Below are 72089 nucleotides of genomic sequence, written 5' to 3'. Positions count from 1 at the left end.
TGCTGTAGCTGAGAGCAATATTTGGCCCACTTGTGATCAACATAGGAGGAATTCACAGATTTGAGAAACACTCATACAGCAAAGTCAAAATGGAAATGAGCTTGGGTGGAGACCGTGGGCTTGGAAAAATGTGTATGTATCTCAGCACTGATATTCATTGCTAAGAATTCTAGACATTAGTTATTAAAGAGATTATTTCATAATCATGCTTACCTTCTCCTGAGTAGTGTTAAGAGGATTCTTCAAGTCTTTGATGTTGGTGGTTTTAGAGTGTAAAGATCCAGCAATGGATATTACATGAGGGAAATCTGACTGTGGGAGTCAGGAGATTAATGTTTCTAATGGTTCTGGAGATCTCGAGATAAAAACCTCTGTGTAAATGCCAAGTGCGATCATTTAAATGTTAATTCTGCAAATTGGAGGGGTGGCAAAGAATGTACACAAAAGGAAAGTGTCCGATATTGATCAGTCTAGTGATGTGAGAGCATTTAACTAAAAAAATGGTTTCTCACAGTTTCATTTGAAAATATGACAAAGACAGTTTATCAGATCCAACAAACTAATCTATCATTTTCTAATTGGGAAGCCTTTTCTGCCAGTATGCCTGGTGCCTCACTAATCCATATACAGTTTAGTAGGAGAGATAATAAATTATGCAAGAGATCTAATTATACCAATTTGTCAAAAGATGAGATAGTTAAACTGAAGACTTAAATAACAAGAAATGTTATTTGATCCTAATTAGTTTGACCTAAACTTTAAGAACAAGTGGGAAAATAATCTCATGATGAATCTGTGAGAAGACCTACTACTGTAAAAAAATGCCCAAGGTTTGAAAGGACCACTGTTAAATGGCACAAAGAAATATCATTTCTGTCACATCACTGGAGATTATTGTTCCTGATTCTCCTGTCTCGCCATATATACTTGGTGTATCTCCAGAAGGGGCAAAGTTAACTTTAAGCAATCCTTCCTCCCCTCTGATTCTGGTGCCATCAAGGCACTAGGCTGATCTCCAAATAAACTAAAGCATCCTGAAGGTACTCTAATCTACAGAAATTGCACAAAGTAGGTGGCTGAACACATCAAGGGGCTTGCACACATTTTTCAAGATGTACTTATTGCTCTTGGGATTGAAAATGTGACTTATGCTTTGGGATCATTTGGAATGAAAGGCACTATATAAATTTAAGATATTATCATATTTGACTGAGAAGTCCACTTCATGGGCCAGATCCCGGGTGGACTTCAGTGGAGTTAGGTCAATTTACACCAGGTGTGGATCTTACCCTATATCCAATATTGAAGTCCATTAAAATTAAATAAGTACTTTTATCGTGTATTTAGCCAAGTTTAATTTGAATAGAGAATGCTTAATTTAAAAAAGAAAAATATTTCTTACTTGTGTTGAGTAAAGAAAAAAACACACATAGGAAATGAATTATCTCTATTTTCTTTAAATATATGCCAAAAGGCCTGATAGAAAATGGAAAGTAATAAAATATTTAGCACGGATAGCAGAACTGTTCCCACTCACAGGCATCAGGATTTTTAGGTCTACTACCTGAGAGCCTTCCATATGATGGGTAGTAATCCAAAAATCAAGTGCCAATTGGGGTTATTTTGCTTGTAAAGTCAGATTTCTAAATTGCAGAGTCTGGACTGCTATAGAATTCTTCTCTGTTCTTGCTGTACCTTTCTGTCCCCTCAGCCCTGAGTTAAATGTGTTATTCCTGATTCATAGCAACTTCATGAAAAGCAGTTCAACAGGAAAGGAACAGAATGATAGAATCCATAGGAAGCTTTCTTTGCTAAACACAACTTGCTAAGGAAACTCAAACTTGAATGAATTGTGAGAATATTCAAAAGTTCTGCACAATTTGTTTATCACCAGTTGACCAATTTGAGAAGTCGAAGTCACTTTTGAGACCTGCAGACCACAAGCTTTCAGGATATATCATGTCCAGTTCCATGGGAAACGTGTTTTGACAAACAGACAAATACTGATGCTATAGCTATTCCACAGATAACTCTACAGCCAAAAACTCAAACTAGGATGTGCCAACATTAAGTTTGTATGCACTACCTTAACAGTGCCCCATTGTGCATATACTTCACAACGCAGTCTTTAATTATGCGACCAACAACTATTTCTTGGATCATACATTATAGTATACAATTTGTCTACAACTTTACATGTCATATCTTGTAATAGTGTGTAACACTATTTGTATGCTAGACAAAACAGAGCTTTTGAAAATAATTTCAATGAAAAGTACATAGTAATATGTCCTTACAAAACATACCACAAATTAAAGGCCTGATCCAAAGCCTACTGAAGTCAATGGGAGTTTTTCCACTGACTACAACAAGCCTGGAATCATAGCCTAAACATCTATTTACGCAATCATTAATCACACTGAGTAGTACTTTTTCATGTGAGTAGTCCACTGACTTTAATGAACTACTTGCATATAAGCATGTACTAGTCAATCTGAACATGTGCTGCAGAATTGGGCTTTAAATATACAACACAGTGAGACTGTAAATTTGATACTGTACTTAAGCCACCTGTAATTGCATCTAATGTAGATTTGCAGTTAACGCACTCATCCCCAGAACTGCACCCAAGAAAATTCATTCTTTTCAATTAGCAGTATTTGCATGGTACACTATGTGCGTGCTGATTAAAACACATACCTTAGTGAGAGAGGGCTTATTTATAAAAAGCCTAATGTCCTAATCCAAAATTCACTGAAATCAGTGGGAGTTTTTCCACGTACTTCAAATGAGCTTTAGACAAAGTCCCGAGACAAGGAAGCTCTACTGGGCCAGCTTCACTCTCCAAGACATTGACACACAGTTTGTGACCCATATGGCAATTTCCTGTAATATTCTTGAAAAACCTTATTGAATTAAATTTAAGTATCTTTGGGGTCCATTGTATTAAATACAAAGTTTATGTATTATTGTGGGCTCAGATTGTATGTAACCTTTCTTAGGGAAAGATGAGATGTGAGTCCTGGGAGTTCAAAGGACTATATTAAATATGTGCCAGACAAGAATGGATTTTTGAGACAATATACGTGAAGTGGATTTCCTGGGAATACCTGGGGAGTGATTAATGCAAATTCCCCACCTCTGGTTATGGAGAGCCCCAACCTTTGGAAGCTACACCCTGAGATGTGGGTCACTGGCTGTTCATTACCTGTTCCTCGAGACAAGAACAAAGGCCCAAACTGTACTTGTAACCATGGGGAAAACCCATTTATGGATTATGAAGGACTGACGCCTACCAGAGGCCAAGGCTGGAGTTGGGGGTGACCTCTGGCAGGGTTTTTAGCATGTGTGCAGGTTCTTTTATTGTTTTTAATGTTTTCTTTGTAAAGCTATCACCTTAAGAATAAATGTGCTTAGAAAGAGCTGTGTGGTAACTTGTTACTATGGGAAATTATGCTGTTCATAGCCTCTGGAGAGAAAACAAAATGTAGACACTCACCTGCCTAGGCAGTCTAACTTGTTGGAAATATCACAATGTAGGCCAGGAAAAACCCCGGTCAGAAGGGAGTCAGATGTGGGTCTCTGCCCAAGAGAGTTAATAGCTGAAGAGCAGGGAACCTAGAGTGAGTACCCTCGAAGGACCACAATGGGGAAAATACAGGTGCAATTAGACTGAACTGTGACACTTATCTTGAAAAAATATCCCCGATCTCCTTTCACATTATGGCACTAATTCAACAAAAAAACCTTAAGTACATGCTTAAAGGTAAGCCCCTGCTTAAGTGTTTTGCTGAATTGGAACGGATTTGAGCATATGCTTAAAGAATATACATAGTTGTTTTCTGAATCAAGGCACATAATTCTTGCAGATCTCCTAAGGTGCACAACAGGGAGCATATCTTAGCAGCTCTGCAGCTGTCTCAAGTGTGCAGAATCTGTCTCTCAACCCCTTCACCCATTACAAAGTCCACAGGAGCCTTTCCCTAACCCTAAGAACCTCTACTGCAATGGTTCCAAAACTTGTTCTGCAACTTGTGCAGGGAAAGCCCCTGCCGGGCCGGGCCAGTTTGTTTACCTGCTGCGTCCGCAGCTTCGGCCGATCGCGGTTCCCAGTGGCCATGGTTTGCTGCTCCACATCAATGGGAGCTGCTGGAAGTGGCGCGGGCCAAGGGATGTACTGGCTGCCGCTTCCAGCAGCTCCCATTGGCCTGGAGCAGCGAACCGCAGCCACTGGGAGCCACAATCGGCCGCAACTGTGGATGCGGCAGGTAAACAAACTGGCACGGCACGGCCGGGGCTTTCCCTGCACCAGCGGCGGAATAAGTTTGGGAACCACTGCTCTATTGCTTCACAGGAATATATTTTACATTTTTTTTTCCTTTGGTGTGAACTTTATGAGTTTAGGAAAAAAAATAATGTGTTTGCTCAGTACCTAATTTTTAGACTCATAACGTGGTCAAATCAAAACCAGTCACCACTGGAACAAAGAAGAGTGCTTAACAAAGATGTTCAAAAACAAGAGCCATTATCTCTCCAATTCTCCTAAGAAAATTCACCTTCAAACAGAGACCAAGCATGGAAAAACTCAGCCAAAAGATGAAAGTTTCAGGAAGTTATGCTAATTTGACTCTAGTAGTTACTACAGGTCCTGCAATCATAAGGATATATATAAAATAAGTGGATTTTACTGTTGACACCTTCATTTTATTTCCTTCTTTTGTTGGAAGCCAAAGGAAGTTGATTTTCTTGCAACTATTGTGAATGGAGAAGAGAGATATAGGAATGCTGTTATAAAATTTGAATTCTTCAAAAAAAGGTTTGGCAAATTGAACGTTCTTTTGAAATTTTTCAGGCTTGACAGTTCAGCTTGATAAGGCTCTGGCCCGATTAAGATAGATCTACAATACAACTTGTTGAAATAAGCCTTACGTTGGCAAATCCTGAACAGAAGCTTCTGGGAACAGCATGTAAAATCCTTTTGTTATCAGGCTGCTTTTAATAGATTCAAACCAAAAAAGTCTGGAGCAAGGATTTTTTTTTTAGCGACTGCAATGTCTACAAGATTTTTCCCCCTTTTTATATGTATTATTACAGAGCAGTTTGTTCTGTGGCATGTGGCTAGACAAATAACTATGCTTACTGGGAAAAGTAGTAATAGGAAAATATTTAATGTGGTTTTAGTAGTCATTAATGTGCATTAGAAGACGGAAACAAGAAGAACTGGTGTCACGGACCTGATCCAAAGACCAATTAAGTCAGTGGGAGTCTTTTCTTTGACTTCAGTGGATTTTGGATAGATCCGACACTGTGGGTATGTCTACACTGCAACTAAAAACCCACAGCTGACCAATGCCAGAGACTCAGGCTAAAGGGCTGTATAATTATGGTGTAGATGTTCAGGCTCAGGCTAGAGCCCAGGCTCTAGGACCCTGAGAGGTGGGAGGGTCCCAGAGCTTGCACTGCAGCCCGAGTTCGAACATCTATAAGCACCGCACCCTGAGTCCTGCAAGCCCAAGTCAGCTGCAACCAGCCAGTCGTGGGTTTTTAACTGCAGTGTGGTGATAGGATGCACAAAGGAGACCTTGACACATAGATGTCAATCTCCAGAGGTGTTTTAAGGCCCAAGTGATATAGGCAGCCACCTGGAATGTCAGAATAGTGTCTCCTCTGGATAAAATTTTTCATTTTGGTATCCAGTAGTACAAATCCCTGCCTCCAGCTATATATCCCAGTGTCTTTTAGTCCTTTGTGTCAACTGCCTGATGGCATTCTCTGCAGGAATATGAGATAGCAGGCACCAAATCCAACCTACACCTAGGACACAGTTGTACCCAGGAACAGTACAAGCAGTGACTGCTCATAAGCCCTGGAGTGGAATATTATGAGACTGTATGTTGCAGGTCAGAACTTAGGTGCGACTTTATTCAGCTTAATGCTAGACATAACCAATTTGATGGGCCTCTCATTAGGCAACTAGATATGCTGGACCCAATCCTGGAGTCTTCACACTACCAAAACTCCCTTTGGAATGGGACTTTTTTCTGAGCAAGGACTGCAGGATTCATCCTATCACATGAGCATCCCGTATATTGTAACAATCAACAGGGACACAGAAGGAGCTCTACCTGATGAGCTAGGACCCAGTCAGCAGGAATTTTGCTAAGTTTGTTTCTTCTAGAAATAAAAAATTACACAGATCTATAGGACCTACCTGTATTGTCCATTAGAACTTCATCCAAAGCCCCCTTAATGTTAACGGAAAGACCATAATTGTGTTTATGGGGTGTCAAGCTTCCTTCCCCACTCTGAACTCTAGGGTACAGATGTGGGGACCTGCATGAAAACCTCCTAAGCTTATTTTTACCAGCTTAGGTTAAAACTTTCCCAAGGTACAAACTATTTTCCTCTTTCCCTTGGACTTGATTGCTGCCACCACCAAGCATCTAACAGATATATAACAGGGAAAGAGCCCGCTTGGAAACGTCTTTCCCCCCAAAATCCTCCCCAAACCCTACACCCCCTTTCCTGGGGAAGGCTTGATAAAAATCCTCACCAATTTGCATAGGTGAACACAGACCCAAACCCTTGGATCTTAAGAACAATGAAAAAAAGCAATCAGGTTCTTAAAAGAAGAATTTTAATAGAAGAAAAAGTAAAAGAATCACCTCTGTAAAATCAGGATGGTAAATACCTTACAGGGTAATTAGATTCAAAACATAGAGAATCCCTCTAGGCAAAACCTTAAGTTACAAAAAGACACAAAAGTAGGAACATCCATTCCATTCAGCACAGCTTATTTTCTCAGACATTTAAACAAACAGAATCTAACGCATATCTAGCTAGATTACTTACTAAGTTCTAAGACTCCATTCCTTTCTGTTCCCGGCAACTGTATCACACACACAGACAGAGAGAGACTTTGTTTCTCCCTCCCTCCAGCTTTTGAAAGTATCTTGTCTCCTCATCGGTCATTTTGGTCAGGTGCCAGCGAGGTTATCCTAGCTTCTTAACCCTTTACAGGTGAAAGGGTTTTTCCTCTGTCCAGGAGGGATTTTAAAGGTGTTTACCCTTCCCTTTATATTTATGACATGGGGCTTCAGATCAGGCCCTTAATCCTTTGCTATGGGGAGAAGAACATTCACTGGGTGGAATCCAATCTTTATTCATAATTTTATCAGCCTGTAAGAATTTTGCCTGAATAAAAATTTACGATTTATCTCACTTTGTGTCAGAAGCGTTAGTATTAGGAAGTGAAACACAGCAATGGTCATATGCAAGGCTCGTTCTATTCCATGTCTGTATCATATAAGGTAAGGTCGGTATATGAATACATAGGGCCTCCATGTAGAACTAAAAATCTTCTGCACAGTCACTGATGTTGCCATTATCCCACAGATAGAGAGGACGGTTTTGTTAAACAGCTTTAAAAAATGTTTTTCGGGCGTAAATCCTAAAAGGAAATTCAAAGTGGCCATGACTTGGAATTTAAAAAAAAAAAAAAAAACAACCTCCTGCTCAGCAGCCATTAATGTCAGGAGCAGCAGTAATTCCTACTACTAGAAAACAATTTATGATTTTTTTTTGTAGTTGAGAAGATAACGGTGCATCCGAGTCTCAGATTTTAAAAAATGCATTTCCAGATTCCCAATCCCGACCCCCACCTCCTTTTTTTTTAAACTGCATCCTTATTTCAGCTTTATGGTTCTTCATCCAAAGCGGATGATAAGATTAAGCCCTCTGCTTTATGTGTTGGAAGTGACTACAAAGCAGGGAAGGAATGAGAATCTTGGGGGCGAGGGGGTCTAGTGGACAGGGCAGTAGAGAGGAAATCAGGATACCTGGATTCTATTGCCAGCTCTGCCATTGACCTGCTCTGTGATGCCGAGCTAGTCACTTCAGCTCACTGTGCCTCTGTTTTCCCTCCCACCGCTTATCTGGTCTATTTAGATTGTAAACTAATTGGGACAGGGACTGTCTGTCTCTTACTATGCTTTTCCACAAAACCTAAAACACTGGGGCTCTGATCTTCGTAGAAAATAAATTAAAACAATATGTACTTCTGTGAATGATGAGCCCAAAGTTGGAACAGCAATTTATATCTTCAGATATAATTGGTTCAAAAATTACCAAGTTAGAGATGTACTAACTCCATAGCTGAACTGAAGCTACTTCATCAGGAAATTGTGGTGATACAGATAATCCTCAGAGAGAGGGCACATTTTGGGAAGATTTGCCCACTGCATCAGTATAAAACTATCCTGGTAATAGGGAAGTCATGATCAGAGATTCCTTTGCGAACACAAAGGTGTCCCTATGAATAAGCTTCTACTGTACTTGTCTGCTGCTTTAATTTGTTGAGAGAAAAAAATTATTCTTAACCAATGCAGATCTTCCCTGATCAGTTTTTGTACCATGCACTGCTTCCTGAATGGTCTCTCTCTATTCCTTTATTTCCCAAATCAGCAGTACACAGAAATGGCTTCTGGACAAGGACTACAAATCATGTCCCCTATTTCCATGTGGAAACAAGCAGAAGGGGAAGCTGGTGCAAAAAAGATCCATGAAAACAGTTTCTTTTCTGCCATGTCATCCCCTCTGGAAGGTGGAGCCAGCATCTATGTGAATCAGGGATGGCTACAGGCTGCTAATTGCATGGAGTTTCAGAATCCACTGCAATAACAGGGAACCCTGCAGTCTCTCTGCTCAGGAAGCCTGGCTCCACACACCTCAAAACACAAGCAGCACGCCTGGCACAAGTGCAAATTCGGCTGCCTCTAGAGGCTGTGACCCTATGAAAAGGAGTACTTGTGGCACCTTAGAGACTAACCGATGCATCCGATGAAGTGAGCTGTAGCTCACGAAAGCTTATGCTCAAATAAATTGGTTAGTCTCTAAGGTGCCACAAGTACTCCTTTTCTTTTTGCGAATACAGACTAACACGGCTGTTACTCTGAAATCTGTGACCCTATGGTGTCTCAGAGAGTCGAGCGTACATACTGCTTGGAACAGCAGTGACCTTCCAGTCTCTTGGGCCCACACTCTCATTTTCAGGAAGGTCCAAATCGCAGAGAGGTATATTCCACAGCTCCTCGTCCTTCTCTTGGCATCCCTCTTTTCTGCACTGCTCCCTTCAGTGTAGAAGGGAGAACAGAAAGCACCAGTGTCTAAGACAGTGAGGCAGATGCTACTGCATCAATACCTTCCTGTATACATGGCCTCTTCATCCTCTTAATTTACATGGGCTTGCCAGACACTAGAATGGACAATGCAGCAGGGGAGACTTCTAGCAACAGAATCTTCAGAAGACTTCTCAGAAATGATGGATACAGGCTTTGGTTTCAAATAAGCGTAGAAACTTGGGGCTGGAACGGACTTTGAAAGGTCATCTACTCCAGAATATATGATTGAGCTTCTAGGTCAAATACTTCTTTTTCACTCTGTTTTGTTGGTCTCAGTTTAGTTTTGTTCTGGCACTCTCTTTGTGAAAGTAGGTTTAGTATATGATCTACTTGGAGAAATGTTTCTGTTAGATCTCCATGACTCACTTTCCAACTTGAAGAGGCTGTTTATAGTGGCCAAAAAAAAATAGACCATGCACTCTGCCTCAGTAGATAAATTTTAGCATGTTACGTACACTCCTACTTCATCCTCTTAGACAAGCTATACAAACAAACGTGGGACCTCTGTGAGAAAGAAATCAGATGCTTCATTTAAGCATAAGTTACAAATAAAACAAACAGGGAAATAGCTACCTTGTTTAGATAATATTAGGTATCCCTCCAAAGCATGAGGGCCTGTCTTGTCAGAGAAATGAAGCTGATCTACCTCCCCAGACCTTCAAAAGCTCAAGCCAACAAAGATGATAGAGCTCTCAGATATTCTAATGAAGCTAGTGTTATGATCGCCAAAGATTTTATTAAGCTCTTCATTCCTTTCTCCCAAAATCCTACTATATTCCCCACAACCATATGCAATTTTCATTTGTATGTAGACTTCAGAGATGCTGCTCTGTGTATTCCTACCCAGGAAATACTTGGGCCCTAACTTGTAATCCTGCAAGGTGCACTGTGCCTCCTGGAAAGGCTGAACACACTCAACTTACAATGATTTCAACAATGGGACCTGAGTATGCTCAACAGTTCCCAGAAGGCTCTCAATACCTGGCAGGTTTGGGCCAGATTTCCTTTCTTGTAATGAATCCATTACAAGAGATGATGCTCCCTACCTGGAAAAACAGATGCAATTTCCCCTCAAACTTGTATCCAAATTCACCACTTTGATCCTCACTAACTACTTCAGCATGATCATTTAATGGAGCCTAAGGATTATACATAGCTGTCATCATATAGAATTACCTCTTACTGAACCACTGTCACTAAAATCTGGAAATAAAAAGGTTTCATTGATTGAGTTATATAATATTTGGCTTCTGTGTTCTTGCTTCCTGTTTCATTAGTTTGCAGTCCTGCACATGCTCCAGCAGACGACTCAGCCATTAAACTGTCATTACTGATTGATTACTAATTATTACTAAAGGTCCTTTTTTGCTGAAGATGCTGTGGTTTGAATATCAACTTGAAGCCTAAGTCAGCTGTAAGGTGCCTAGTTTAAACAATTACATCTAGTTGATTCTAATGGATACAATAATTCTAAAGTATCTACATTAAGGACATCATTACATCAAAGAGTAAACCCCAAACTACGAAAGATAAACACATCTATTCAAATTAATTACATTAAAAGTGCCTTAACCAGGAAAAATGGGTTAGTGCTGAGGACTTGAGACAGTCAGTCAGTTATCATCCTAGCCAGCAGAAGCCTGTACAATCAATATAACCTTAAAGAGTTACTTTAGAAGTGCCATCAGGAATAACATTTATTTTCTGATATAAGAAAATGTATAACAGAGACTTCTTATAGAGTAATTTCTTTAAAACCATTTGAAAAATTAATGTATTTAGCACCTTCCATCCAACCAGCTCAAAGTTATCCCCACTTCACAGACCACAACACTGAGGCACAAAGCTGTTAGGTGACTTATGCAAGACCAGGCAGGGATTTAGTGGCAGAATCACAAATAAAGCAACACACATTTCCATTGATACCCATTTCCATTGCTAAAGCATTTGCAGTCTTTTTAATTAAAGACAACATTTTCAAAGTGGCATGCAAGGATCTAGCCACACATCTAAATCCAAAGGCTACACAACTGACAAGGTGAATGGGCACATGTATATATTTCTCACCGCAATGTTTGATATGGACGAGACAGAATGAGCACAATCTAGTAGAGAGGGTTGGGTAAGTCTGGACCCTAGTTTGTACGTCCTGACCCTGCCACTGACTTACTCTGTTATCTTTGGCACATTTCTTAACCTCCTAATACTAATATAATAATTTGCAAGTATATTTAGCACTTTTCATTTGAAGATATCAAAATATTTTAAGGGGCAAATATGTTACCTAAGAGATGGTTCTGTCACCTACAATCCTCTCACAAGTGCACTGAAGTAGCTGAACTTTGGAACTCATTTCTCATTTGATACGCACTCCCCTCTTGTTTTTTTTTTTGTTTGTTTTAAAGAAAGCATCAGGCAGAATTGAACAACAGGTAAAAACTCAGTGCATTAAGCCATCTTATTAAGGGTTTACTTTTTAGAATCTCTTTGTGTTTCTCAATTAAAATGCTGGCATTTAAATGCTGCCTATAAGCCTAATTATAATGCCAGTTAAAGCCCTGATCTACACTAGGACTTTAGGTCGAATTTAGCAGCATTAAATCGATGTAAACCTGCACCCCTCCACACGAAGCCCTTTATTTCGACTTAAAGGGCTCTTAAAATCGATTTCCGTACTCCACCCCTGACAAGTGGATTAGCGCTTAAATCGGCCTTGCCGGGTCGAATTTGGGGTACTGTGGACACAATTCGACGGTACTGGCCTCCGGGAGCTATCCCAGAGTGCTCCATTGTGACCGCTCTGGACAGCACTCTCAACTCAGATGCACTGGCCAGGTAGACAGGAAAAGAACTGCGAACTTTTGAATCTCATTTCCTGTTTGGGCAGCGTGGCAAGCTGCAGGTGACCACGCAGAGCTCATCAGCAGAAGTGACCATGATGGAGTCCCAGAATCGCAAAAGAGCTCCAGCATGGACTGAACGGGAGGTACGGGATCTGATCGCTGTATGGGGAGAGGAATCCGTGCAATCAGAACTCCGTTCCGGTTTTCGAAATGCCAAAACCTTTGTCAAAATCTCCCAGGGCATGAAGGACAGAGGCCATAACAGGGATCCGAAGCAGTGCCGCATGAAACTTAAGGAGCTGAGGCAAGCCTACCAGAAAACCAGAGGGGCGAACAGCCGCTCCGGGTCAGAGCCCCAAACATGCCGCTTCTATGATGAGCTGTATGCCATTTTAGGGGGTTCAGCCACCACTACCCCAGCCGTGTTGTTTGACTCCTTCAATGGAGATGGAGGCAACACGGAAGCAGGTTTTGGGGATGGAGAAGATTATGAGGAGGAGGAGGAGGAGGTTGTAGATAGCTCACAGCAAGCAAGGGGAGAAACCGGTTTTCCCAACAGCCAGGAACTGTTTCTCACCCTGGACCTAGAGCCAGTACCCCCCGAACCCACCCAAGGCTGCCTCCTGGACCCGGCAGGCGGAGAAGGGACCTCTGGTGAGAGTACCTTTTAAAATACTATACATGGTTTAAAAACAAGCATGTGAAAGGATTAATTTGCCCTGGCATTCGCGGCTCTCCTGGATGAACTCCCAAAGCCTTTGCAAAAGGTTTCTGGGAAGGGCAGCCTTATTGCGTCCTTCATGGTAGGACACTTTACCACTCCAGGCCAGTAACACATACTCGGGAATCATTGTACAACAAAGCATTGCAGTGTATGTTTGCTGGCGTTCAAACAACATCCGTTCTTTATCTCTCTGTGTTATCCTCAGGAGAGTGAGATATCATTCATGGTCTCCTGGTTGAAATAGGGTGCTTTTCTTCAGGGGACATTCAAAGGAGCCCGTTCCTGCTGAGCTGTTTACCTGCAGCTGAACAGAAATGTTCCCCGCTGTTAGCCACGGGGAGGAGGGAGGGTTGAGGGGGTAGCCACGCGGTGGGGGGAGGCAAAATGCGACCTTGTAACGAAAGCACATGTGCTATGTATGTAATGTTAACAGCAAGGTTTACCCTGAAAGACTGTAGCCACTGTTTTATAAAATGTGTCTTTTTAAATACCGCTGTCCCTTTTGTTTTCTCCACCAGCTGCATGTGTTTCAATGATCACAGGATCTTCTCCTTCCCAGAGGCTAGTGAAGATTAGAAAGAAAAAAAAACGCACTCGTGATGAAATGTTCTCTGAGCTCATGCAGTCCTCCCACACTGACAGCGCACAGACGAATGCGTGGAGGCAAATAATGTCAGAGTGCAGGAAAGCACAAAATGACCGGGAGGAGAGGTGGTGGGCTGAAGAGAGTAAGTGGCGGGCTGAAGAGAGGGCTGAAGCTCAAATGTGGTGGCAGCGTGATGAGAGGAGGCAGGATTCAATGCTGAGGCTGCTGGAGGACCAAACCAGTATGCTCCAGTGTATGGCTGAGCTGCAGCAAAGGCAGCTGGAGCACAGACTGCCACTACAGCCCCTGTGTAACCAACCGCCCTCCTCCCCAAGTTCCATAGCCTCCACACCCAGACGCCCAAGAACGCGGTGGGGGGGCCACCGGCCAACCAGCCACTACGCCACAGAGGATTGCCCAAAAAAAAGAAGGCTGGCATTCAATAAATTTTAAAGTTGTAAACTTTTAAAGTGCTGTGTGGCATTTTCCTTCCCTCCTCCACCACCCCTCCTGGGCTACCTTGGTAGTCGTCCCCCTATTTGTGTGATGAATGAATAAAGAATGCATGAATGTGAAGCAACAATGACTTTATTGCCTCTGCAAGCAACGATTAAAGGGAGGTGGGGAGGGTGGTTAGCTTGCAGGGAAGTAGAGTGAACCAAAGGGCGGGGGGTTTCATCAAGGAGAAACAAAGAGAACTTTCACACCGTAGCCTGGCCAGTCATGAAACTGGTTTTCAAAGCTTCTCTGATGCGTACCGTGCCCTCCTGTGCTCTTCTAACCGCCCTGGTGTCCGGCTGCACGTAACCAGCAGCCAGGTGATTTGCCTCAACCTCCCACCCCACCATAAACGTCTCCCCCTTACTCTCACAGATATTGTGGAGCACAAAGGAAGCAGTTATAACAGTGGGAATATTGGTTTCGCTGAGGTCTAAGCGAGTCAGTAAACTGCGCCAGCGCGCCTTTAAACGTCCAAATGCACATTCTACCACCATTCTGCACTTGCTCAGCCTGTAGTTGAACAGCTCCTGACTACTGTCCAGGCTGCCCGTGTACGGCTTCATGAGCCATGGCATTAAGGGGTAGGCTGGGTCCCCAAGGATAACTATAGGCATTTCAACGTCCCCCCACAGTTATTTTCTGGTCTGGGAATAAAGTCCCTTCCTGCAGCTTTTGAAACAGACCAGAGTTCCTGAAGATGCGAGCGTCATGTACCTTTCCCGACCATCCCACGTTGATGTTGGCTTCAGGGAGCTAAAATCAACAAAGGGGATGGTTTTACATCAAGGAGTGTTTCAGGCAGGACTTCACGGAGGGTTCCAATAAGAAATGGTGCACCTAAGTTATTGTTCTTATTGGAACAAAGAGGTTAGTCTGGCCTCTGATTGATACATGTCTAGATTTACCTCGCTGCACCTTCTCTGTGAGTGACTGCAGTGTGACCTAGAGGAATGAGTCCCCTAGACGGGGGATGGGGGGGAAGCAAATAAGTACAAAACAAATCTGGTCTATTTCTTGTTTTGATCCACTCCATCTATCTTTTACATCTTTGGCTGGCAGCAGACGGTGCAGAAGGACTGCATGCCATCCACATCTCATGGCTGCCTGGCAGAAGATGGTACAGTACGACTGCTAGCAATCCGTATCGCCTGCCTGCTCACCATAAGACGGTTCAATAGGAGTGATTGCAGGACTAAAGAGAATGACCTGGTCAAGTCACTCCAAATTTAGTCCCTGCGCCCATGTCTGCCCAGGCGCTCCTGGCCGACGTGGCCAGGAGCACCTCGGACATGACGAGGACGGCTACCAGTCGTACTGTACCGTCTGCTGCCAGAAGGCAAGGGGTTGATGCTGCTGTGTAGCAATGCAGTACCACGTCTGCCAGCACCCAGGAGACATAGGGTGACGGTTACCTGAGCAGGCTCCATGCTTGCCGTGGTATGGCGTCTGCACAGGTAACTCAGGAAAAAAGGCGCGAAACGATTGTCTGCCCTTGCTTTCATGGAGGGAGGGAGGGAATGGGGGCCTGACGATATGTACCCAGAACCCCCCGCGACAATGTTTTAGCCCCATCAGGCATTGGGATCTCAACCCAGAATTCCAATGGGCAGCAGAGACTGCAGGAACTGTGGGATAGCTACCCATTGACATATTTAGCAACATAAAGGTTTTATGCTTCTTTAAACTTAGCATTAACAGTGTTCTTGTGAATGAAGAGGAATTTTAAGAAATCACACTTTGTAAACAGATCAAACTTGCTGAATTGTCTTAGTGGATACTAATCCAAATAAAATATAGACTGGGGAGGGGTCTGGCCAGTGGTCTAAAAGTAGTGCTCTGGATTGCCATGTAGTAGACTTGGGTTTGATGCTCGTTTCCAATCCCCTGCTCATCTTATCAAAAAAAAAAGGGGGGGGAGACAGTGATTTCGTTCTCAGTTTATAAAAGGAATGGAAATGGGATCCACTTTGTTAGAAAAGGGAATTAGGAGTTGACTTCAATGAGTCATTCAATGACTTCAATGAGTTCAAGTATTCCACCCTAGAACTCCTGGATTCTATTCCCAACTCTTTAACTGACTCATTGGCTACCTGTGCTGGATCTGAAGGAAAAGGAGGAATATAAGGGAAGGGAAACCTGCTTGCAAAGTTGGGAATAAATTTACTGGAATAACACTCAAACATCACGATAGTAACTTCTCCTTGTGCATCTCTAACATACCTGGGCAGGGCTCTCCATCCTCTGCAGACTCTGACCTTCCCTTTGGATGGAGCTTCTCTGACTGTCCAACATTACACCTAACAACAGGAAAAAGTCCCTCATTCCTGCTGAATGGCCCAGTCTGCAACTGCACCTCCAATTTAACTCTCTCTTTGGACAAAACACACAGTTCAGGGCTGGTGAAGGGGAGGGAAATGGTGAACAATTGTACCAGGTCCCTGAGCTCAGGGCCCCCCCCAAAACATCTAGGCAAATAAAGTGAAATGGGAGAGGCCAACATGATGTACTAGGGCCCCAAATGTCTCTTGATGGGCCTGCATCAAAGTAATGTCACCATGCTTCTCGGTGATGAATACGACTATATTGTACAATTCCACACCAATACTGAAAACACAGCCTCATTCTTCCACAGTCCTACATACATCTTTAGGCAACTCACCTAAACACTTCGTGCCTCGCTACCTCACAGGCTGTTGTGAAGCTTAACTATTTAACATTTGGAAAGAGCTTTGCAAGTGATGTATTAAATGAGCTAGGTGAGTGCAAAAGACTGTTATTATATGGTATCATTAGCAGGGTGATGGCTACAAATCACTGACACGTTTAAAGAAACCATTTTCACATCAAAAAACACGCATGAACCCAATAAGCAGTTATAAATGTGTGGTTAGCTTCCTGTTACTTATCAGTCTGAACACTAACAAAGTTATAGGCACTGCTGCTCGAAGCAGCGCACTTGGTATAAATGGAACATCTGCTGATTAGTTGCCATTTGTCAAATCAATTTTCTTCCTCTAGGACACACACAGTTAAATCCAGAGAAATTATTCAGTCTATAATTCTGTAATATTATTCCTTTCTGACCTTTGTGGTGCAATACTTTAAGTCAATGTGGCAGCACCATGTTTCAACATCCAAATTCACGTTTCCCATTAATCAATAAGTCAACGGATAACTAATATATTTCTGATGCTGGGCAAATGTTAGTGGAACCCAAACAATGACTATTTGTTCAAGGGCCTTGCCATTACACTGAAGCTGACGTGATATGGGGCCTCATTAGAAAGAAAGACAATTATAAAGGTAGAAAGACTGCAGGAGAATACATGCACACATCCTGGACTTATTCATTCCCTCATGCTTATGCTCCAGAAGCACTAATTTTGTTATAAACTAACATAGTGCTGTAGACTGCACTCAGAATATACTGTCCACTGTTACCTAAAGGAGGTGCTAGAGCATGTGAGATTTGAATATGAAAGCTGTCTCAGCAGAATTACCTGCACTGAAGGACTGCCTGGCTCAGGTGGTCAATAATATTATAACAAACCTTTCCCTGCAAGATTGCTTGTTCAAATCCAGCTCAGGTTCAGAATAACCACAAGCTACCACCATCCAGTGCCTGTTCAGCATCCTACATGAAAGGTGTTTGCTAATTGCAGCCCACTGGGCACTAATTATAAAACTTGTTGGCAGGCACAGCAAAGAGGCCATGGAGATTAAGCGATCCTTTCCTAGAGTTGGTCCCTTCAGGCTGAGTTGAGACAAGTTGTTGGGACAGTGTGGGGAAGTCTGCTTTGTACCTGTGTGTTATACCTAATTGGTGAATAAACCACTTCAGCCTCCAGGGCTCTCCAGTCCCCACTAGTAAGCAAGCAAAGAGTGGTCCATTTGGTATTTATGGTTTTATTTTTTTGTTGGTGTGTTGTTTTGAATTGTTTGACCTGCCAAAAACCTAAAAAGGTATTTTGTGAAAGATGAGAAGACACAGCTCACTTCATCGGATGCAAGCAGTAGAAAATACAGTGGGGAGATTTTATATACACAGAGAACATGAAACAATGGGTATTACCATACACGCTGTAACGAGAGCGATCAGGTAAGGTGAGCTATTACAAGCAGGAGAGAGGGGTGGGGGGGAGAAAAAAAAACCAAAACCTTTTGTAGTGATAATCAAGGTGGGCCATTTCCAGCAGTTGACAAGAATGTGTGAGGAACAGTGGGGGGGGAGGAGAATAAATTTTACTTTGTGTAATGACACATCCACTCCCAGTCTTTATTCAAGCCTAAGTTAATTGTATCCAGTTTGCAAATTAATTCCGATTCAGCAATCTCTCGTTGGAGTCTGTTTTTGAAGTTTTGTTGTTGAAGAATTGCCACTTTCAGGTCTGTAATCGAGTGGCCAAAGAGACTGAAGTGTTCTCCGACTGGTTTTTGAATGTTATAATTCTTGATGTCTGATTTGTGTCCATTTATTCTTTTACATAGAGACTGTCCAGTTTGGCCAATGTACATGGCAGAGGGGCACTGCTGGCACATGATGGCATATATCACATTGGTAGATGTGCAGGTGAACGAGCCTCTGATAGTGTGGCTGATGTGATTAGGCCCTATGATGGTGTCCCCTGAATAGATATGTGGACACAGTTGGCAACGGGCTTTGTTGGAAGGATAGGTTCCTGGGTTAGTGTTTCTGTTGTGTGGTGTGTGGTTGCTGGTGACTATTTGCTTCAGGTTGGGGGGCTGTCTGTAAGCAAGGACTGGCCTGTCTCCCAAGATCTGTGAGAGTGATGGGTCGTTGTTCAGGATAGGTTGTAGATCCTTGATGATGTGTTGGAGAGGTTTTAGTTGGGGGCTGAAGGTGATGGCTAGTGGTGTTCTGTTATTTTCTTTGTTGGGCCTGTCCCATAGTAGGTAACTTCTGCAAATACTTCTTCTATGTGAGGAAGAGGATGGCTGTCAATCACAATAGCTTTATTTGGCTCCCTTAACTCCACACAAAGGCGAATGCCTCCACCCTTCTTCTGCACCACTACTATAGGTGAAACCCATTCCAAGGAGTCGATCTCTTCAATAATGTCCTTTTGAACAAGTTTTCTAAGTTCCTCTGAAACAGCTTCCCTGACTGAAAATGGTAAGCGCCGTACCTTCTGTCATACAGGCATCACATTATTCCGTATTTTAACTTTATGCGGCAACCCATAAGCACAGCCGAGTTTCTCCTCAACCTGGTGTTGGGTCCCAGCTGAAACTGGTGTGTGTACCGCAAGAGTGCTTTGCTGAGGAAGATCAATTCGTCCATTAACTACCTTGAGACTTAAAGCAGCCAATAAATCTCTGCCACGGATAGGAGTGCCTTTGTGGACAATGTAGAACTCTGCAGTTACACAGCAATCACCAAAAGTAACTATTACTGGCAGGCAGCCATGTACTGGAATATTGTTTTTCAAAGAGCACACCAAGTGAAGTTTGGGATCAGTAAGAGGCACATCTTTAAAGTAATGCAAATAGATGGAATCAGGTAGTATAGATACTGCTGAGCCAGTGTCCCACATTAGCTGAATAGACTGTGGTTTGCCTGAGGGTATGGGGGAAATGTTTACAGTGCACTTTATCTGTTCTGGAATATGTGCAGTAGTGATTTTGTCCACGCTCAGCACAGTAACATCTGGTATTGTAACTGCATACACCTGTTGATTGAACTGGCTACTGCGACATACTTTAGCAAAATGTCCAATCTTTTTTGCAATGCACTGAGCTACTTTTGTTGGACATCCTGTGTAGCTTGCAAGCTGTTGTGGGGATCCACAGTGAAAACATGCTTTTACTGTATTTTGAATTTGCTGATCTGGCGATTTTTCATTCATTTTCCTCTTGCAATTGTGTGTCCGCAGTTGTAGTAAACTTTTCTGAAAAGGAGTCACAGCCGGGACTGTGCCTCCTGTATCCATGCTCATTATTTTCGCTTCAGCTGTAGCTGACTCAATCTGAGTAGCAATGGTTATTGCTTTTCCTAGTGTAAGTTGTGGTTCTAGAAGTAATCGTTTTCTTACATGAAGCATGGTTGTTTTCTCAATGAGCTGGTCTCTAATCATCTCATCTGCCATATTCCCAAAGTCACAAATTACAATCAGACTCCTCAGGGAAGCAAGATACTGCATTATAGTTTCCCCGGTTTCTGTTCATAACGGCAAAATCTGTAGCGATTAGCTACTACATTCACTTTTGGCACAAAAAAATTCTTTAATGCAGTGAGTGCTGTCTCATATTTATCATCTGCAAGGGTGAAAGTGTAAAATATATGCACGCTTTCTTACTTCAGAAATCTCTGTAGCACTGATTGCAAGCGGATAAGTCTCAAACATATGGATCCAGGTAGTAAAAGCAATTGGAGGCTCACCTGGGCTTTGCAGAAAGCGTGCAGGTGGGTTCAGAGGCAGAAGATCCATCCTCATCACCAAAATGTTGTATCAACCAGGCAAGATACTAACAAGCTTCAACAGGACTTTATTTTCAAAGTGGAAACCTCTTTATGAAGCAGCGGCTGCACCCTCTGTAGCACTCTCCCAGCCTCTCAACTCCTCCCCCCACCTTCCTGTTTCCTGTCCTTTCAGACTCCCAACAGGTAGTGCTCCCAATTCTAATAATTACAAGCAACATCTAAACACCACAATGTGCCCCTTAAAGGTTTGGTATTTTTCTGCGGGGTGTTTTTATGGTTATGAACTTTGCTTCAAAAGGTAAGGTTTACTATCTTATGCAACACATCTGCACAGACTTTCAAACTAAACAACAGACTTAATCTGAGTCCCTTTAGAATTTCTCCGTGTGTTTTTTTTTTTTAAACAAAAACACAGAATTTACTTTTTAAAAAAAAGAGAGAGAGAGAGAGAAACTCTTGCTGAAGTTTGTAAATTGTAATTGTTGATGTTGCACTGGAAAACTCAGAAGGAGCTCTCTGGGCAGCATCACTTCAGAAATAGTCTGCACAATATAAAACACTATCGACACACTAAGGTGAAATGACGGTTTTATTACAGAGGTTCAGCCATATGTTCATTCTGCTTGAAAGCGCATATCAATAAGTGTCTCATTTGCTTAGAGATAGGTTCATGGCTGAAGGGATGTTTCTCTTCACTAAAAGTTGAATGTACAATTAAAAAGAATGGGGAGAGAGACACTTAGTAACTCCATGAAAAGCCATTTCTGAGAATTGGTAGGGGGAAAGTGAGACTTGAACAGAGGAGCCGCTCAAATGGTATAATTTTGCATTTATATAACACCTTTCACCCCTAGGGTTCCCAAACAAAGTAACAACAAGCTATTCATACAGAAGCACGATACACACCACTGAAATTCAGCCACTTCTGGAGTAGAATGCAGCAGACATCCCACCACAGAGCAACATCACACAGCAGTTTAGGACAAGTAGTGAAAACATGCAGAACACCACATCCAACTGAAATTTCAGGAAATTAGAAGTAATAACCAAAGCAAAACGGCTGCATCAAGAATAGCCTCATTCTGAATGGAAATTGTGTGTGATATTAACATAGCAACAAACTACTATGATTGCCTCCAAGAGGCTGAGAGAGACTAAAAAAGGGGGTGTTTCTAAGGTAGCACTTTTGAAAATATTTTCTTCACTTTTGAAAACTTGGTATGTCTTTCAGATGAGACACAAAACTGAAGCCCTGACTATTTATAGTCATTAAAGATCTCCTGTCACTTTTATAAGTGTAAATGTGTTGACCCAGTTTCCAAGCTGGATAATTACATTCTGCCTACATAGATTCTCTTTGCAGATTCAGCTGGATATAGTGGAGTGGAGTGATGCTGATACAAACACCTGCTGTATTCCACCTAGGGGCTGAATGGTAGAATAATCTATATTTGGTAAAATATATCTGTTGCACACAAAAATACTCCATGAAAAGAACGTTATTAAATTTGCAAAGCCAAGCACTCAAAAGTTTGGAAATGCCAGAATTAATTTTGCCTGTGCAACTTTAATTTAGCCCCTTGTGCATATAAATATTTTACAGTCTTTCATTATATGATCACATACTCTTTTTCCACAGGACCCCTTCCTCATTCAGTGCACAGGATGGATGGTGCCCCATCAATGAGCAGCTATTCAATATTTTGTTTTATCCATATTGTTCAACATGTGGCCCTATGATTTCTTTGCTGTACTCTATTCAAACCCTACTCCTCTTGGGCTTTCCTGTGGTGCTCACTCACTAATGCATCTTCAGTTTCCATGGACAACAACCTCATTCACTACAGACTTAGATGACAGGCAGCAGCCTCTCTTATAACCCTTATCCCAGTGGTTAGAACACTCACGTGGGATGTCGGAGACATGGGTTCAATCCCTTCTACCAAATTTGGGTCTCCCATATTGCAAAAGTATGCCCTAGCTACTGGGCTCTGATATATTGAAACTTGGGTCTGCCACATCCTAGGCTAGTGCCCTACCCAGTACGCTATAGAGTAATTCTCATGCTCTTTCACTGGCCCAATGATTATTCATCATCATTCAGTTTCACATCTTTGCTCCAATGACTATTTAAATAATGTGGAACAGCTTCATCAGGAGAGACTGACAAAGAACTACCCCTAGAATATACAATAGTCAGTGTCTAGGGCACACTCCTAAAATGTGGGAAACCCAAGTTCAAATCCCTTCTCCACATCAGCTCAATCTCTCTGTGGGGGATGGCACATGCATAGTCCAGTCACAGTACTAGCTCTGAGGGAATACAATATGTTCAATGGGAACAGAATCTTTGGAGTTTTGAGTTAAAATTTGCAAATGTGCCTATGTCAATAGGACGTAGTCACCTAAATAACTTGGGTTCTTTTACAAAATTTACCCATATTCAGCAACACAGAAACAGATGTATCTTGGATAAAAACTTTGTGGATGAGAGGGTGCATGGGGGAAAATGACCCTTTCATCATGAAGACAGTCCGATCATGGGACCCAAAAACAAATTAGCTAAATGTGTTATGTAACAAGCATGCAAACAAATTTATCAAAGCCATTACGCACCCTACAGTTTTCTACATTATCTTGGGCAAATGACTTTAAATGCACTTAATGGTAGGCTCTCCTCCATTCGAGGCTAATGACACAGAAAAAGCAGTGTTCTCAGAACTATCATTAAAATGCTTTAGACCAGTCTCAGGATTTAATTGATAGTGCTATGAAACAAATGCAGAAGTGCCCTGACTCTCCACACACGGTCAGTTTAAAATCCACAGCATGGATTCAATCACCTCCTCTCCCCTCTCATCCATACCAGAAAAAGAAGAGAAAAAAGTCTCCCATCCCCTGTGTATCAGAGCAACACATTTGAAGGAGGTTACTCAGAGTTTTGTGTCTTTGAAAGTACACAGCAAACCTAGTGGAAAAAAGGTATTCATGTATATTCAGGTGATACTGTACAGTTCATAAAGCTACAGTGGCACCAAGTGGCCAGCAACTGAATTAGGGTGTCGAATATTTTGTTCCTTCCTTTATCTCACTGCAGGTCACATTTGCCATATTTTTAGTTAAAACAAAATGGCCCAGCAGGTCACTTTGTCTGGGGAGCACAGACGGTTTTACTAGCAATCCTACTTAATTCAAACATACAACAGTAAAAAAGGAAAAGGACTTCCCATAGAGTACACTTAAGTGGACGAAACTCAGAATTAGCTGAAGACTGTGTGAATGTCTGTTACAGCAGACAGAGCTAGAGTACTCTAATTTTAAGGTTCAGAATGAGCCACCATTGCTGTATTCCAATGAGCCAGGTCATGGGACAGAAATTAGATTTGCAGTTGATTAAATAGATTAAGATTAAGACTATTGAACAAATCTCCCAGTCTATGCAATATGACATTGGCTGTCACATTCTAAAGAGGGCATTCCTTGTATTTATCTTTTACCTGCTTCCCTTTTAGCTCCTAAGTAGTGTGCTTTCCCCCTTCCCCCATTTTCTTCCTACTTTCGGAATGCCTCTCACATTGTTGTATCGCCTAGGTACTTAGCAACAAAAACAGTAAGAAAGCTATGTCCCTTCAAAGATCAGTGTCAGAAATGTTTTTTCCCCCCTGTGGATAGATATAATAACCATACCCATCAGTTTTTCCCCACAATTCAGCAGACTTGTAATCAAATAAGGGAGAATGGGGGGGGAGTGAACAAAACACTGTTCTCTTGAAACATCCAATATCAAAAATCTAAGGCTATTTTAATGGAATTAGTGCATCATTTCAGAAGAATTTGAAAAAAAAAAAGAGGTGGTTTTCATTATACTCTTATATAACCACAAAAAGGGAGCATTGCTAAGATGGAGAGAAGGGACAGCTGAGAAGACAGCTTGCTTGTCTGTAACAAAGTTTCTGGTGTTAAACATTTTGTTGACTGCTTTTGTTCCAGATTTCTAAGTAGAAAAAGGCAATTTTGTCATTCCCAACAGGGTAGACATGGAGGGAATGGGGGGGAAAAACGTACTGACAGGAACTACAGCCACAATGAGCTGAAAATGCCTTTGAATCTGAAAAATAGTAAAAATAATCAATGTGCTTTTGTGTGTGTGTGTGTGTGTGTGTGTGTGTGTGTGTGTGTAAAATTTCAGTGCTACCTACTCTTGGTAACTACAGACTGCACCAATTACACAGGCTTGCAACTCATTTAAATGATTAGCAAAAACAGGAGTTCAGAAGTATCAATTTACTAGAAAAAATGGAAACAATAAAATAAAGTCCTCTTCTACTACTTTGTGCAACACAATAAGGTATTGTAGACTTAAACATAATGCACTAATACTGTAGTGACTATGGATCAGATCCTCAACTGGTGTGAACTGAAGTAACTCCACTGAAGTCAATGGAGCTAGATCAATTTAAAAGCAGGTGAGGATTTGGTCCTATGGGCCTGATCATTCCCACATTAGAGTCATTGGGGGGGTATGTCTACACTACGAAATTACTCCGATTCTACAGAAGTTGATTTTTGGGAACAGATTGTATAAAGTCGAGTGCATGCATCCACACTAAGCACATTAATTCGGTGGTGTGCATCCACAGTACCGTGGCAAGCGTCAACATTCTGAGCGGTGCACTGTGGGTAGGTATCCCACAATTCCTCCAGTCCCCACTGCCTATTGGAATTCTGGGCTGAGCTCCCAATGCCTGATGGGGCCAAAAATTTGTCACAGGTGGTTATGGGTAAATGTCGTCAGTCAACCCTCCCTCTGTGAAAGCAACGGCAGACAATCATTTCGCGCCCTTTTCCCTGGATTGCCTGAGCAGACGCCATAGCACGGCAAGCATGGAGCCCATTCAGCTCACCGCAGCAGTTATGAACCATTGTAAACACCTCGCACATTATTGTGCAGTTTATGCAGAACCAGAACCTGAAAAACCAGGCAAGGAGGCAACAGCAGCGCGGTGACGAGAGTGATGAGGACATGGACACAGATTTCTCTAAAACCGTGATCAATTTGGAGATCATGGTGTTAATGGGGCAGGTTCTTGCCATGTAACACTGATTCTGGGCCCGGGAAACAAGCACAGACTGGTGGGACCGCATAGTGTTGCGGGTTTGGGTTGATTCCCAGTGGCTCCAAAACTTTCGCATGCGTAAGGGCACTTTCATGGAACTTTGTGACTTGCTTTCCCCTGCCCTGAAGCACAAGAATACCAAGATGAGCGCAGTCCTCAGCATTGAGAAGCAAGTAGCAATAGCCCTGTGGAAGCCTGCAATGCCAGACAGCTACCGGTCGGTCGGTAATCAATTTGGAGTGGGCAAATCTACTGTGGGGGCTGCTGTGATGAAAGTAGCCAACGCAATCATTGAGCTGCTGCTATCAAAGGTAGTGACTCTGGGAAATGTGCAGGTCATAGCAGATGGCTTTGCTGCAATGGGATTCCCTAACTGTGGTGATAGACGGAACGCATATCCCTATCTTGGGACCAGACCACCAGGGCAGCCAGTACACAAACCGCAAGGGGTACTTTTCAGTGGTGCTGCAAGCACTGGTGGATCACAAGGGACGTTTCACCAACATCAACATGGGATGGCCAGGACAGGTTCATGACGCTCGCGTCTTCAGGAACTCTGGTCTGTTTAACCAGCTGCAGGAAGGGATTTACTTCCCAGACCAGAAAATAACTGTTAAGGATGTTGAAATGCCTATAGTTATCCTTGGGGACCCAGCCTACCCCTTAATGCCATGGCTCATGAAGCCATACACAGGCAGCCTGGACAGTAGTAAGGAGCTGTTCAACTACAGGCTGAGCAAATGCAGAATGGTGGTAGAGTGTGCATTTGGATATTTAAAGGGTCGCTGGCACAGTTTACTGACTCGCTCAGACCTCAGCAAAACCAATATTCCCACTGTTATTGCTGCTTGCTGTGTGCTCCACAATCTCTCTGAGAGTAAGGGGGACATGTTTATGGTGGGGTGGGAGGCTGAGGCAAATCACCTGGCCACTGACTACGTGCAGCCAGACACCAGGGTGATTAGAAGAGCACAGCAGGAAGCGCTGTGCATCAGAGAAGCTTTGAAAACCAGTTTTATGACTGGCCAGGCTACAGTGTGACACTTTTGTTTGTTTCTCCTTGATGAAAACCCACCCCCTTGGTTGACTCTAACTCACTGTCAGCCACCTGCCCTCCCCTCTTCGAGCTTGCTTGCAAAGGAAATAAAGTCACTATGTATTCTTTATTAATTGATTATGAAAATAGGGAGATAATTCACAAGGTAGCCCGGGTGGGGTGTTGAGGGAAGGAAGGAAAAGGCCACTTCAAAACTTGTTGAATGACAGCCTTCTGTTGCTTGGGCTGTCCATTGGGGTGGAGTGTTTGGGTGCCCGGAGCCTCCAACAGATGCCGGAGCATGTCCGTTTGATCCCTCAGTAGCCCCAGCGTTGCATCCTGCCTCCTCTGATCTTCCTGCCGTCACCTCTCTTTCGATGTCCCTCCTGTCCTCACTTTCATTAGCCGCTTTCCTGTACTGTCCTACTGTGTCCCTCCACACCTGCTGCTGAGCTCTGTCAATGCCGGACGACTGCATGAGCTCAGAGAGCATTTCATTGTGCGTGCGTTTTTTTTGCCGCCTTATCTGAGATAGCCTTTGGGACGGAGGAAAGAGGCTTGAAATATTTGTAGCTGCGGGAGGAAAAAAAGGGAGTGAAGTATTTTAAAAGATACATTTTACAGAACAATGGCTATACTCTTTCACGGTGAACAACACTATTCACATTACATAGCACATGTGATTTTGGTACAAGGTCACATTTTTGCATCTTATATTGAGTGCCTGCGGCTTTGGCGTTAGAGATCACACATGCAGTGCCGGGCAACAGAATTTGGCTTGCAGGCGGCCATGGTAAGCCATAGTCCTTCAGCTTCTGCAACCCTCATGACAGCAGCACCCTCCTTTCTCATACCAAGCAAAGCCTGCTGAGTTGGCCATTTAGTGCTGTGGTATGTGTGTTAACGTGCAGCAGCAGAAACCAAATTAACCCCCCCACCATCCAATTCTCTAGGATGATTGCTTTACCCTCTCCCCCACCGTGTGGCTGGTATCAGGGAAGATCCCTGCTAGCCAAACGTGAACAGCTCAGCGCCAATGCCCCCCACCACATGGCTAACTGGGGAGGAGGATTTCTTTTCAGCCACAGGCAAACAGCCCAGCAGGAACTGCCACCTCTGAATGTCCCCTTAATTAAATTCCCGTATTTCAACCAGGTTACCATGAATGATATCACTCTCCTGAGGATAACACAGAGAGACAAAGAACGGATGTTGCTTGAATGCCAGCAAACACCGGGACCATACGCTGCCAGACTTGTCATGCAATGATACCAGATTACTTGCTACTAGCATGGCGTGGTAAAGTGTCCTACCATGGAGGACAGAATAAGGCTGCTCTCCCCATAAACTTTCTGCAAAGGCTTTTAGAGTACCTCCAGCAGAGCTTCATGGAGATGTCCCTGGAGGATTTCCGCTCCATCCCCAGACATGTTGTCAAAGTTCCTTCCCCACTCTGAACTCTAGGGTACAGATGTGGGGACCTGCATGAAAACCTCCTAAGTTTACTTTTACCAGCTTAGGTTAAAACTTCCCCAAGGTACAAACTATTTTACCCTTTGCCCTTGGACTTCCACTGCCACCACCAAACTTTATCTGGGTTCCTGAAAAAATGTAGTTTGGAAACATCTTTCTCCCCAGAATCCTCCCAACCCTTGCACTCCACTTCCTGGGGAAGGTTTGGTAAAAATCCTCACCAATTTGCATAGGTGAACACAGACCCAAACCCTTGGATCTTAGAACAATGAAAAAGCATTCAGTTTCCTTACAAGAAGACTTTTAATAGAAGTAAAAAAGAATCAGCTCTGTAAAATCAGGATGGTAAATACCTTACAGGGTAATTAGATTCAAAACATAGAGAATCCCTCTAGGCAAAACCTTAAGTTACAAAAAAGACACACAGACAGGAATATTCATTCTATTCAGCACAGCTATTTTCTCAGCCATTTAAAGAAATCATAACCTAACGCATATCTAGCTAGATTACTTACTAAATTCTAAGACTCCATTCCTGTTCTGTCCCCGGCAAAAGCATCACACAGACAGACACAGACCCTTTGTTTTTCTCCCTCCTCCCAGCTTTTGAAAGTATCTTGTCTCCTCATTGGTCATTTTGGTCAGGTGCCAGCGAAGTTACCCTTAGCTTCTTAACCCTTTACAGGTTAGAGGATTTTTCCTCTGGCCAGGAGGGATTTTAAAGGGGTTTACCCTTCCCTTTATATTTATGATACACATTAACAGACTTTTCCAGTAGCTGTACTGGTCACGAATGCATCGCAAGTCCTCATGGTTCATTAATCATTAAAAAATGCTTGCTTTTAAAACATGTATTATTTAACAAGGTACACTCACCAGAGGTCCCTTCTCCATCTTGGTTGGGTTGGGAGGGTACTTCAGTCAGGGTGATAAAAAGATCCTGGCTGTCGGGGAGAACGGTGTGCTGTGTGCTCTCCTCAAGCTTGTCCTCCTCCTCCTCATCTTCCCCATCCGCAAAATCCTCAGGCATGGCAGAGAGTACCCCATCATCAGAGTCCACAGACAAGGGTGGGGTAGTGCTGGCGCCCCCCCCTAGAATTGCACGCAGCTCAGCATAGAAGCGGCATGTCTGGGGCTCTGTCCCCGAGCGTCCGTTTGATTCTTTGGTCTTCTGGTATGCTTGTCTGAGCTCCTTAAGTTTCACGCGGCACTGTGTTGTGTCCCTGCTGTAGTCTCTGTCCATCATGGCCTCGGAGATTTTTTGAAATGTTTTGGCATTTCTTCTTTTGGAACGTAGTTCTGATAGCACGGATTCATCTCCCTATACAACGATCAGATCCAGTACCTCGCATTTGGTCCATGCTGGAGCTTTTTTTGGTTCTGGGACTGCATAGTTACCTGTGCTGATGAGCTCGCCTGGCCAAACAGGAGATGAGGTTCAAAAGTTTCCAGGGCTTTTCCTGTACACCTGGCCAATGCATCCGAGTTCAGAGTGCTGTCCAGAGCAGTCACAATGGTGCACTGTGGGATAGCTCCCGGAGGCCAATACCGTTGAATTGCTTCCACACTAGCCCTAATTCAAAATGGCGATGTTGATTTCAGCGCTAATCCCCTCGTCGGGGAGGAGTACAGAAATCAATTTTAAGAGCCCTTTATGTCAAAAAAATGGCTTCATTGTGTGGATGGGTGCAGAGTTAATTCGATTTAAAGCTGCTAAATTTGACATAAACTCATAGTGTAGACCAGGCTTGGGAGGTTTGTCACTGACTTCTTTGGGAGCAAGAAGGACCCTTGTGGAAATTTCAGATGTTTAGGCTGTTAGCAACAGATTAATCATCATATTCCAGCACAATCAGTGATGTTTTGGTGCTCAGTATGGAAGACAGGCGTAATTTAGCAGTTCAAGAGCTGGAAGTAGTGAAGTTTAGGATATAAAGAGAAAGACAGACACATAGATCAGCCATTCTTGCTACTCAGTCTGTAATACCAATGAGCACTATGTTGGATCAACAGCACTATGTGACCTGAAGCTGTATCACTGTGATTATAATCCCATCAGATCTCACTAGTGATGAAGCAGTGCTGTTAGCCCGTGGATGGAGGATTTTCCAGGAAGTGGTAAGGGACAGTGATTCAGTAGATCAGTTTTCCTACCAATGGGCTTATCCAAATCTCACTAAAAGTCAATAGAAAGTCTCTCTGATTTTAGAGGGAGTAAGATTGGGGCCCTCCATGTACCAACATGGTTTTAGGGATCTGGAAGCATTGTCTTTCAGATTAGACATTAAACAGAGGCCCTAATCCTGTGGCACTTTGTAAAGTTACAGTCATTTAAACATAGTGTCCTGGTTAAATTCCAACTTAAGTGATTATATTCTGTCTATAACACTTTGTATTGCAGTTTCAAATGGACCATACTTTAAATTGTTGCAGACTGTTGCTGCATACAATTAAAGAGCTGCTACTCTCCAGCTCAGAGGTTGGTGAAGTGATCTCTGTATTATCCCTTACCAACCTCATAAATTTGTTGCAAGATTTAATTAATGGATATTTGCAGATTGCTTTGAGATCCTCTGATGAATTATTATTGGTTTTAGAGCTGTGCAAAGCTAACAAAGCTTTGTTTCACAGCGCTGTGCATTATAAGTTTCACCATTTAATTATGGGTGATTTCTCAAGCCTCACTCTAGTCGCATTTTCAACAAAACTAAACTTCACTGGGACTAGTTGTATGCAAAACTAACTTCACCCTCTCACCCTGAATAAATACTGTACTTTGCTATGATGCCTACAAAAAAAACTTCATAATAGTTAGGCAACTGGTGTGTTGAAACCACTGCCTATCATGTTGACCAATTCTGTCTCACTGTTTCTTTATACTCCCCTGTCCTCCTGTATCCATCTGTTGTCACTTGTCTTAGACTCAGACTCTGTGCTGCTTTTGTTCTTTTTTTGTACAGCACCTGGCACAATGGGGTGCTGATATCTGGCTGGGACCTCTAGACATTACCATAATACAAATAATAAATAAGACAACAGGAGAGCACTGTTTGTAAAGATGAAAATGTCTACGATCACAAGTCTTCATAACCAGAAACAATGATAAAGATACTTTTGGGGTAAGCGTTAATGAGGTTTGGATACCTAAAATGTATGTCGCAGTGGTGCTTTAAGGATAAATTTGGGCCGATACTGTATTTTACAGTAATTCTCACCTCCTAGAAGGTAAGACCAGCTTGGGTGGTAAATGCTTGAGAAAAGAGAATTTTATCAATTTATTTTAAATGAGGAGGTGCATGTTGTGCTTATTTTGAATTCTCTGATAAATGAATGTTTATCCTTGAATCAATGGATCTGGATGAATGGCAGATTGAAGCACCGATTGCCTTCTTACGAGAAGAATTATCTTAAATCAGATCTCCTTTGTTTGATGAAACCTAAACTGCAGAGGGAATATTTAAACATCTAAGGAGAAAATCCACAGATAAGCTGCCACAGGCTTACATTTAACAGAACTAATTGTCTTTATCGCTTCTTCTTTCAGTACAGCCTCTAAAAAAATGCTGAGTCTAAATATCAAAATACGGTATCATTAATAGCCTCTGATCAAGATTTTCTGATAATTGGGCTTTAGAAATACAAAAATGTTGGTATTTGGATGGCTTAGCAGGTAAAACTTCTGTTCACTTGTGAGTCCCCAAGTGAAGTCCAACCTGATATTCCGAGTGAGATGAGTTTAGTAAAAGTCGTTGAATGAAACCAGCTGCAGATGCACTTTAACCTTTTAGCATAGCTGGCAACCCTTACTTGGGGAAAGACAAACCACAGTTTTCCTGGAGAAAGTCTCCGAGGCAAAATCAAAATGTTCCTTCACCTCAGTTATATATTTATTCTTGGCATATTTTGGTTGCATGCAATGTTCATTTTCTTAGGTTCATAAGTGTTCTATAGGCCTTTTCAAAGTCTGCAGTACATATTCAGATAACAAAATATAGCTGTGAAGATCTGAATTCAATTTACACACAATTCAAACTTCATTGCTTGTATAGTTTATACCAGGGATTGGCAACCTTTGGCCCGGGGCCCGCCAGGGTAAGCCCCCTGGCAGGCCAGGCCAGTTTGTTTACCTGCTGCATCCACAGGTTCGGCCGATCGCAGCTCCCACTGGCTGCAGTTCTCCACTCCAGGACAATGGGGGCTGTGGGAAGTGGTGGTCAGTACATCCTTCGTCCCGTACCGCTTCCCAGAGCCCCCATTGGCCTGAAGCGGTGAACCGTGGCCAGTGGGAGCTGTGATCAGCTGAACCTGCAGACACGGCAGGTAAACAAACTGGCCCGACCCACCAGGGGGCTTACCCTGGCAGACTTTGGGCCAAAGGTTGCCGATCCCTGGTATATACACACACATTATATATATATTGTGACAAAGCTCTGAGCCTGTGTTGGTGGGTCCCGCACTTCCAGGCGGATGGCCTTAACTGACCCTTTGCCAGTTAACTGATGTCAGGTGCCGGCATTAGCCTAATGACCTTAACTGGTTAAATTGGTGTCAGGTGTCTTGATTGGCCTGGAGTAGCCTTTGTTTGGCTATCCAGGGAACAGGGACCTGCTCATTCTGAGGCTGATATACCTGCCTTCCACTACTCTCTTATATCCTTCTGGTCTGAGTCCATCACGATATATATACATACACACACACACACATATACACGGACACATGCATATTGGACCTGATTCCCCATTCCCTTTCATCTATAGTCTTTTATTGTTGTGTAAAAACAGAACGGCTGCATTTTACATTGAATAAAAAGAAGGCAAGATTGTAGAATGAGTCCCATTGTAGATATTGCTGTACTCTGTGTCCACGCTTGTTTTTATTTAATTTGCTGTTCAGAGCGCATTAAAACTGGCTGAAATATTTGAAAGGCCACTAATTACCATTCTAAAAAGAGGAGATAATTACTAGGAGTTTCTCATAAAAATCATTTTATTCCTCTTAGCTATGTCTAATCACTCACTACTTGTTTACAAATGGGTTTGGTCTCATATATAATGATAACAGATGTTTCTCTGGCAGTCAAAAATCCAACTTTCAACATTCAGTTGATTTCTATTATGGAGAGGCTTAGTTTCTCCATAGTTAAGATGAAACTAAATTCTCATTACAAGCACAATTTTGACACCCCTTCCCTTCTCTAATCTACAAACAAAGGATGGGTTACAAAAATGGTGAGAGCTGTACCATGTTATAAATGTCCCCTTCTGTTAATTATTTATCACCTTTTTTGTCAGCAAAAATACAGAAAGAAGGAAAGCTATAAAACTTATTTTACTACACTCTAGCTGAGCTCTAGTGCACTGAACCCAAGTTTAGATAAAGTCTAATTTTAAAAGTTATTGATAATTCCATTTCTCCATTAGCAATGTTAGAATAGACCACTAGCTCAGACATAAGTTTAAAATGGGCACCAGATGAATATTTGAGACCTTACGTCTTCATTTTTTGTTTTGTTTTGTTTTTTTAAAGCAAACTCCACACTCTTTTCCCTGCAACTCTTTCCCGGGCAGAGGAAAATCTCAATGGAAAGAGGATAATTTTAATATCACAACTACAGTCATTTAGCGAAGCCATCTGTAATTCATGGACTGACAGTACCTGATTTATTACACCCAAAATTAAGAGGAGGACATCAGATTTCAAAAATTCTCTCTTTTGGCGGGGGGGGAGGACACTATAGACTGGCAAAAAGAAGAGAAGGAAATAGATAAAACATAGTTTAATGGATTTATCTACTCAAGATCTAGTGCACAGGGATTTTGTTGCTTAGAATCCAATTTTAAAAGTTATTAAGATTTTAAATAGGCTCACCAGACTAGTACATCGGCCCTGACAACCTAATTTAGGCTCACTGGCAGCTCCAGAGATGCTGCATTGACTGCTGGAGCTGACCAGTTTAAATAAACTCTTTGCATCATAACAGCCGTGAACTAAAATACACTCTTCAGAATTGGAATGAGACTGAGGTGTTTGAATAAGCTACACAGAATAGCCAGGAGCACCAATAAACTCCTTGGCTTGCCCATGATTAGCCGTACAGGGCAGAAAGCTCTGAGGGAAGGAGTTTGCAAGGAAGAGCACTCATTAGTGGCTTGGACAAGTATGTTACCTAATTTCATACCTTAGGAGGACTACATGATGGGTGGTAGTAGGGTTAAAAGGGGGCTTGGAGGGAGCAGTAGAAGTCCAGTAGTAGAGCGGGGACGGACCACAGGAGAAGTCTCATCCTGGGGCTTGAGGGAGCTGGGGGACAGTGCAGCAGAAGACATTCTCCCTTCCTCCAACCTCTACCACAGGAGTAGAGCCCAGTGCAACTTTTAAAATCTGCAGAAGTGGGAATTCATTCCCAAAGTGAAGCCTGTGATACTTGCAGACCACGTGCCAGTTCATGTCAAAGCCCCAGGCCAATTCACTTGTGTTTTACTATAAAGTGATTGTTAAATGTATAAGAATGTATTTCGTTGGTGTTTAAACTTCATGAAAACTACTGGGATGTTATAATGTAATAGCAAACATTTACATTGTGTATACCTCTGTAACTAAATAACCCACCAAACCCGAAAGAAGCCTTGTGTAATGCAAATGAAGAACTTTAGCAGGAAAGGTTTCAGAGTAGCAGCCGTGTTAGTCTGTATTCGCAAAAAGAACAGGAGTACTTGTGGCATCTTAGAGACTAACAAATTTATTTGAGCATAAGCTTTCGTGAGCTACAGCTCACTTCATCGGATGCAGATTTCACTTAGGACTTCAGGAAACAAAATGAGGAAGAAATTGCCAAACGGGGCCTGTCTAACAACTTATATAATATTACTAATTGGGATCCTTTCATTGGGAATATTTAGGATAATTACAGAAAGATCAAAAATATGCGAAGACCTGAGGCCAATTTATCTTGGAGAAAGGAAGTTGGATATGACGATGTCTTACCAAAACAAAAGTTAAAGTCTCTAAGGACCAGATTTTCAAGTGCTCAATTAGGAACAGTTAGGGTCAGAATTTCAGAAGACTCTTAAGCAAGGCTCAGTATGCTGAGCTCTTTGGAAACATTGCAAAACATTGCAACATTATTTTCTTGACTAAATGGGAGTTGAGCTATTTTTAAAATCTGGCCAGAACCGGATACCACCACACACCCAGCACTTGACAGTTACATTTTTTCCATGGAGGTGGAGATGGGGGCTACTTATAGCCAAGAATGGTTTAGAGGTTCCTTTTCAGGAAAGTGAGGAACTGGTCACATTCCACATAGACTCATGCTGCCAGACTGCAAGTCATTTACTATAACCCAACAACAGCCTGCCTTTTTTTTGCCCAGGACTTGAGAAGTCTGCGCTCACACCCCGATTATCTCACCAGCGTGCCTGAGGCATTACAAAAATTGGATTGCTTCTCTGTTGCTAATATGGTCCCACTTTCTCCTTCTAGCTGCTGCCACTAATCCTCAGCTCCTTTACAAATTCAATAGCATCTACTTCAGAGTTTTGTATGTCTTCAGAGTTGGAATGGAAGAGCTGTAGTAAAATAAATGTGCTGATTGTTGCCCTGATTTAGTAGAGAAGAGGGAGAATATGCCATGTCTTTTTCTCAGCAAGCTTAAAATCAGGATCCAATTGTATAATAGCTTCTACATAGGAACTGCCATATCAGAGCAGACCAGAGATCCGTCCCCAATGCAATATCCACTCTCTGAAAGTGACCAATACCAGCTGCTCAGAGGAAGGTACAAGGTGCCCTGCAGTGGGCAGTTATGGGATCACATGCGCCCAGGGAAAGTTTCTTCCTAACCCCTAACACTTAGAGGTGCCTTGAAGCATGAGGATTTATATCCCTTCTAAAACTCCTGTTCAGTCTCTCTTTAAATATTTATTACTACAACTGGACATTCTTTCCCAACTCTTTTGGAATTCTGCTAAGCTTTTGGCCTTGATAAAATTGTGCCACCATGCATTCATTCAGCCACGTATTCTGTTTTCCCTTTAGTCAAACTAATATTGCGAGTATATCCTCTTCTCTGTGAAATATGCGCTTTATATGTCAGGCTAAAAGCCATCTGTATGTACTACTGGACAGTTACAGAGGCTTTTGATTTCAAACAGGATTTCCCTTCTGTGGCTTTGCGTGTTTTGTTTTGTTTTTTTCCTGGCAGTGTTTATCCTAATGAAGACACATCACTGGCATTTTCCTCCTTAAGGCTGGGCAAGAGCATGGAAGCTTACATCCATATTCCAGATGGTGGAGTTCAAAGGAACATCTGCCTTCTCTGCCTACTGCATTCCGGCATTCTGATGTAGAGGCTTCTGCCATCTCTTTTAGAAGTCCATTCAGCAAGTACAGTAATGTAAATTCTTTCTTTTGCTCCCCATTCATCGTCCTCCTCTCCGTGGATATTTATTGACTGCAGCACAAAGCAGCCATGCTCATCTAAGGTTTCAGTGTATTTTTTAAAATTGCAGTAGCTGCCTAACAGGAAGTCTATTATCAGCATGTGTCAGCAGCTGGTGAAGCTATGATATGAGAATCTACAGTGTTTGCTCCAGCCTGCGGCATGAACCTCAGCTAGATAAGGCTGACTGTCACTGAAATGGCCAATCTGTGGGACAGTTGCAATTGTCACCAGGGAGGGAAAGGAAGGATTGCTGCCCCAAGAGCGGCAGGCCAGCACAAATGAAACCCTATCCATCCTGAAATCGTGAGCATGGGTATGTGCAGTTCCTTTGATATCTATACGTCATATATCCCTGCTGTGTATGTCCAACAGGAGGAAGGCTTTAGCTGAAGATGTGCCAACTTGTTCAGCAGTACCAGGAGACGGATCTGTTCCCTTTCTCAGTGATCTGGCACCTAAACGAGCTCCACAAAGAGCTAGATACATGTTAGTCAATTAAAGCACAACTTAACACTATGCTGCACGTGGAGACTGTCAGCGTCTCCAAGCCTACATACCCACCTATAATGCTTTCCATCACCCACCTACAACTCTTTCCATCTCTCCAAGTAGAAAGATTACAGGAGCCCACAGAAAAAACTAAACAGCTATGTGAATAATCGCTGCACACACGCTTTCCTAATTAACCTAGTAAGAAAATCCCTCTCTCTCTTCACATACTTTATAGACCAACACTATATTTTAATCACTTCTCTCTATAAGCTCTGAAGTACAGCTCTGTACTCCCTTCTTATCATTACAGGTAATCTGAATATACTGTGCCTTCAGTGCTTAATTTGTAATGAAAGAATTGCCAAGGCTCAAGCAATTAGGTTCTGGGGCTCAAGCAATATTTTTCCATTCGTAACTGATGCAGCAAGCCCTAGGGTGCCGGGGCTATGAACTGCCAAGCCTAGAGGTGCTGGGGCTCAGCCCTGGCAAGCCCTGGCAAAAATTAAGCACTGTGTGCCTTGTTTGACGGTATTAGAGTACAGTGGGAGTCAGCTGGCTCTTCCGTGAGTGACAAGAGTGTATCTCACTATTAATAGTAAGAAAGGGAGAAATGTCACAAACCCAATTCCCTAAAGTGCAATTATGCAACATCTCCTAATCATTTCTAGGATATCATTTTTACATGACCCTAAACTAACTAGTCTGACTAAGTAAGTACACTATGCTACTTTGTAAACACGCTTTCGGAAGACAGGCAGATAATATTCTTGGCATAACATCATAGTACTACCACGAAATAAATTCATATGAACAGTTTTAATAGATACTATCAAATTGTCATTTTGGGACATTTTCAGGATTACACCTAGAAAATCAAGTAATTCTAACATCTAAAGTACAAAATGAATTGATACTTATTTTATAAAATGTTTCTGCACTGTGTTTATGGCAAATCTTTGCCGTCTTTCTGTAGGTTTCAGGGTGAAAAGAGAGGGTGTAAACTTAAATTATTTTATTATCATCTCTACTGAACAGATATCAGCCCCTACAAAACTGTGGAAATGGAACGTGCCATGAGGCAATAGGTAGTCTCCATTTCACAAAATTCCAAGCTCACAGCATGACGACAGCTATGGGAAGACAAAAGGGCTTCAAAGTATTGGAGGACAGAAAATGCTGATGGGCTGGTGGTCCAGCCATGATTTGCAAAATGTTGACGAGTTAATGCTAAAGCACTAGAATGAAGCTTATGGGTATACGCACAGAAGAATTTCCATCAATTAATCTTAGGCAAAAATAAAACCATAAAATGGACATTTCACAGTGGCCACTGACTATTACGTTCAGTTCACATTAAATCTTTTGAAACATTGTTTCTTTGTCAACTGAATTAGTAATTAGTGTCTTCTTTTTCGGGGGGTGGGGGGGGTAGAAGGGAGAGAACACATATAAGCATCAAACTCCATATATATTACTCATCATAATTGAAGTCATTCGCTGTGAGAAGTTGCTATCTATATGCATCAGACTAATTATTGTGTGCTTTTCTACTAAGATAATGGGCACACTGCTGCCAGTGGGCAAATCCTGATCATACATTATATCACACTTCCTAGCAATTTTGATGAAAACTACAGGTGGAGACAGATTATAATGGGAATATCCAATTGAAATTCATCTCCATTTTGTTTCAAACGGAAGACATGCTGCTTGAGCTCTGAAACATATTCAATTTCATTCAAATTGGATATAGATTTTCAGGCAAAACTAATTTTTTTAAAAAAGAAGCATTTCAAAGAGTCCTGGAAGAGACCAAAGAGTGCTTTAAAGGCTTTATAACTACATTTTTAGAAGTCTGTGTATTATTTTAATTTTTTTCCATTCTTACTATTTCTAACTTTATGAGGCATCCTTACAAAGGCAGAAAAGGAGTGATACAAATTCCACCAAGGTCTATTGCTTTGATGGCAGTTTGACATGTTCTCTGACACACTGAGTCACTTTAAGTCCTGCTGGATTCACTGGGATGTTAACTATTCAGCATGGCTCCTTCCAGCACATTCCCTTCAAAAAAATGGACAGTCCTTGTCCTCCATTTGAAATCATCATATGACTTCAAGTTGTGGTTTGTTTTTGTTTTGGTGCTGTAATGGTATGACAGGAGGGGAGACTGAAGGCTGTCTCTGAAAGAACAGAAGAGCGAAGTATAACACAGTTTCCTAAAGATCATATTTCCTATTCAGTTAAGTTCAGAAACTCCCTGTACAAATAGATCCATTAGTCTTGCAGTAACTAGAAAAAAAACCACAACACACTTTAGTAGGAGTCCTCCAAAGTTACAGTCAAACAAGCAAACACACATAAAACAGCCACGAATGTCAGATCAGGAAGGTTTGGTGCCAGTGCTTATGGTTCAATATTAGCTATTGTGCCTTTTCTTCTTCTGTCACTAAGCTACATGCTGTGATAATCTTCAATTAGGTTAAAAATTAATCCATACATCCACCCCTCCCAAAATGGCTTCAGCAGCAGACCAACCTTTGAGAATAAACTCCCACTGAAGGAGCCTGGCAGCAGACATTGCTGCACATATGAGCTGCAAGCACTAATCTATCAGTCTGGGAATAAGATTTCAGCCAAACCTGATAGGGCCAATCTCATCAGCATAACTAGTTGGCATGCTCTGTTTTGGTTGATTTGGGTTTCACTTTGACCTTTTTAAGGTGTACTAATACTAGCATAAAGCCATCAGGCTAGTAAATCAAGAAAGAAGAAAATATAATTGCAAGAGAAAATCCCTCATGGCACCTATACTATTTTAATTCTCAGTAGCCTGGCACACATATGGATAAGACACAGCTCAAGAACACAATGGCTGGTTCTTTGATGTGCAGTCTATGGATGAATTACTGATATAGCAAAATCTTTTCTGCATGAATCTGTGCAGATCTACCATTCACGGAAAGCATAAGCAGTCAGAAAATGTGCTAAACTGACCATCTGTTCCTCTCTGATAATATGTAATTAAGTAATTTATTTATTCAGCACTTAAACCCCCTCCCCTCCACTTGCATTAGTCAGGGATGATTATGCTAAACCCAGATGTAGTTAACATATTGCGCACTCAAGTGAGCAGTGTATTTACAGGCACATAACTAGCCTTCTGGTTATCTACCTTCAAAGTATGGTTCTTCTCTCAACCATATTGCCTTAAAGACCACACTTGCTATGTTCATATGCTCTCATAGTCTGAGCGTTAAATTGTTTTCACATGTTGATTAACTGGTTTCTATATTTTTCTTGAGGGCAAATATCACCAGATATTCCCATCCCCCAGCTTAGGTTTGCCCACTCTACATGATGTAAAGGAGTGCTAGTGAAGAGAAACAGGTCCTCACTCCACGGCCTGGGTAAGCCTTGCTGGAGTTTTAAAAGCTACTTATGTGGCTGTCAGCTTTCATCCCTTAGCTTGGTTTGTGTCCGTGGTCATTGGGTATTTCCTGTCAAGGTAGCAGAACTGCAGCCCTCCAACTGACACACCCAATGGGAGAGGACTACTTCATCTGTGCCAGTCCACCTGCAAATCTTAACAGACTCCAGTCAGCCTCCCTTCACTACCTCTTCATCTATTCAAGAAAGCTTTTGTAAAATTCCCAAACAGTCTAAGACTCCAGCGGTCTAATAAAAAATAAGATGTATTACCAGAGAGAGAAAATGAGATTTAAACAGAAAAAATGGCCTGCATTATCATGGGTAGTCTGACAACGTGCATCAAGATATTGACTAAACCTAAGACAAACCTATGACCCAGATCCACAAAAGGTATTTAGGCTCCTAAGTCCCACTGATTTCAGGGGAAGTAAGGTGCCTAAATATCTTTGAGAATATGGGCCAAGGAATCTAAACAAAATATTTTACACTTACAAAAAGTCCTTCTTTCTCCCACTAACCCCACTAGTCTCCCAGCTTGACAGTCACACACCTCTGGGACTCTGGTAAAATCTCTCCTTCAGCTTCCCCTGCACAGTACTGTTATCTGATCAGATTTCTTGGAAGTCTTAGCCTGTAATTGTACCAGACGACTGTTCCCAATTGCACGTTTCACCTTTGCTTCTTATTACTCGCAAATATTCCTTTCAAGATAAATCCACACAAATGGGGACTTCCAGACCATACTTGCAACTTCAGCCCCCCTCTGGCTGATGATTGTTGGAAAAAGTCCCTTTTGGGAGTGCTATTTAACTTCCTTTCAAACACTTATGGGCCCTAACCATGCGTGTTAATCTTGAAACCAACTCACTAGCTTACTGTCCAAGAGATAGAATTTGTATTGTGCTTTATTATTTCCTCTTCCCAGTCTTTCTAATTTATAACAAAAACAAACTGTTGACAGAATACACCAAATCTGCTTTGTTCACACAGTGCTGGGTTTTAGGGTGACCAGACAGCAAGTGTGAAAAATCAGGACTGGGGGTTGGAGGGTAATAGGTGCCTATATAAGACAAAGCCCCAAATATCAGGACTGTCTATAAAATTGGGACATCTGGTCACCCTACTGGGTTTGGGGATTTCAATACACAGACGACTGCCTTATTGTATTTCAGTGTATGCCATTAGCCAGATAACACTTCCAGCTGACAGGAAATTCTCAGTTATGTTGGTGCCAATCTCTAGGAACAAACTGAAAAGTTGCAACAGGTTTGCATGTGTATTAAGTTCTTTTCCATGTAAGCAAGGATAATGAAAGGATTTCCTTTACTTTTAGCCTCCATGCCTTTTCAGGAAAGGAACAATACCTTAGATGACTTTAGCTTAGGTTAAACTTTGTTTTGTAGGTTTGACTTGTCTGATATTTCTACAGCCATTACTGACATTTTTTTGAGGTGCCCCAAAGTCCTAATTCCCATATATATAGTCTGGTTTCTATTTGCTTTTACTATTAAAGCATAAGGTTGGATTGAACTGTTCATCCCACTTGTAAACTCAGAAGAACAAACTCTCTTAAAGCTCAGCAGCTTATTGCCACTTATCTGGTAGAATCACACCTGCTCTCAAGCCAAATCATTGCCCTAAGAAGTGAATGTGTGGCTTCCATTAACTTAGTAGAAGCGCTATCTATAGATCAAGAGGAATAATTTGGTATTAAGAACTGGATTTCAAAATCAGTTTCTATTACTTTACCTGCAAGTTTTGTGCATACAATTATCTACAAGCAAAAAATCTGCATTTCTGGACACAGCCACCACTGGGTAATTACACATGCAATGAGAACTGGATATTCAAACCTGTCCAACTCGGCACATTTGAAGATTTCAGCCCTAACCTCCGGAAAGATGGCTTCACCCACCAAAGGGTCTAGGTGTCTGTCTACCTGATCTGCAGGCACAAAAATTGTTCTTGCACATAGAAATGAGGGATTTGTACATGTGAAAACTACGCACCCTATTTTAGAGGCAGATTTGGAAAATGTGGCTCTCAAAACTTTTGTTAATGTCCAAATTCTAAATCAGCAATCATTTTAACAAACATCGCTCTTATTTGCAATGTCATTTATGGAATAACTGATTTTTTTTTAAATAAAGAAAAAAAGTGTTTTGATACATCAGCTAACATGCTGGTATCTGGATGCCTGAGTACTAGCCTGTGTATTGACATAGGACCTGATGCAAGGTCTTCTGAAGTCAGTGGAAGTCCTTATATTGACTAATGGTCTTTAGATCAGACCCATTCTGAAAATATTTTCTTCTGAAGATCCAAACTAAAATTATCCTCTGGCACTAGAGGAGTGTTTCTCTTCAGAGCTGTGCACATATTTTACAGCAAAACTTGTAACTGGGTGAAACCCACCTAGTTTCTGCTTTCATTCTAAAGCTGACACTCAGCCCCAGTCACCTCAAATTTTGCTAAGGCTCACAGAACTTGTGGGGAATCCAGTACCATTCTAAGGATACTATAGTTTCAGGTGAACTGCTGGTAAAATTAATGACTTGTTGATTAGGTGAGTTAGAAGAGAGGATTTTAATACTTTGCTTCAGGATTTTTCATCTTGACTCCTAGTAACCAATTTTAAGCACCTTCTTTGATACATAAATATTAAAATATCATGCTTAAGACTCTTCTTGTGCATATGATATGAGGCATTGGTTGTATGGCAGAGTCCCCTCATCCAGCGGAGATATCTCAGATCTAAAACAATACACTGAAACTCTAAAATGCACCAGAATGTTTCATCTTAGATGCAAAAAATATTTAAAAAAATATGCAGGGCCAGGCTAATAAATGCAATGCACCCAGAAAAAAAAAAGACTTTGCTACGCACACTTGGAAAGAACTAAAAATGCAACTGATATTGGGCACCACAAGAAAAAAGAAAAGGGCTGCAGAAGTAGTCTGCTAAAAATAACCCATTGATTTATTTTCCTGTTGTTATTCTGTTGCTTTAATATTCTTACTGTCGTAATTATTTTGAGCCAACTGTAATCAATAAAAAACTCTCTAAGCCAAATAAATACAATCCTAAGAAAACTAAAGTTTGATTGCAGGTAGAACCGAAGACCTTGTTTCTGTAATAAATTTTAGTTTTCCAAAAATTTAGTACACTTTACATTTAATTGTATTCTGATTTATCACTCAGTCTCCTGGGTACCAACTGTATATAAAGAACTATTAACTCAGTGGAGGCAATTGTTAGCTTTTTTATAATAAAAAATGCATACTGTTTATACCATTATTGCTTAGGAAATTAAGCAAGATGCCTTCTAATACCTTGTACGCAGAATACTGTATCAAACCACTTAACTTGCAATAATAGAGTATTGACTGGGTACAGTGATATGTGAGACCATGCTTCAGTCAAATTAGGCAAGCTCCATGCTGTGTTAGATAGAGTCCCTGTTGTAATACATTTACTCCACCTTGGCAGAAGACTTTTCAAGACAGATTAGCTAGGAAGGCATAAGAGGATCACATTAAAACAAAATACTTTCTATTTTGTTTTTAACTTATAAATACTTAATAATCATGCTTATTTCTTTTTTTACCTAAATGATAATTCAATGCACAGTATAATACTGAGAGCTGGATTAAAGCTGTATTTAAATTAAAATAAGGCAATATAGTGTTTTCTGAAAGAATAATACCTTCCAGAAATTCAATGTTCTCTTACGTAGAGAGCATTATATAATGGCTTAAGAGTTCTGAAACTCCTCTTCAGTGAGGCCTGCTGGAATATGGATGTCATTGTGCATGCACTGTTTGTGTATGTGGTACTTATACGAGTGTGCATATATGCACACACAAGAAACTACAGACTTTACTGTCATCTCACAATAACATGTTGCAAATCAATATATTGAGCGATAAGAAATAATCTGCTTCTCTTTTTTTCTGTACCAGCAAATTGTAAACGATAGTACATTCAGGAAAATATACATTAAACATTGGTTTCAGAGTAGCAGCCGTGTTAGTCTGTATTCGCAAAAAGAAAAGGAGTACTTGTGGCACCTTAGGGACTAAACAATTCATTTGAGCATAAGCTTTCGTGAGCTACAGCTCACTTCGTCGGATGTATGCCGTGGAAAATACAGTGGGGAGATTTATATACATAGAGAACATGAAACAATGGTGTTACCATACACACTGTAACCAGAGTGATTACTTAAGGTGAGCTATTACCAGCAGGAGAGCTGGGGGGAGGGGGGGGACCTTTTGTAGTGATAATCAAGGTGGGCCATTTCCAGCAGTTGACAAGAACATCTGAGGAACAGTGGGGGGTGGGGGGGGGGGTAAACATGGGGAAATAGTTTTACTTTGTGTAATGACCCATCCACTCCCAGTCTTTATTCAAGCCTAAGTTAATTGTATCCAGTTTGCAAATTAATTCCAATTCAGCAGTCTCTAGTTGGAGTCTGTTTTTGAAGATTTTTTGTTGAAGAATTGCCACTTTTAGGTCTGTAATCGAGTGACCAGAGAGACTGAAGTGTTCTCCAACTGGTTTTTGAATGTCCCGTATCCCCTCCCCCCTCCCTCCCCCCGGTAATAGTTCACCTTAAGTGATCACTCTGGTTACAGTGTGTATGGTAACACCCATTGTTTCATGTTCTCTATGTATATAAATCTCCCCACTGTATTTTCCACTGAGTGCATCTGATGAAGTGAGTGTAGCTCACGAAAGCTTATGCTCAAATAAATTTGTTAGTCTCTAAGGTGCCACAAGTACTCCTGTTCTTTTTACTAAACACTGGGGGGAAAGTGTCTTAACAGTCAGTTCTTTGGGACTGTACAAATACTTTCCAGGGAAGTGGGGAAAGCTCCATCTCTGGACAAAGTTCCAGAAAGGATTAGACATAGGACTAGATAATAATCAATGGTTTAATAGTCCATTACCAGCTCAGTTTTCTACGACTCTACAGTATTGTTGCGGCAATTTGCAACAATGTAGATATTGTACTTAAAGATGGGCTTGAACCAAAACCTGTGATATCAACACTCAAAGTTTGGCTTCATTTCCAAACGCTGCAGCTCAAGCCCATAACCTTTTGCACTTCTGATCCCAACATTTGTAGTAACAATTCTAAGATGCAAAAAGATGGATGAAAGTTTGGATGCCTCCAAACTTAAGGCTGTCCTAACACTTGTGGGTGAATGGCTTAATCAACAGCATTTTCCAAAATCAGCAATGTGAATGAGTGAAAATGACAATCACTTCTGTAAAGCTGGCCCTTTTACAGTCCATTAAACTCCCTTTACTCCCATTGGACTCTGTAAAAGACATTGAATGAACTGTGTACAATCAACAGTGGTATCATGGGGAGGGGGGGAAAGGGAGTGTAATGATCTGTAAAGCAAAGTCTTTACCAGACAGATCCTGCTACATTTTTCTGAGAAAAAGCCACAGAGAAATAAACACTGTCTAAAGAGTTGACATTTTTATACATTTTTGTTGTATCATTTAAGAGGTGCAAAAGAAGAGGGGAAATGTAACCTGCAGAAAAAAACTATGTGGTTTCATATTATAAACATTCAAAATGATATCACTTCAAGAACAATACAGTGGACTAAGATATTAATTAGCCATTGTTGATCTATATTTTTGTGTTAGGCATAAGATAGTGTGACAGGGTCGGGCCACATGGCTACAGGAGAGTAATCCTATTGGGATCCAGGAAGTGAGCGGGCGAAGCCCATCCACTGCTAAAGGATCCCACCCCACCCAGCCTAAGAGGGGGATCCACAGGACCTGAATACCAAATAAATCCGGGGGGCAACTAATGAAATAACAGGGACAGGAGTGTGGTCAAAGGGTCAAACAAAGGGAACCTGATGGGGAAACCAATCAGAGAACCCCGGACAGCGCCCACTGCTCCTCAAAGGCATCAAGGGAGTCAGTGGATGCTGCCCAGAGGAACTCTGCCCGGATACGTGAACGGACCGAGGATCGGAAATAGGCCCCACAGTCACAGGAGACTCCATCAGCCAACCTCCTCACTCTGGTTTTATAGATGGCCATTTTAGCTAGGGCCAGGAGCAGGCTGACCAGGAGAGCCCGTGACTTTGTGGGGCCACGGATAGGGAGTGCATAAATAAGAAGGTGAGGGGAAAAGTGCAACCAAAAACATAATAAAATATTTGTGAGGAGCCGGAATAGGGGCTGCAGCCTGGCACACTCCAGATATGTGTGCGCCAGGGTTTCCCTCACGCCGCAAAAGGGGCAGGTGTCTGGGATGGAGGTGAACGGCACCAAGAACACACCCGTACTCACGGCTTCGTGAAGGAGCTGCCAATTGATATCCCCGGTGGGCCTTGGGACCAAGGTGGAATAGAGGCTGGCCCACGGGGGCTCCCCACCCTCCAAAGGTGGCAGGAGGTCCCGCCATTTTGTATCGGGGGTGGGACACCAGGGTGAGGGCATGAAGGGTGTGGAGCACGAGCGTGTATAGATGTTTCCTTGGTATGGTTTGGAAGCAGACTGGCTACATCTCATGCAGCCGGCTTACAGTGAAGGAGTGAGAGGGTCGGTTGGGTCCACGGGGCGGGGGCCCAATTAAAAGGTCCGGCGGGCCTGGGGTACAGGGTGGGTGGGGTGTGTCCTCGTGCAGGACCTGGTTGAGATAAACCCAGGCAGCAAAGCGGCCTTCACCTCCTGAAGTACGCGCCGGGGAGTACGAGGTCTGGAGAGCCCCATGCGCTGAGCGAGCGTCAGGGGATCCAGCCAGTCTCCCCAGTCGTAGTCCAGGAGGTCTCCGACTCTTGAGACTTCTGCCAGGACCAACCTCTGGTGTACAGGAGAGTAATAGAAGGCAGATATATTAGCCCCTGGTTAAGTAGGCCCCTTTTCCCTGGGAAAGGTAACAGGGAAGGTTCCAGAACAATCAGGAACTTTCTGGAGACAATTAAGACAGGCTGATTAGAACACCTGTAGCCAACCAAGAACCTATTGAATCAATTAAGGCAGGGTAATCGGGGAACCTGGATTTAAAAAGGAGCTCACTTCAGTTTGTGGGACACGTGTAAGGAGCTGGGAGCAAGAAGCGCTAGGAGCTGAGAGTGAGAAAGCATACTGCTGGAGGACTGAAGAGTACAAGCATTATCAGACACCAGGAGGAAGGTCCTATGGTGAGGACAAAGAAGGTGTTGGGAGGAGGCCATGGGGAAGTAGCCCAGGGAGTTGTAGCTGCCGCACAGCTGTTCCAGGAGGCACTCTAGACAGCTGCATTCCACAGGGCCCTAGGCTGGAACCCAGAGTAGAGGGGGGGCCCGGGTTCCCCCCAAACCTCCCAACCCCTGGTCAGACACAGGAGGAGTTGACCTGGACTGTGGGTTCATGAAAACGGCCAAACTAAGGGCTGCCATGAAGCTCCAAGATGAGCAAATCCACCAATAAGCACAAGACGCACCAAGGTAGAGGAGGAACTTTGTCACAACTGTCATTAAATTAACTGTGCAAAGGCTTGCCAACAATTCAAACCAAATTTGGCTCACTAAACAAAACTTGGCCCATTAAGATTAGGAAAGAGGACACAAATTTCTCTATATTTAAGCAGTTCAGATCTGAATGCTAACTTTATCTAATTACCCAGAGCTTGAATTACTTTTCAATAGATAGCTATATCTGGAAGACACTTTGTTTTACCCTGATAACATATCCATATATGCACAGAGAAAGGAAATACCTTTTTTAGTCCACACTGGTATTTAATATGTTACTGTTTATGTATTGAACCCATTCCATTTTATGTATTGATCCCATGTTATTGTTTATGTATTGCTCACATTCAATTGCCCAAGGAAATTAATGGAAACCTCATCACTTGGGACTTTCAAAAACTAGATGAGGTATACCACTAGAAAACACACCACAGGGAACATATAGCTAGCAGAGGAGCTGGATGATCTAACAGGGTTTTTTTCCATCTCTATCTGTCTGATGCTGTGATTTCTATGGTGCTTAGCTACAGGCATTCAAGCACCATAATAAACAACAAAACATTAAAAAAAAATTTAAAAAATACGTATCAGTCCTAGTGCACAAAAGGAAGCAAGGAACCCGGCCCAGGAATAACTGAGATGTGTTAGGGGTCTGCTATAGAATCCCACAATCGGATTTGGATATGGACAGAGATCTCTTTAATATCATTAGAGAGATGAATACTACCAAGAATTGGGTTATAAAGGGAAATTAACTTCCTGGATTGGAGAATAAACACTACTAACACTGGTAGGAGTCAGTTACACCTGGATATGACAGAATTTTTTTTTCATTAAATCACTACTAAACTAACAAGAGGTGATGTAATTTTAGACTTAGTTTGGTAAGTAGTGAGGACACCATAGAAGAACTGGCCATAGGAAATAACCTTGGACTGAGTGATCACAAGCTCATTCAGTTTGAATTAAATGGATGGATAACCAAAACCAGGTTGTGAGCTATTTTATTTCAAAAGGGCAGACCTTGGGAAATTAAGCGAACTAGTTAAAATCAACTAGACTGAAGAACTCAAGGACTTAAATGTGGAAAAGGCTTAAAAATTATTTCAATCAAATAACAAAACTATCTTCAATTTACATCCCAAACAAGGTGGGCGGGAAAACTTGTAGGAAAACACTCCAGAGCCAACTGGATGAATAGCCACCTCAAAAAAGGTCACTAGGAGTAACAGAGAGCCTATAGGGAAAGGGAAAAGGGACTGCTCAGCAAAGAAAGCTACATTGTGGCTACATGTTGGAATACAGTCTGCAGTTGTGGTCATTCATGTGCAAGAGAGATGAATTCAAATTGGAACTGGAACATTGACAGCTCTACTCTAATGATCAGAGGAATGGAGGGCCTATCTTATGAGTGGAGTCTGGAAGACCTTTGCCTGTTTAGCCTAGCAAAACAAAAGCTGAGAGGGGATATGACTGCTCTCTGTAAATACATCAGGGAGTGAAGGGATGGGGTAAAACACCAGGGAGGGTGTAAGCTATTTAAGCTAAAGGACAAAGCTAGCACAAGAACAAATGGATACACACTGGCTATGAACAAATTCAGGCTAGAAACTAGAAAAAGGTTTCTAACCAACAGAGGAGTGAGGTTCTGGAACAGCCTCCCAACAGGAGCTGTGGAGGCAAACAACTTCATTAGTTTAAAGAAAGCTGAACAAATTTTTGAGTTTGACTGTATGATAGGGTTGCTTGTGATGATGGGGAACAGAGCTCAGCAGACAAGGGTTCCCTTCCAGTTTATATCTTAACTTCCTAAAATCTCATGCATCAGCCAGTCACCTGCAGGGATCAGGAGGCTAAGATTTTGTCCCAGATATTTTTAGTAAAAGTCACGGACAGGTCACGGGCAAAAAAGAAAAATTAACGGAAGCTGTAACCTGTCCGTGACTTTTAATAAAAATATCTGTGACAAAATGGGGATCTGCGGATCCCCACACCACTTGAAGCAGGGCTGCTGCACAGGGGCTAGGAACCGCTTGCAGCATCTGGGGGCTGCGGGATACCCCTGCTGCTCCGGGGGTCCCCTGCTGCTCCGGGGGTCCCCCGCTGCCCGTGGGGGCTGGGAGCTATGGGGTACCCCCAGCTCCCGTGTCAGCCAGGAGCTTCAGGTACCCCCACTACCCACAGCTCCAGGGGCCTGCGAGGGGCCAGTAGCTCAGAGCTTCCACTCCACCCTCGGGGGCCCAGAGCTGTGGGGTAGACCAGTGCTTTGAGGTAGCACCCAGCATTCTCTTTCTCAGGTGCTTGGCTGACTGGTTCTTGCTCACCTGCTTGGAGTCTAACTGACTGCCATATGTGGGGTCAGGAAAAAAATTTCCCCAGGTCAGATTGGCAGTTACCTTGGAAGGTTTTCTACTTCCTCTGCATCATGGGCTATGGGTCATTCACTGGTATCATCCAGGTATATTGTACTTAAACCATTCCCTGCCATGGTGCACCTCAGCCCTCATATTCTTTGCCTGTGGCACCTCATAATTTCATTTCCTGTGGACTGTAATACTTTGGTCTAATTTTGGTTGTTGGGTTTAGTGTGCAGGCGGTGGGTAGTGTTGGTCGCCTGTGATACAAAGGAGGTCAGACTAGATGATCTGGTGGTCCTCTCTAGCCTTGAACCCTATGAGATATTGAAACTTCGGAAGCCAATATCTGAATCCCTCCTCAGACAAGGAGCCAGCTGAATGATTTTTCTTTTGGACATCTGGAATCTATAGCATGAGGTAATTACCTTTAAGATTCAGGGAAACTGTATTTGTAATAATGGAAGTAAGAGCAAGCAACCTTGATGACCAGACTAGAGTTGAAAAAGACTCATTATAATAGAAAGCGATTACTTACTAGTTGTTTGGATAGTACCCTTCCGAAGGAGGGGTGGGACTTAGGACACCATGTTGTACCAGAGGATAACTTAAGTCAAATAGTTTTCAAATATTTTTTATTCTGTAACCAAGCTTTGTGATAGCATAACCATATTAAGCTAGATAATGTAGCATTAGAATTAATGTTCTATTTTTCTTTGTCTTCTCCTTCTAATTCTTATATTTTATAAAATAAGGTTTATGTTGCATAATAGTTATGGTAAGCAAACAATATGCATTGTAATATGATCAAATGTAAAGCCATACATCTAGGAACAGAGAACCTAGCTCAGACTTATAGGATGGGGAACTCTATCCTGGGAACCAGTGGCTGAAAAAGAATTGGGGGATAATCAGCTGAACATGAGCTCCCAGTTTAATGCTGTGGCCAAAAGGGCTAATGCTATCTTTGAATGTATAAATAGGGGAATATTGAGTAGAAAGTTCATATTACCTCTGTGTTAGGTACTGGTGTGACTGCTACTGGAATACGGTGCCCAATTCTGGTATTCATAATTCAAGAAGGATGTTGATAAACTGGAGAGGGATCAGAGAAGAGCCACGAGAATGATAAAAGGATTGGAAAGCATGCTTTATAGGGAAGGATTCCACAAGCTCAATTTGCTTAGTTTATCCAAGAACAGGTTAAGGGGTGACTTGATCACAGGGGTGACTTGGTTACGGGTATTTTTAGTAAAGTCATGGACAGGTCATGGACACTAAACAAAAATTCACAACCCCTGACCTGTATGTGACTTATACTAAAAATACCTGTGATTAAATCTTGGAGGGGGGGACACTGGCAGGGTGCCGGTGAGGTTTGAGGGGGGAGTTGTTCAGGGGAGTGCCCGGGACCAGCAGCACCAGCTGCTGGGGTCCATGGCCCACAGCTGCTCTGGCTGGACCGCCGTGGACCACTGCCTGGAGCCAGAGGACTGTGGCTTCTCCAGCCAGCCAGCCCAGCCGCGGACCACTGCCCGGGGCCGCGGCCCACAGCTGCTCCGGCTGGCTGCCCCATGGCAGACCGCTGCCCATGGCCGTGGACTGCTACTGCTCTGGCCGGCTGCCCGTGGACCACTGCTGGGGCTGCCAGAGCAGCGGCTGGTGTGGCTGTCCCAGGGGCCACCGTGAGCAGCTGGCCCTAAAGTCAGCCATGCTGGCCCCTGCAGAAGTCACGGAGGTCGCGGAGAGTCACAGAATCTGTTACTTCCGTGACCTCTGTGACAGACACGGAGCCCTACTTTGAGTGCCTACATGGGGAACAAAAATTTGATAATTCAGATTAGAAGCCAAAGTGTTATGGTTCCCTCCCCTGAACTCTGGGGTACAGATGTGGGGACCTGCATGAAAGACCCCCTAAGCTTAATTCTACCAGCTTAGGTTAAAAACTTCCCCAACACAAATCCTTCCTTGTCCTTGGATGGTTCTGCTGTCACCACCAAATGAGTTAGACAAAGATTCAGGAAAAGGACCACTTGGAGTTCCTGTTTCCTCAAAATATCCCCCCAAGCCTCTTCACCCCCTTTCCTGGGGAGGCTTGAGTATAATATACCAACCAAATAGGTAAACAAGGTGACCACAGACCAGACCCTTGGGTTTTTAGAGCACTAAAAACCAATTTGGTTCTTAAAAACAGAACTTTATTATAAAGAAAAAAGTAAAAGAAGCACCTCTGTAAAATCAGGATGGAAGGTAATTTTACAGGGTAATAAGATTTAAAACACTGAGGATTCCCCTCTAAGCAAAACTTCAAAATTACAAAAAACAGGAGTAAACCTCCCTCTTAGCATAGGGAACATTCACAAGCTAAAAGAAAAGATAAGCTAACACATTTCCTTGCTATTACTTACAATTTTTGTAATCTTGGATGCTTATTTCAGATGGTTTTCCTGTCCTGGTCCCTCTCTGTCCAAGAGAGAACAACAAAGAGAGCACAAACAAAACCTCCCCCCACAGATTTGAAAGGATCTTCTTCCCTTATTGGTCCTTTTGGTCAGGTGCCAACCAGGTTATTTGATCTTCTTAACCCCTTACAGGTTTTATGCTACCCTTAGCTGTATGATTATGACACAAAGCTATAACAAAATCCAGTGGCTGGAAATTGAAGCTAGGCCAATTTGCACTGGAAATAATGTGCAAACTTTTAAGGATGTGATGTTTTGCAAAATCTGTACAACTTTTGAATTCTAGTTAATATTTTGAAGTTGTTACTATGACAATTAATGTATCACTGAATGCCTCTATGTAAATCTGGAATCTGCCATGGGCTTGCAGGGCTGTGTCATGTGTCGTTAGAATTTAATGTCTTGATCATAGGTACGCTAAAGAGATTTCCTGAGTGGGGAAACCACTTTTTCCCCAAATTCCTTCAACAAGGGTCTGGTGATTTGGAGAGTGGAAAGTGGGGCTGCTAGGCTTTAAAAAGAATTCAAAAGGGGAAGACACACACAGGAAGCATGGTGGCAGGTGAGAGGAACAGGACAGAGTGGCCAAGATGAAAGAAGATGAGCTGAAAGAGACCGTTCCATGTTTCAGAGCACAAGTCATTCACTACCACTGAAGGACCCAGACAACTCTGACCAAGGTCCAAAAGAAAGCTCTGGACTGATGAGGAAACTGATGCAGGGAAATGTGTGTACAGTTCATTATTTTTGTAGAGAGCGTGCATTTCTCATGCTATTCATGAAAGAGCAATGCTGCTAGAATCCTGTGTATTTTAAGTATCTGTGTATTTTATGAATTATGCCTACCATGTGTCCCTTGAAGAGATAAACCAGAAGGCTCACACCTTCACGTTGAGTTTGGGGACTGGATGTGTTTAAACTATGGGGAGAGCCTCAGGGTACAGTACTGGTTTAAGGGGTAGGGTAGGAAGTTGGGCAGTGTAGTTGCAGCTTTCAGGAGGGGGTCCCAGACAGAAGATCTGTACCCAAGAGTGTGCCCACAGGCCCTAAAACAGCAGTAGTGCCTAGACTCCATTCAGATTCTGGGGGCTTGAAGCATCCAGGGATTGACCACTGGATTCCCTCACAGCCAAGAGGGAGCACTCAGAGTTGTGACACTGTAATTAACCATTGGAACAATTTATCCAGGGTTGTGATGGATTGTCCATTACTGGCAATTTTTAAATTTTAAAATTTTTAAATTTTTTTCTAAAAAAGAGATGTTTTAGTTCAAACAGGAATTAATTCTGGGCAGTCCTATGGAGTTCAGACTTGATGTTCAGAGCGGTCCCTTGTGGCCTTAGCATCTAAACTATGAAAGTAGTGACAAGTCCAAATTTATATGGAAAGCCCTATCTGTTCCACTTCCCTGAAGCTTCATTGCTTGGGGAAATTCAGTTCAATATCACTGTATTTTTGCATAAAAGTTGGGGTTTTATATGTATAGGGTGCAATTAGAATTTAGATAGGCCATCTGGAAAAAATGCACATAAATAAATACATAAAATTAGTGCTTGTTCTTATCCAGTGCAGACCAAAACAGAGAAAGATTTGCAGATCTGCTTAGCCATATAAGAGAATCAGTAGAGAGGCATGCGTTGCAAATCAGTTCAGGCACATATAATGAAAGTCTGTCAGTGCAGAAGGGGCAGAATGAGTTTAATTATCAAACAGGCCAGAGGAGGCTATAACAAATAGAAACAGAGAAGAGCTTTAAAAAAAAAAAGGCAGGTAGACAAGCTAGGTAAGAACAAGGTAGTCTGCAGCCTGACATACTTCTTAGAGTCAAAGACTGCTGTTGAAGGCAGGTAGTACACTGGATGCTACTGAAGTACACAATCAGTTGCAGAAATTCAGCATGTAAAGCATGCTACTTCTTTGACTCCCGGAGGCCGTATCAGTACACAATTAGTCACCCTGGGGGACAAAATGAACTAGTCGATAGAAGACCAAGACAAGGACCTTGCAGAGCAAACTATAAAGGATTAAATAACTTGCAGCAGTTGATAGAACCAATGTCCATCTAATTTCAACTGCAGCAAACCCCTCCTGTTTGGTGTGCTCTCAGAACTTTCTTCACAGAATCATGGCTAAATATGGAAGACTGCCTTCTGATCTGAAACAACACACTAGTTCCAGTAGCACCAAGGACATTATTGTGGAAGGACAAGCTGACAAAGCCCATATAAAAGGGCAGGTCATGCAGTGGCTGCTGAACCTAAAACACAATCAAAGTAAATATCTACCCTCCCCCTTCATAACTGATTCCCCGTCTCCATCTCTTCCCTTTCAGTGACAGCTCAATATCAAGGCTATGTCATCGGATGAAGTGAGCTGTAGCTCACGAAAGCTCATGCTCAAATAAATTGGTTAGTCTCTAAGGTGCCACAAGTACTCCTTTTCTTTTTGCGAATACAGACTAACACGGCTGTTACTCTGAAACCAGATATATCAGAGCAATTCACTCTACTTATTCATAAACATGCCCCCTCCCCCCCCCCCCCACTTACTGGTTTATTTTTCCCTGCTTTCCTTACGGCTTAAATGGCTTTCCTCTCTTGTCAATATCACAGTCCCGATTAGTCTCAGGTTCAATGTGCAAATAGACATGCATTGTGAGGCAGACAACACCCACTACACAATTACCAGACTGGGAGATAAATGTTTGCTAGAGATCTCATATGCCACCCTTTAGTGAATTATTATGCATATATCTGACCCAAGAGATCCCTGTAAAACCCTTTGCACCCCTAGTGACCTCTGCCAGTTGTCACCAAGAGGTCCCAGGGTCACATACAGCTCTAAGTGGCTGAATACTTGCTTGGGAACTAGGCTCCCTTAGTCAATTTGTATAGTATAATACTATTTAACACTTGCATAGCACTTCTTTGTAGATCTCGAAGTGCTTTAAAAAAAGGGTATGTAGCCATTAAAATCCCCATTTTTCAGATGGAGAAGCACAAAGAGTTTAAGTAACTTGTACAAAGGTACAGAGCAAGTCAACAGCAGGGCCATGAATGAAATCCAGCAGAACCCTGACATGCACCCCAATACTCCATCCACGTATCTAAGCTTCCTCTGAGGCATTATTGACATGATGCTTGTAGGAGGTGCCATACAACAAGGCCCTCAAAGGGCTTTTCCAGCTTGGGCCAGAGCCTCACCTTTTCCATGAAGTTTAAGGTATTGGTTTTAACCATAAAGTCCAAAACAGTGTGGGTCCTGACTTCCCAAGGGACAACCTCAGCCCTTCCTGGTAAACAGGAGATGGCTGGCAGTAGGGTGTTCTCAGTGAATGACCCTCAGCTCTGGAACTCATTACCCCTTCCCCTGATTAGCCAGAGCCTGGATTAGGTTACCTCCAGCATACAGTGCAAATGCCACCTGTTTTTCCCATGTTTTTCCTGTTTGTCATTTGTTGTGGTTTTGCTTTGTGGGGGTGAGGGGAAGGAGCTCAGTTAAAGGGGAGGATGGAGTAGAGTTTGTATAAAGAATATTTGGGGGATGGCTGGATGTAACCACTCCGCTCATAGTGCAGCATGGACAGAAAACACAAGCCAATAAGCATGTTAATGAGAGAAACAAAGTTCTCTAGCCATCAGTGCTCCTCGCACATCTAGGAACCCTGGTGCATCTCTTCCCTTTCACATGGTTGCAGAGGAAGCCACAGGATTCATGCTAAAATGAGAAATCTCTGCTTGTATCCCATTAGAGGGCTGTCCCACAGCAGAAGCCAGAGCATTTCCCATGTACTGGCTGGCCTATGAGGTCAAAGTAAGAAGTCCACCCTGTCCAATTCCACTCCCCACACCCTTTATGGATTGGGGAGACAATGATCTGTAACAGGTGTCTCACATACACAAAACATTTGGGACACAGGAGGATCCAATGCAGGGGGTTGCTTGGCCTGAGGCAGAAAATGGGCTGGCTACCAGGCCTCCACCCACAAAAGCATCAAAAGGTAAAGAGTGTGTGTAGAAGGGGGAAGGGCCAGGTGCAGCCCCAAGCTAAAGAAGAAGAGGGGCCTTTAAACAGCTGGGCATGTTCAGGAACCTTTCCTATATATGTAACAGAACCCAAAAGCACCCTCATTTGGGGTGAATTCTTGGTTCTTTATGAATGTTCTTCACAGCCCTGGTAACAAAGCAATAAGAAACATCATTGTATCATGTCAATGCACATTTATACAGGATAGCCCACCCTGCCCATAATAGCACTGTTTCATTCAAAGGGAATACATCTTTTTACAAACAGCTGTACTTACCAGCAAAACTCCAAATGCAAAGCAGTGCCATCTGTGCCTTTCAGAGGGAGATTACATTTGTTTTGAAAGGGCATTTTGTCAACTCATAATCTAATCAAGTTTAAAAAAAACAGAAGAGTTAAAAGTAATTCCATGTACTACACTTGCTCCTGAGTCCACCTGACAATGCTCCCTGGTTTTCACAATCACATTTTCCTACTCCTCTAAATGTTCTTTTCTCCCATGTTCCTTTGAAAAAGGCCCCAATACAGGGAAGTGATTGGCAAACAGCTACACTGACTATGCACAAAATGTTGACAGATGCACAAAGTAAACAAAGTGAAAAACAAAAGCGTGTTTTCCTAAATCTTTTCCAGATACAGGTAACACCTAAGATTATTGTAACAGTAGAAGTAGAGCTGGTTGGAAAACTGGGGCTTTTCCAAAAACTGAAATGCCTCATTGGAGTTATAATTCAGGTGCCTCATGACCCCATTCTCCTCTAAAGGCAGGTTTCCCTGTCAGACTACATTTCCCATTGTGCACCACAATCTCCCTCTGATGTGGGCAGATCAGTACCAGCTCATGCCAAGGCCCTACGCCTCACTGAACACTGACAAATGCATAGCTGGAAACCAGTCTGGCTCAGATTAATGTTAGATTAGATGTTAATTTGATAAGAATGTGTTTAGACTTGATGAAATGCTTGTAGGATGCTGCAGGTATTGATCTCACATATAACAACTGTAGCCCATGGCTTAAAGTTATATTCAATGTTTATAGTGTACACCTCTGTAATTGTGTTACTTACCAAACAAGAAAGAAGCACTAATTAGTGTAAGGTTTTGGTCCTGTACACAAAAAAGCCCAGTGAAACCAAATGAGCCGCATGAAACCAAGGACAAAGACTTTGTTGCTTGCTCCTATGCACACACATGAAGAGGAGGCAGGCACCAATACTTGTTCCATCATTTTGAACTCTGGGAGAAGGAAATAAAAATGCCTGATTAGAAGGAACTGTATCACTATGCTGCTTGGAATTCAGAGAGGGCAATATTTCTAAGCACAAGCAAGGGATCCCCAAGCTACTTAGTTTGAGTTAGCCCTAATGGAGAGCTTGCATAGATAGCAGCTACGATCACCTTTTGGAACCAAGCACTGTAGCTCATTAGAGTATGTATGTTTACCTGATTTAATCTTGTAAATAACTCATTTCTTTTTTCCTAGTTAATAAATATTTAGTTAGTAGAACAACACTGGCTACAAGTGTGTCTTTGAGGTACAGCTGAGCTGGGGTAAGGGACTGGTCCTTTGGGTCTGGAAGTAACCTGAATATTGTTGTATCACATACTGTATCACAAAAGCAAACCTGTCTAGGTGGCAAGATGCCCCAGAGTACCCAAGAGGACTGTCTGTCACTCCATGTTAAAGCTGTTGTAGTGCTTGAGGAATTCACACCCGATACTTGGTTGGTGACATCTAAGTATAGAACATACAACCAGTTTGGAGTTTATGCCCTGTTTCTTAACAGTCTTTCCTGAGGTTGGCACTCATGATCGTGAGCCAGAGTTGCTGCAGTTAGCCCATGATTGCCCATTTGTTGGACACGTAGGCTGGAGAGAACCTCTTCTTGGTGAGTAGAGGCAGTGCATCAAGGAAGATGTAGTCCGACTGGGGACCCTGGCCCATAGTGCAGAATGGGAAAATGAGGAAACCAAGCAACAACTCCTAGGAGACACCATGGCAGCATATCCAAATTAAAATATTTTGGTTTTTGACAGAAACATTTCAATTTGGGGGCATAAGTTTTCCAGATGAAAAACTGAAGTTTTCCTTAGGAACCAGATGATTTTTCTGAATATTTTAGTTTTGTCAAAAAAAAAAATTCATCGAAAAACAGTTTCAATAGAAAACTTTTGATCAGCCCTAAACAGAAGTTTTCAGACAGAAATTTGATTTTTAAGTCAGTGGTCTCCCTTTAAAGAAATACTGTAGATGCTGTTAGTACTAGCCCAACAATTTGATCTATGTGAGTAGAAGCCTATGGGCTAGACTTACTCATGTTCATAAGCATTTACTCACAGGAGAAGTCCCACTGAAGTCAATATGCCTGGATTTATAGGAATACTTGGGAAAGTACATGTTCACCAACATGAACAGAGGGTTGCAGAGACTAACCCCATCTGTTTTTAATGTTTTTTTCTTGTTTTGCCTCCCAGTTATATGCAGACATTTATGGAAATCTGTTAGGATTTTGCTATCAGAACCACAAAGGGAGCAAGATTCTTATAAATCTCAGTAGAACTCCTGCATTCAGGAACAGAGATAAAACGTACTTTGGGGCAAAGCAGCCACTTGTGCCGTGTTTGTGTCCTGTGTATGCATTTGCCCATGCACTGGGAAAACCTGGCACTTATCTGTGATAAGGTACCATTACTGTTCATTTATGCAGACATGTAGTCGTTGAAGCTCTTTGTTCAATTAACAGCAGGACACTTGGAAGAGATTACTCCAACTTTTAAGGTCAGGTGAATTTTTGCTCTTCCAAAGTTAACAAGGTGCTAGGCAAACAAAACAGTCTCATAAGCTGCCACAATAAATAAATGGTGCTCTCTGGGTCTCTCATCCAGAATTATGTCAGACAGATTAAGCTGGGACAAATTTAGCAAGTCTGTTTGGTTGGACTGATGGAGGGGGAGTAAGAAAGCCTTGTTGGGGAAGTATGGAATTGTGGATGAAACCCATGGTTCCAGGACTACAAATTCTATCTGGGTTTTGGTCCCATCTCTAACTTAATCTTCTGCATAACTTCAAGCAAAACACTTAATCTACCTCTCTTTGTTTCAGTTTCTCCATCTGTAAAACAGGAATAAATTACTTACCTCTCCCATGGGGTGCTGTGAAGTTCAACTCATTAATGTTCGTAAAGCACTTTTAATTTCTACACTGCCTTCCATTTGAGGATGGCAAAAGACTATCATTACAAAAACTCTTCACATTAGTAATTTAATTGATGTTTTTGGAGCACAACAAGCAGAGCCAAGTAGTAAAATATAATCATGAAGAAGCTAATATGAGATTAAAATACAAACAACTGCAATACAAAGAAAATGATGTACTATAGCTATTCTCATAGCATTATCTACACTTTACATCTGGGACAGTAACAGCCAAGAGACAATGCATTATGTCAATTCTCACCAACAAAACTTAAAAGCCAGTCCAACTCTGAAGAGTGATCCAATAAAAATAGCTCCTCACTCAACCATTCAGTTTCTCTTTGTGTATTCGGACTGCTAGCTGTTTACTTTGCTGAGCCCTTGTCTACACTCAAGGATAACTTTGATGCAGTAATCAGTGTACTAGTACTGGTGCTACTTTAAGCAAAGAGGAAGTCAAGATTGGGTTTGCACCAATTAAACTAATTGGTACAGCTTGATTAGCTCACTCCCAATTAGCTCAATTAGTGCACACTCTTGCCCATCCTATGGTTCAATAATGGTAAAGCTACATTTTAAAGAAAGCTGGTGAATGTGTGTCATGAGCACTGACCTGCAAAGGGGAATCTCTTCTCCTGTAACATTCTTGGATCTAATGAAGTAGTTTCCCTATACTAAATAAGCTCTGTGGTCCCCCTTCTGATCTTACCGTATACCACTGTGAATCAGGAATACTGCTATTGAGTCACTGGAGTTACACCAATGTAAAACAGGTGTAAGTAAGGTCATAAAAGTCCCAATATTTTAGGAAGAAAGCTTCTACATTGCCATCCAATGAAATCAGCACCTCACAGATGAATGAATATTCCTTTTCACACTGCTCTCTATTACTGTCCGAGTTCAACAACATAAAACTAATTTGCAGGATGAGACAATCAAATCTAGGTGACTTTTATTAGACCAGCCTGGAGACTTTGAAGTGTGCCATTGAAATCAGTGAAATGAAAGGGAAAAAACTCAAGCTGCTTTCTTTCCCCTTACTCCCTCCTTGTCTTTGCAGCTAGCAATCACACAGATCACTAAGACACAGATGGATTACCACACTCAAAGGAGTATTGGTGATTTTATTGATGAGCCTCTCAAATCATCACTAAAACAATATAAGCTGTTCACTTCCCAGCTGGAGTTAAATGGACTGATGACTGTTGTCTCAGCCTTCACTGATGATAAACGAGGCCACCCTACCCACTCAGGTCCTTGACCCAAATTCACAGTTAGTCCAATGACCCAGTCAAAGACTTGAGAGAGAGAGAGTATGCCTAATGAAGCTTGTCACCATTTTTACTATTGTTCTCCATCACTCTGGCTGTAATTGATTTGTCAAAACAGTTATTTTTCAATAATCAACCTAGCAGCCAAGTCACCTCATAAAAGTTAAATCTGGCTTGCTCTCTGCTTTTCTCCATGGCTAATGCACCCAACAGAGCACAAAAAAATGCCCCTCTAAAACTTTTCTCCATCTTATTACAGGAAGGCAAATGGAGATAACCTTGTATAAATACACACATTGTTTAAATAATTGCTATTTTTATTCCTAAACAGTGTGATACAGGAGGGCCAGGGAGCAGTGGGAGAATGGTAGAGGGGAAATATATAAGCCTGAGGCTAATTAAGGCGTGGTTCCCTGTAGACTAGGGAGGGGGGCTACAGTTAATTGGAGCACCTGTAGTCAATTAAGGCCCTATTAGGAACCTAATAAAACCCCCTGCTTCAGGCAAGCAGGGAGGAGGAGGAAGGAGAGAGGACTGGAGCTTGGAGGTGTGTTTTGAAAAACCAGAGAACCACAAAAGCCAGGGAGACCCTGCCCCAGCAGGGGAGATTCCCTTCCCCAGTGTCTAAGGATCGAAGGTACCCCCACCCAAGGTGGGGAAGAGGGCAAGAACCCTCAGGGGTTGAGAGGGGCTGGGGCTCAGAGTGAGAAGCAAACCCAGACCCCTACCCCGCTTCCCTCCTCTATCACCTTCCTGGGCCACCAGTGGTGCCCTCAGTGCCCCAAGAGCAGGGACAGCATCTTAGCCCCCCGCCAAGAAAAGCGCAGGACCCACCATACTAGCATCAGTCATCTTGTCACAACGGCTATAAAGAATTGGGGGTCACCCATTAAAATTAAAAGGCAGCAAAACAAACAAAAGGAAGTACTTCTTCACACAACAAACAATTAACTAGTGGAACGTATTGCCAGGGAATGTTGTGAAGACCCAGACTGTAACCGGATTCAAAAAAGTATTAGATGAATTCATGGAGAATATCTTCAACAATAGCTATTAGCCAAGATAGTCGGGGCACAACCCCATACTCTGGCTGTCCCTAAGCCTCTCACTGACAGATCCTGGGACTGAACAACAGGGGATGGATCACTTGATAATTGCCTTGTTCTGTTCATTCCCTTTCAAGTATCTGGCACTGGCCACTGTCAAAAGACAGGATACTGCGCTAGATGGATCATTGGTCTGACCCAGTATGGACATTCTTATGTTCTTATTATTTGAATTATCTTAGCAACTAGAGGCTCTAATAAAAGGTCAAGCGCCAATTGTGCTAGTTACTATACAAAGGCATATTAAGAGATAAATCCCTGCCCCAAATATTTTACAAGTTTGAGCTGATAAAACAGACAATCGGTGATAGAAAGGAAGGGTTATAAACATCCCCATTTTATAGAGGGGGAACTCTGGCACAAAAAGATTAAATCGGAGATCCCCAAAAGTCTTCCATATGTACTCAACTTTAAGCAATAATATTTGTATAAAATATTCCTTGTGAGGTATCATATGAAAGCTAACAACATGGTGGTTATTAATATCATTGAAAAATGCATATGATAATGTTTTATGTGAAGTTATGAATTCCCTCTGTATGATGTTACCATAACATGTTTAAGACAAGACAGCTTAGCCCAGGCAAAGGTGATAAACAGGTATGTCCTAGACAAAAGAATATGGTATTACCTCAATTTACATATTATCAGTAAACTAAGACATCAAGCTAAACCGAATGGAGTTATCCTGATCCTGAAATCAAGAGAGAGAATTAACCTGGCTCCTGCACACCAGAGACATGCAGGAGACTGATTCCCAGGAATCCTTCCTGACCTGTAAAATAAAGACATCCCTTTGGGGATATAAGGATGAGAGAGACACTCCATTTTTATCCTTCACTTTAGCAGACAAAGGAACTAGGGGATTTAATCTCCATGATGCATCTGGCCAGCAAAAGCGGGTAAGGATACTGTGGGTCAGAGAAACCATCTTGAACAAAGACTGCATCCTGCTGGATTAAGTTTTAAACTTTAAATGTGTGTTTTCACTTTTATTTGTTTGTAACCATTTCTACCTTTATCCCTTTTACTTGGTATGACTTAATCCACGCTTCTTTTGTTAATAAACTTGTTTTGCTTTCATTATAAAGCATTAGTGCTGGGTAAATTCAGTAAACTGTATGCTTCAGGAAAACTGACAGGTTGGAGTGTTTTACTGTCTGTAAAGGCAGCAAACCAAACACTTCCTCTGTGAGGGTCCAATGAGAGGCACAGTCCATTCAGAAGGACACTTTGGTAGCAAATTTAGGGCTGGAATGATACTAAGGTCAGCCTGCAAGGAGTAACCAGGTTGGGCAAAGCCAGGGTGAGGTTTGTGGGCTGCTGGCAGGCTGTAAGCGGTCAGAGCCCCAGACCTAAGCTGTATGTCCAAAAGATGCCTTGGGTAACAAGGAAAATGATGATCAAACCCCTTACTGGCCTGGCTGAACGCCAAAACATCACATCATATCTTTAGGCACCTCAATACCTTGGAAAAATCTGTCCCTAAGTGACTTGCCCAAGGTCACAGAGTAAGACTGAAAGAGTCAGGAACTGAAATCAGGTCCCTGGCATCACAGTCCAGTGCTTTATTCATAAGACAATGTTTCCTATGAGGTTGGTCTCCTTTCCTTACCCATTTTACGACGTACTAGCACCCCTCTGGGTTATTAAAATTGACAGGCTTGTAAAAATCTAATTTACTTATCATTTATAGCATCTGCTGAAGTAGACAGATCTGTTTCTCATCAGTTTCATTCTTTGGTTTCCATGCACTAGAATGATGGGGCCATGAGTGGCTGCAAACTCTGCAGAGGTATGTTTAATTTAGATTTTTAATCCATGAAAAGATTTTGTTTTTAAAATATCATGGCCCTGATTTTAAAAAAATTAAGATTGTACTAAACCAGAAATGAAGTTTGACAATAGTGTATTTGATCAAAAAATTAGTGCAACATACTGCATCTACCTAGTTATTATTAACATTTAAGCCACACACTGTTGTCATCTACATAGCCACCCAAGCAGCAACAAACAGATATACCTTACAGGGGTGTTGTGAGGATTAATTAGTTAATAACAGTAAAACACTTTGAAGGTGTAAAGCTGTGCTACATAAATGCTAAGTGCTGTGCCATTATATATGAAGAAATGAAGGAGAATTTGATAGGTGAAATTCTACTAGACTGTGTGTGCTTGAAAAGTAATTACAGCAACAGTACAAGTTATTTTCTTGGTTAATATGACAATCCATGTCCCAGCCCATCAAACCATTGTTCCCAAAGAGTGACTATTGAGTGGAACTAACAGCTCACAGCAATGGAACTGTTCTCCAGAGAATATAATGCACATCACTACCCCTGGAAAACTGGAACAAAGATGACAAGCACAAGGAAACCACCAGAAAGCGGATTTCCACTGGTCCTTTTATCCTCCAGAACAGTTGCTGAACTGGGGTGGTAAGGGACAAGAGGAGGGGGTGGGAGTGCCAAAAATAGAGGATGTTCAAGGGGAATGAAAAAAGAAACCAAAAGGAGCAGATCCAAGGAACTGTAAATTTTTCTCATGTTTTTATTATTTTGTTGTTCCACTGCTAATCAGACACAAGTGGCACCTTAATTTACCTGAGAAGCACAATCATACACAGTAATGCCTGGGTATATTTCCGACATATACCTCAAGTAGCTTTGCTTCTTTTTGCTTTATACACTCTAAGATGAGGGCCAGATTCTGATCTCAGCTGCAGGGGAGTAAAACACAAGTCACGCCTCCCGTAGGCACCAACTCCATGGGTGTTCCGCGGTTCAAGTACCCACTGAAAAAAAATAGGGGATGCTCACTACCTACAGGGCCAGATTAATCTTTTGTGGGCCTTGGCACTCGGTCACTGTGGCCCAGCCTCCTCTCGTCCCTACCGAGGCCCCACCTGCCACTCCGCCCAAAGGCCCTGCCCCCACGCGGCCTCTTTACCCCCACAAGGCCCCGCCTGTCACTTGCACAGGTGGGAGAAGAGGGTGGAGAGGAGCAAGAGGGGAGAGAGAAGAGAGGAGCGAGCAGCGGCCAAGGCCTCGGGAAGAAGAAACACCCATGAGCCACAGTGTTGCTGACAGTTTCATCCAAAAAGCTACAGTGAGACATAATGTCTTTCAACTGGGACATTAGTGAAGAGAGCTTGTAGGTGAGTGCAATGATTTTAATATATTGTAATTCAAGATAATATAATTACCGTATATATTCATTCATAAGCCGAATATTTTTGTTAAAAGAGTGATGCACCAAAGAGCAGGGGTCAGCTTATTAACGGGTCTACACCAAAATTTGATGATTTTAAACTCTATGGAATCATTGAACTGAATATCTAAAACATTGTTGTTTTGTTTACCTGGAGCGTCTGCAGGCATCGAGCCCCTCAGCTCCCATTGGCTGGGAATGGTGAACTGCAGCCACAGGGAACTGAGGGGCTCCATGTCTGCAGATGCTCCAGGTTAGGTGGAGGGATAGCTCAGTGGTTTGAGCACTGGCCTGCTAAACCCAGGGTAGTGAGTTCAATCCTTGAGGGGGCCATTTAGGGATCAGGGGGCAAAAATTGGGGATTGGTCCTGCTTTGAGCAGGGGGTTGGACTAGATGACCTCCTGAGGTCCCTTCCAACCCTGATATTCTATGAAATAAACAAAACGTCCCGACCTGCCAGTGGCTTACCCTGGCAGGCCGGGAGCCAAAGTTTGCCGACCCATTTATTGACGTCAATACTGCAGCCTTTTAAAGTTGCAAAGGCTTTGTTTAGTGGACTAGATTGGTGTCAAAGGAGTACTAAAAGAGCAGTGCTGCAGATCTGCATGACATTTGACCCGTGCATTTCACAAAATGCTGTGCCTTACAAGCCAATCATAAAAATACAATGAACGATAGTACTATAGCACTCGTGTCAGCCTGCTACTGTGTAATTTGATCTCTTCATGTATTTCTACCAATGGACCTCATAAGTCTCGAGCCAATATGAAAATATAACATGCAGAATCGATGGAATTTCTAATAAAATTGAAATAGCCGGTTATCCCCACAGACATGCCAATCTACAGGGCTGCTTTGAAATAAACAAAGAACAAAAATAATTGTACAGCGATAAAGCAGGTGACATTCCTGAATAAAGTCCTACAAAATATATAACTACAATAATAATAATCTATTTTCATACTAGTATTTAAAATGAACAGTGAAATCAAAAGAACAAAGTCTGCTTATCACGCAGCGTTCAAACTTAAAGTTATTGAATATGCAGAAGCAAACAATAATTGCGCCGCTGCTCATGAATTCTGTATCAATGAGAAGCAGATAAGAGAATGGCGAAAAAATAAAACACACTAAAAGGCATGCCAAGAAGCAAGAAAAAATGTCCAATGAGGTGCGCTTCATTTCCTGAGCTGGAGAGAGATCTCAATAATTGGGTTGTTGAATGTCTTCAAAATGGGTACATTGTCACTAGAACTGGAATTCATCTGCGTGCTCTGAAAATGTCGAAAGACAATAAATACAGGTCAGTAAAGGCATCAATATTTCTCGCATCAGCGGGTTGGTGTACTCGCTTCATGAACTGTCATAGTCTCTGTCTTCGTCAGCGAACAAAGATAGCGCAAAAGCTGCCAAGAGATCTGGAAGAAAAAAATTGAATCTTTCCAAAGGTTTACTATAAAATATGGAAAGGAATATGCATTTGAACTGTCACAAATAGGAAATATGGACAAAACACCAATGACATTTGATCTCCCGAGCAATACAACGGTAACTGGTATTGGTGAAAAAGCAGTTTTAATTAAAACCACTGGCCACGAAAAAAATCCATTTTACAGTGGTTTTATCGTGTTTGGCAAATGGATCCCGCTTGCTGTTATTTTTAAAAGAAAAACCTTGCCTAAAAACATGAAATTTTCTGCTGGTGTCCATCATACGTGCATACGAAAAGGGATGGATGGATGAAAGTGAAACTACTGAATGGGTGGAAAAAGTGTAGAATAAGAGACCAGGAGCACTTTTCAAGAAACCTGCTATGTTCGTTTGGGACATGTTAAGGGCACTCAAGACGGATGAGGTGAAAAATGTGGCCAAAAATATGAAAACTACTTTGGCTGTAATACCTGGAGGCTTAACTTCAGTTCTACAACCACTTGATGTCTGCCTGAACAAACTCTTTAAAGACAGGCTACGCAAAATGTGGTCTGAAAGGATGTGCTCAGGCATGGTGAAGTTGACAAAAGGGGGGAATCTTCTGAAGCCCAAAATCAATCTGGTAGCCCAGTGGATCAAGGACACGTGGGTGTCCATTTCCTTGGAAATGATAGAAAAATCATTTAGGAAATGCTGTATCAGCAATGCACTCAACGGGTCAGAAGATGATGCCATATTTGATGATGAAACAACAGAGGCTGATGATGAGAAGGAATCTGAGTCTGAAGATGACACTGCCGACATCTAGGATGACAATGCAGGTGCATCTGTGACTGAAGCCAAGTTTAATGAACTGGTGAATCAGAAACTGATTCAGACTTTGACGGATTTTAAGACTTTTTAAAGTCTCATACTGTTCTCAGAAAAGGAGTACTTGTGGCACCTTAGAGACTAACAAATTTGAGCATAAGCTTTCGTGAGCTACAGCTTACTTCATCGCGAAAGCTTATGCTCAAATAAATGTTAGTCTCTAAGGTGCCACAAGTACTCCTTTTCTTTTTGCGAATACAGACTAACACGGCTACTCTGAAACCTGTCATACCGTTCTAAGTTACTTGTTTTAAATATCCATTTACTGATTTTAAATATTGACTGTAATTTTGAAGGTGAATACATATTTGTTCAGTTATTATTATAACAAAAGGTTTTTCATTAGATTACATTAAAATAATTCTCGCAAAACTTTTGAGTGTGTTTCTTGTGACGCCAGCTTTTAAAATATAGCAGAGGTTGGAAACCTTCGGCTCCTGGCCCATCAGGGTAAGCCGCTGGCGGGTCGGGATGTTTTGTTCACTTGGAGCGTCTGCAGGCACAGAGCTCCTCAGCTCCCAGTGGCTGCGGTTTGCCGTTCCCAGCCAATGGGAGCTGGGGGAAGTGGTGCCACTGCCTGCAGCTCCCATTGGCTGGGAATGGCAAACCACGGCCACTAGGAGCTGAGGGGCTCCGTGCCTGTGAACGCTCCAGGTAAACAAAACATCCAGGCCCACTAGTGGCTTACCCTAACGGGCCCGGAGCCAAAGTTTGCCGACACCTGAAGTATAGGGTCGGCTTATGAAAGGGTCATACAGTTTTTGCTATTTTTACCTATCCATCTTGGGGAGGGGGGGGAGGTCAGCTTATAAACAAATGGGCTAATGAATGAGTATATACGGTATGTAGTTCATTTAATAATGATTAAACTCTTAAGATACCAATGATAGACATATATTCAATAACGAGAATATGAAAGAAGTGTATAAATATGCTGAAAATAGCCTCCAATCAAAACTGGCAGAGAGCTCCTCCCCCCTAAACACACACCCCTCTTCAAAAGCACCCACCAGCAAAAACAAAAGTCAGCGCCTGTGACTCCACTGACTTTAGAGGTTATTCTGGATTTGTAATGCTGTCAAGGAGATGAAAATCCAGCTCAGGGCTTTAAAAACATTAAAACAACAGGCCTTACTTGGCAGAGCTTGAATCATCAATGTCAGAGACAACACATCAACTCTTTTGGCCACACAGATCTCCAGTTAAACTCAGTATGAGAAAGTAATTACTAGAATTCATTTTGCTTTTTGGGAGATGAAGGGGAACAAGGTAAAAATACTAAAAAACTATGGTAATACAACTTTAGAATTTGCACATTTAAGCATCATTATTCAAGTGGGAATTAAGGGTAAGCACTCATCTTTGACTCTGCCCTCTTGCATATTACACCACAATGATATTTAATTAGCTGATCACGTGATGTTTTTCAAGCCATATGTGTATGCAGTGATGTTAACTGTACACCCAACTTGGAGTGTTTTCTGCAACTTTAGAGACACATTTATCTAATGAAATTTGTGTTTGTGTAATTACTGTATCAAAATTCATGTGTGCAATGATCCTTAACTGTAAAACCTTAAAATGTGATTCTATTCTAAAAAGTGGCTCTATAGACACATCATGCTTACAGAGTGAGTAACAAGCCATAAGAGCGAAAATTAGCTTGCGCCGGGTGGGCTTTGTCCAACTGCTGCCTCTTAAACTCTCCTATCCAAGGAGTATGCATCCATGCACTTGGGCCATAAGGCAGCAACTAGCCTCTTACGCTTCATGGTCAAGCACAGTAATGGTCCTGCTAAAAAGGCACTGGTCCATCAAATGGTTACCCCGGCATCTTAATCACTGCAAAAACTGACCGAGTGCAAGTGCAGAGGCAACCTAATGGCCCAATATGAGAGCTGCCTCTGACTCTAAAGCATATTCTGAGATGTACACTGCATGTGCAATGCATGTCTGAAGATGTGCACTCTTATCAGCTTCCCCGTGTTAAAGTATTCAGTGCCTTCATTTACCATCATCAGCTTACTGTATCTATCATACATGGCAGTAGCAGGGAGGAGCACATCTAGGTGTGGGACTGGGGAAGTGTGGATCAACTCGATGGCCTCATCACTCAGGAACTGAGTAACTCCTCACAGGCAGAGAGCCAAGCAGTGTTGCAAAGCTCGCTTGTAGATATCTTGTGCCTGGATTTAGTCCTGTGACATAGAGGTAAATGGTAACTGGGATAAAATACAACATGATTTTACAAAAGGTAGAATTTGCCAGACCAACCACATCTCTTTCTTTGAGAAGATAACTGATTTTCTAGATCTAATCTATCTGGATTTCAATAAAGTATTTGATACAGTTCCACATGGGAAATTATTAGCTAAATTGGAGAAGATGGGGATTAGTACGAGACTCAAATGGTGCGTAAGAAACTTATAAAAAGGAAGACTACAACGGGCCATGCTGAAAGGTCAACTATCAGGCTGGAGGGAGGTTACTAATGGAGTACCTGAGGCCTCAAGCATTGGTCTTGGAACTAATCTTATTTAATATTTTCATTAATGACCTTGGCACAAAATGTGGGAATGTGCTAATAAAATTTGTGGATGACAGAAAGTTGGGAGATATTGCCAATAAAGCGGAGGACTGGAATATCATACAAGAAGATTTAGACAACCTTGAAAACTGTTGCAATAGAAATGGGATGAACTTTAATAGTGCAAAGTACAAGGTCATCCACTTAAGGACAAACAAGAATTTTTGCTATAAACTGGGAATGTATCAGTTGAAAGTAACAGACTTGGATGTATTGGACCATCAGAGGATGACAAAGTTGCCAATGTGATACAGCCATGAAAAGGCGAATGAAATCCCTGGATGTATCAGGCGAGGTATTTCCAGTAGAGATAGGGAAGCGTTATTACCATTATACAAGATGCTGATGAGATCTCATCTTGAATAGTGTGTGCAATTCTGATCTCCCATGTTTAAGAAGGATGAATTCAAACTGGAACAGGTGCAAAGGAGGACTACTAGGACGACTAGAGGAATGGAGACCCTATGTTATGAGGAGAAGACTTAAGGAGCTTGGCTTCTTTAGCCTAACAAAACAAAGGATGAGGGGAGACATGATTGTCCTCTATAAATATATCAGAAGGACAAACACCAGGGAAGAAAAGGAGTTATTTAAATCAAGGGTTAATGCTGACACAAGAATAAATTAATATAAACTGGCCATCAATAAGCTTAGGCTTGAAATTAGATGAAGGTTTTTAACCAGGAGAGGAGTGAAGTTCTGGAATAGTCTTCCAGGGAGTGTAATGGGGTCAAAAAACCTAATTCGGTTTAAAACTGAGCCTATAAATTTATGGAGGGGATGGCATGAGACTGACTACAATGCCATATGGCCCATCTGCAACTGCTATTAGCAAATATCTCCAGCAGCTGGAGATGGAACGCTAGGTGGGGAAGGCTGAGTTACTACAGAGGATTCTAGCCAAGGTATCTGGGTAGTGGTTCTTGCCCACATGCTCAGGATCTAACTGATCACCATATTTGGGGTCAGGAAGAAATTTTTTCCAAGGTCAGATTGGCAGACACACTAGGGGAAGTTCATCTTTCTCTGCAGCGTGGGGCACAGGTAATTTGTTTATTTGAGCTAGAGTAAATGGCAGATTCTCTGTGATTTGAAGTCTTTAAATCAAGATTTGGGGAATTCAGTAACTCATCTAGAGGTTGTGGGCCTACTTCAGGAGAAGGTGGGTGAAGTGTTATGGCCTGCAATCTGCAGGAGGTCATGATGGTCCCTTCTGGCCTTATAGTCCAAGCCCAAACGTCTACACTGAAATAAAAAACCCATGGCATGGCCATGGCTGGCCCAGGTCAACTGACTCAGGTTCACGGGGCTTGAGCTGCGGTGTAGATGTTCAGGCTTGGACTGGAGCCTGGGCTGAGACCCCTTGAGAGGAGTTGGTCTCAGAGCCCAGTCCCTAGCCCGAGCCATAACATCTACACTGAATTTTATAGCTCTGCAGCCAGAGCCAGCTGACCAGGGCTCTGAGACTCCGTGCCACAAGTTTTTTTATTGCAGTGTAGACGTACCCTATGAGTCTATGATACGTGGGTACAGATTCACATCATCCCAGCATTCTTATTACCCTTGGGGAAATGACAATTTTTTTTGTCAGAACAAACATTTGGGGTAAATGTAAAGAAAAATCTAGAGTTAGACTAACAATACTATCTCAGGTGCTACATCTGTGACTCCACTTGTACTAGCCTCAAAATAATATTCCGACAAGGAATATTACCTAGGGAGGTGGTAGAATCTCCTTCCTTAGAGGTTTTTAAGGTCAGGCTTGACAAAGCCCTGGCTGGGATGATTTAACTGGGACTTGGTCCTGCTTTGAG

At 42.2% G+C, this 72089-nt stretch overlaps 1 long non-coding RNA gene across 1 annotated transcript; it reads right to left on the bottom strand.

Annotated features, from left to right (window-relative positions):
• Positions 1-37800: 37800 nt before the first annotated feature.
• Positions 37801-60195, bottom strand: LOC122461439. The gene is made up of 4 exons (XR_006283325.1): positions 60062-60195; positions 57672-57840; positions 56882-56971; positions 37801-39019 (listed from the first exon to the last, which is right to left on the bottom strand). It is a non-coding gene; the product is annotated as an uncharacterized LOC122461439 (long non-coding RNA).
• Positions 60196-72089: the final 11894 nt, after the last annotated feature.

Source organism: Chelonia mydas, chromosome 8 (assembly GCF_015237465.2).
Source record: "Chelonia mydas isolate rCheMyd1 chromosome 8, rCheMyd1.pri.v2, whole genome shotgun sequence".
NCBI classification, from domain to species: domain Eukaryota; kingdom Metazoa; phylum Chordata; order Testudines; family Cheloniidae; genus Chelonia; species Chelonia mydas.
This window is presented reverse-complemented; position numbering and strand designations above follow the sequence as displayed.